Raw genomic sequence first — 72,089 nt, 5'->3', positions numbered from 1 at the left:
TGATATAAACCAGCCCCACAGTCACTGACACCAATCTCCCCCTGTCTGATATAAACCAGCCCCACAGTCACTGACACCAATCTCCCCCTGTCTGATATAAACCAGCCCCACAGACACTGACAACAATCTCCCCCTGTCTGTTATCAACCAGCCCCACAGTCACTGACAACAATCTCCCCCGGTCTGATATAAACCCGCCGCACAGACACTGACACCAATCTCCTCCTGTCAGATGTAAACCAGCCCCACAGTCACTGACACCAATCTCCCCCTGTCAGGTATAAACCAGCCCCACAGTCATTGAAAACAATCTACCCCTGTCAGATATAAACCAGCCCCACAGTCACTGACAACAATCTCCTCCTGTCAGATATAAACCAGCCCCACAGTCACTGACACCAATCTACCCCTGTCTGATACAAACCAGCCCCACAGTCATTGACAACAATCTCCCCCTGTCTGATATAAACCGGACGCACAGTCATTGACACCAATCACCTCCTGTCTGATATCAACCAGCCCCACAGTCACTGACAACAATCTCCTCCAGTCAGATATAAACCAACCCACAGTCACTGACACCAATCTTCCCTGTCTGATATAAACCAGCCCCACAGACACTGACAAAAATCTCCCCCTGTCTGATATAAACCAGCCCCACAGTCACTGACACCAATCAACCCCTGTCTGATATAAACCAGATCCACAGTCACTGACACCAATCTCACCCAGTCTGATATAAACCAGCCCCACAGACACTGACAACAATCTCCCCCTGTCTGATATAAACCAGCCCCACAGTCACTGACACCAATCTCCCCCTGTCTGATAAAAACCAGCACCACAGACACTGACAACAATCTCCCCCTGTCCGATATCAACCATCCCCACAGTCCCTGACAACAATCTCCCCCTGTCTGTTATCAACCAGCCCCACAGTCCCTGACAACAATCTCCCCCTGTCTGTTATCAACCAGCCCCACAGACCCTGACAACAATCTCCCCCTGTCTGATACAAACCATTCCCACAGTCCCCGACAACAATCTCACCCTTTCTGATATAAACCAGCCCACAGTCACTGACACCAATCTCCCCCTGTCTGATATAAACCAGTCCCACAGACACTGACAACAATCTCCCCCTGTCTGATATAAACCAGCCCCACAGTCACTGACACCAATCAACCCCTGTCTGATATAAACTAGATCCACAGTCACTGACACCAACCTCCCCCAGACTGATATAAACCAGCCCCACAGACACTGACACTAATCTCCCCCTGTCTGATATAAACCAGCCCCACAGACACTGACAACAATCTCCCCCTGTCTGATATAAACCAGCCCCACAGTCACTGACACCAATCTCCCCCTGTCTGATAAAAACCAGCCCCACAGACACTGACAACAATCTCCCCCTGTCTGTTATCAACCAGCCCCACAGTCCCTGACAACAATCTCCCCCTGTCTGTTATCAACCAGGCCCACAGACCCTGACAACAATCTCCCCCTGTCTGATACAAACCATTCCCACAGTCCCTGACAACAATCTCACCCTTTCTGATATAAACCAGCCCACAGTCACTGACACCAATCTCCCCCTGTCTGATATAAACCAGTCCCACAGACACTGACAACAATCTCCCCCTGTCTGATATCAACCATCCCCACAGTCCCTGACAACAATCTCCCCCTGTCTGATATAAACCAGCCACACAGACAATGTCACCAATCTCCCCCTGTCTGATATAAACCAGCCCCACTGTCACTGACACCAATCTTCCCCTGTCTGATATAAACCAGCCCCACAGACACTGACACCAATCTCCCCCTGTCTGATATAAACCAGACCCAGATTCACTGACACCAATCTCCATCTGTCTGATATAAACATCCCCTACAGTCACTGACACCAATCTCCCCCTGTCTGATATCAACCAGCCCCACAGTCACTGACACCAATCTCCCCCTGTCTGATATAAACCAGCCCCACAGTCACTGACACCAATCTTCCCCTGTCTGATATAAACCAGCCCCACAGTCACTGACACCAATCTCCCCCTGTCAGATATAAACCAGCCCCACAGTCACTGACACTAATCTCCCCCCCTGTTTGATATAAAGCCGCCCCACAGACACTGACACCAGTCTCCTCCTTTCAGATATAAACCAGCCCCACAGTCACTGACACCAATCTCCCCCTGTCTGATATAAACCAGCCACACATTCACTGACAACAATCTCCCCCGGTCTGATATAAACCAGCCCCACAGTCACTGACACCAATCTCCCCCTGTCTGATATAAACCAGCCCCACAGTCACTGACACCAATCTCCCCCTGTCTGATATAAACCAGCCCCACAGTCACTGACAACAATCTCCCCCGGTCTGATATAATCCCGCCGCACAGACACTGACACCAATCTCCTCCAGTCAGATATAAACCAGCCCCACAGTCACTGACACCAATCTCCCCCTGTCAGGTATAAACCAGCCCCACAGTCATTTACAACAATCTCCCCCTGTCAGATATAAACCAGCCCCACAGTCACTGACAACAATCTCCTCCTGTCAGATATAAACCAGCCCCACAGTCACTGACACCAATCTACCCCTGTCTGATACAAACCAGCCCCACAGTCATTGACAACAATCTCCCCCTGTCTGATATAAACCGGACGCACAGTCATTGACACCAATCACCTCCTGTCTGATATCAACCAGCCCCACAGTCACTGACAACAATCTCCTCCTGTCAGATATAAACCAACTCACAGTCACTGACACCAATCTTCCCAGTCTGATATAAACCAGCCCCACAGACACTGACAAAAATCTCCCCCTGTCTGATATAAACCAGCCCCACAGTCACTGACACCAATCAACCCCTGTCTGATATAAACCAGATCCACAGTCACTGACACCAATCTCACCCAGTCTGATATAAACCAGCCCCACAGACACTGACAACAATCTCCCCCTGTCTGATATAAACCAGCCCCACAGTCACTGACACCAATCTCCCCCTGTCTGATAAAAACCAGCCCCACAGACACTGACAACAATCTCCCCCTGTCCGATATCAACCATCCCCACAGTCCCTGACAACAATCTCCCACTGTCTGATATAAACCAGCCACACAGACACTGACACCAATCTCCCCCTGTCTGATATAAACCAGCCCCACTGTCACTGACACCAATCTCCCCCTGTCTGATATAAACCACCCCACAATCACTGACACCAATATCCCTCTGTCTGATATAAACCAGCCCCACAGACACTGACAACAATCTCCCCCTGTCTGTTATCAACCAGCCCCACAGTCCCTGACAACAATCTCCCCCTGTCTGATACAAACCAGCCCCACAGTCACTGACAACAATCTCCCCCTGTCTGATATAAACCAGCCCCACAGTCACTGACACCAATCTCCCCCTGTCTGATATAAACCAGCCCCACAGACACTGACACCAATCTCTGCCTGTCTGATGGAAACATGCCCTACAGTCACTGACACCAACTTCCCCCTGTCTGATATAAACCATCCCCACAGTCACTGACAATAATCTCCTCCTTTCAGATATAAACCAGCCCCCCAGTCACTGACACCAATCTCCCCCTGTCTGATACAAACCAGCCCCACAGTCACTGACACCAATCTCCCCGTCTGATATAAACCAGCCCCACAGACACTGACAACAATCTCCCCCTGTCTGTTATCAACCAGCCCCACAGTCCCTGACAACAATCTCCCCCTGTCTGATACAAACCAGCCCCACAGTCACTGACAACAATCTCCCCCTTTCTGATATAAACCAGCCCCACAGTCACTGACACCAATCTCCCCCTGTCTGATATAAACCAGCCCCACAGACACTGACAACAATCTCCCCCTGTCTGTTATCAACCAGCCCCACAGTCCCTGACAACAATCTCCCCCTGTCTGTTATCAACCAGCCCCACAGACACTGACAACAATCTCCCCCTGTCTGATATAAACCGGACGTACAGTCATTGACACCAATCACCTCCTGTCTGATATCAACCAGCCCCACAGTCACTGACAACAATCTCCTCCTGTCAGATATAAACCAACCCACAGTCACTGACACCAATCTTCCCTGTCTGATATAAACCAGCCCTACAGACACTGACAAAAATCTCCCCCTGTCTGATATAAACCAGCCCCACAGTCACTGACACCAATCAACCCCTGTCTGATATAAACCAGATCCACAGTCACTGACACCAATCTCACCCAGTCTGATATAAACCAGCCCCACAGACACTGACAACAATCTCCCCCTGTCTGATATAAACCAGCCCCACAGTCACTGACACCAATCTCCCCCTGTCTGATAAAAACCAGCCCCACAGACACTGACAACAATCTCCCCCTGTCCGATATCAACCATCCCCACAGTCCCTGACAACAATCTCCCACTGTCTGATATAAACCAGCCACACAGACACTGACACCAATCTCCCCCTGTCTGATATAAACCAGCCCCACTGTCACTGACACCAATCTCCCCCTGTCTGATATAAACCACCCCACAATCACTGACACCAATATCCCTCTGTCTGATATAAACCAGCCCCACAGACACTGACACCAATCTCCCCCTGTCTGATATAAACCAGACCCAGATTCACTGACACCAATCTCCATATGTCTGATATAAACATGCCCTACAGTCACTGACACCAATCTCCCCCTGTCTGATATAAACCAGCCCCACAGTCACTGACACCAATCTCCCCCTGTCTGATATAAACCAGCCCCACAGTCACTGACACCAATCTCCCCCTGTCTGATATAAACCAACCCCACAGACACTGACAACAATCTCCCCCTGTCTGATATCAACCATCCCCACAGTCCCTGACAACAATCTCCCCCTGTCTGATATAAACCAGCCACACAGACAATGTCACCAATCTCCCCCTGTCTGATATAAACCAGCCCCACTGTCACTGACACCAATCTCCCCCTGTCTGATATAAACCAGCCCCACAGACACTGACACCAATCTCCCCCTGTCTGATATAAACCAGACCCAGATTCACTGACACCAATCTCCATCTGTCTGATATAAACATGCCCTACAGTCACTGACACCAATCTCCCCCTGTCTGATATCAACCAGCCCCACAGTCACTGACACCAATCTCCCCCTGTCTGATATAAAACAGCCCCACAGTCACTGACACCAATCTTCCCCTGTCTGATATAAACCAGCCCCACAGTCACTGACAACAATCTCCCCCTGTCAGATATAAACCAGCCCCACAGTCACTGACACTAATCTCCCCCCCTGTTTGATATAAAGCCGCCCCACAGACACTGACACCAGTCTCCTCCTTTCAGATATAAACCAGCCCCACAGTCACTGACACCAATCTCCCCCTGTCTGATATAAACCAGCCACACATTCACTGACAACAATCTCCCCCGGTCTGATATAAACCAGCCCCACAGTCACTGACACCAATCTCCCCCTGTCTGATATAAACCAGCCCCACAGTCACTGACACCAATCTCCCCCTGTCTGATATAAACCAGCCCCACAGTCACTGACAACAATCTCCCCCGGTCTGATATAATCCCGCCGCACAGACACTGACACCAATCTCCTCCAGTCAGATATAAACCAGCCCCACAGTCACTGACACCAATCTCCCCCTGTCAGGTATAAACCAGCCCCACAGTCATTTACAACAATCTCCCCCTGTCAGATATAAACCAGCCCCACAGTCACTGACAACAATCTCCTCCTGTCAGATATAAACCAGCCCCACAGTCACTGACACCAATCTACCCCTGTCTGATACAAACCAGCCCCACAGTCATTGACAACAATCTCCCCCTGTCTGATATAAACCGGACGCACAGTCATTGACACCAATCACCTCCTGTCTGATATCAACCAGCCCCACAGTCACTGACAACAATCTCCTCCTGTCAGATATAAACCAACTCACAGTCACTGACACCAATCTTCCCAGTCTGATATAAACCAGCCCCACAGACACTGACAAAAATCTCCCCCTGTCTGATATAAACCAGCCCCACAGTCACTGACACCAATCAACCCCTGTCTGATATAAACCAGATCCACAGTCACTGACACCAATCTCACCCAGTCTGATATAAACCAGCCCCACAGACACTGACAACAATCTCCCCCTGTCTGATATAAACCAGCCCCACAGTCACTGACACCAATCTCCCCCTGTCTGATAAAAACCAGCCCCACAGACACTGACAACAATCTCCCCCTGTCCGATATCAACCATCCCCACAGTCCCTGACAACAATCTCCCACTGTCTGATATAAACCAGCCACACAGACACTGACACCAATCTCCCCCTGTCTGATATAAACCAGCCCCACTGTCACTGACACTAATCTCCCCCTGTCTGATATAAACCACCCCACAATCACTGACACCAATATCCCTCTGTCTGATATAAACCAGACCCAGATTCACTGACACCAATCTCCCCCTGTCTGATATAAACATGCCCTACAGTCACTGACACCAATCTCCCCCTGTCTGATATAAACCAGCCCCACAGTCACTGACACCAATCTCCCCCTGTCTGATATAAACCAGCCCCACAGACACTGACACCAATCTCTGCCTGTCTGATGGAAACATGCCCTACAGTCACTGACCCCAACTTCCCCCTGTCTGATATAAACCATCCCCACAGTCACTGACAATAATCTCCTCCTTTCAGATATAAACCAGCCCAACAGTCACTGACACCAATCTCCCCCTGTCTGATATAAACCAGCCCCCCAGTCACTGACACCAATCTCCCCCTGTCTGATACAAACCAGCCCCACAGTCACTGACACCAATCTCCCCGTCTGATATAAACCAGCCCCACAGACACTGACAACAATCTCCCCCTGTCTGTTATCAACCAGCCCCACAGTCCCTGACAACAATCTCCCCCTGTCTGATACAAACCAGCCCCACAGTCACTGACAACAATCTCCCCCTTTCTGATATAAACCAGCCCCACAGTCACTGACACCAATCTCCCCCTGTCTGATATAAACCAGCCCCACAGACACTGACAACAATCTCCCCCTGTCTGTTATCAACCAGCCCCACAGTCCCTGACAACAATCTCCCCCTGTCTGTTATCAACCAGCCCCACAGACACTGACAACAATCTCCCCCTGTCTGATACAAACCAGCCCCACAGTCATTGACAACAATCTCCCCCTGTCTGATATAAACCGGACGCACAGTCATTGACACCAATCACCTCCTGTCTGATATCAACCAGCCCCACAGTCACTGACAACAATCTCCTCCTGTCAGATATAAACCAACCCACAGTCACTGACACCAATCTTCCCTGTCTGATATAAACCAGCCCCACAGACACTGACAAAAATCTCCCCCTGTCTGATATAAACCAGCCCCACAGTCACTGACACCAATCAACCCCTGTTTGATATAAACCAGATCCACAGTCACTGACACCAATCTCACCCAGTCTGATATAAACCAGCCCCACAGACACTGACAACAATCTCCCCCTGTCTGATATAAACCAGCCCCACAGTCACTGACACCAATCTCCCCCTGTCTGATAAAAACCAGCCCCACAGACACTGACAACAATCTCCCCCTGTCCGATATCAACCATCCCCACAGTCCCTGACAACAATCTCCCACTGTCTGATATAAACCAGCCACACAGACACTGACACCAATCTCCCCCTGTCTGATATAAACCAGCCCCACTGTCACTGACACCAATCTCCCCCTGTCTGATATAAACCACCCCACAATCACTGACAGCAATATCCCTCTGTCTGATATAAACCAGCCCCACAGACACTGACACCAATCTCCCCCTGTCTGATATAAACCAGACCCAGATTCACTGACACCAATCTCCATATGTCTGATATAAACATGCCCTACAGTCACTGACACCAATCTCCCCCTGTCTGATATAAACCAGCCCCACAGTCACTGACACCAATCTCCCCCTGTCTGATATAAACCAGCCCCACAGACACTGACACCAATCTCTGCCTGTCTGATGGAAACATGCCCTACAGTCACTGACCCCAACTTCCCCCTGTCTGATATAAACCATCCCCACAGTCACTGACAATAATCTCCTCCTTTCAGATATAAACCAGCCCAACAGTCACTGACACCAATCTCCCCCTGTCTGATATAAACCAGCCCCCCAGTCACTGACACCAATCTCCCCCTGTCTGATACAAACCAGCCCCACAGTCACTGACACCAATCTCCCCGTCTGATATAAACCAGCCCCACAGACACTGACAACAATCTCCCCCTGTCTGTTATCAACCAGCCCCACAGTCCCTGACAACAATCTCCCCCTGTCTGATACAAACCAGCCCCACAGTCACTGACAACAATCTCCCCCTTTCTGATATAAACCAGCCCCACAGTCACTGACACCAATCTCCCCCTGTCTGATATAAACCAGCCCCACAGACACTGACAACAATCTCCCCCTGTCTGTTATCAACCAGCCCCACAGTCCCTGACAACAATCTCCCCCTGTCTGTTATCAACCAGCCCCACAGACACTGACAACAATCTCCCCCTGTCTGATACAAACCAGCCCCACAGTCCCTGACAACAATCTCCCCCTTTCTGATATAAACCAGCCCACAGTCATTGACACCAATCTCCCCCTGTCTGATATAAACCAGTCCCACAGACACTGACAACAATCTCCCCCTGTCTGATATAAACCAGCCCCACAGTCACTGAACCAATCAACCCCTGTCTGATATAAACCAGTCCCACAGACACTGACAACAATCTCCCCCTGTCTGATATAAACCAGCCCCACAGTCACTGACACCAATCAACCCCTGTCTGAGAGAAACCAGATCCACAGTCACTGACACCAATCTCCCCCAGTCTGATATAAACCAGCCCCACAGACACTGACACTAATCTCCCCCTGTCTGATATAAACCAGCCCCACAGACACTGACAACAATCTCCCCCTGTCTGATATCAACCATCCCCACAGTCCCTGACAACAATCTCCCCCTGTCTGATATAAACCAGCCACACAGACATTGTCAGCAATCTCCCCCTGTCTGATATAAACCAGCCCCACAGACACTGACACCAATCTCCCCCTGTCTGATATAAACCAGACACTGATTCACTGACACCAATCTCCATCTGTCTGATATAAACATGCCCAAAAGTCACTGACACCAATCTCCCCCGGTCTGATATAAACCAGCCCCACAGACACTGACACCAATCTCTGCCTGTCTGATGTAAGCATGCCCTACAGTCACTGACACCAATTTCCCCCTGTCTGATATAAACCAGCCCCACAGTCACTGACAACAATCTCCTTCTTTCAGATATAAACCAGCCCCACAGTCACTGACACCAATCTCCCCCTGTCTGATACAAACCAGACCCACAGTCACAGACAACAATCTCCCCCTGTCTGATATAAACCAGCCCCACAGTCACTGACACTAATCACCCACTGTCTGATATAAACCCGCCCCACAGACACTGACACCAATCTCCCACTGTCTGATATAAACCAGCCCCACAGTCACTGACACCAATCTCCCCCTGTCTGATATATACCAGCCCCACAGTCACTGACACTAATCACCCATTGTCTGATATAAACCAGCTCCACAGTCACTGACACCAATCTCCCCCTGTCTGATATAAACCCGCCCCACAGACACTGACACCAATCTCCTCCTGTCAGATATAAACCAGCCCCACAGTCACTGACACCAATCTCCCCCTGTCTGACAGAAACCAGCCCCACAGTCACTGACAACAATCTCCTCCTGTCAGATATAAACCAGCCCCACAGTCACTGACACCAATCTCCCCCTGTCTGATATAAACCAGCCCCACAGACACTGACACCAATCTCTGCCTGTCTGATGTAAACATGCCCTACAGTCACTGACACCAATTTCCCCCTGTCTGATATAAACCAGCCCCACAGTCACTGACAACAATCTCCTTCTTTCAGATATAAACCAGCCCCACAGTCACTGACACCAATCTCCCCCTGTCTGATATAAACCAGCCCCACAGTCACTGACACCAATCTCCCCCTGTCTGATACAAACCAGACCCACAGTCACAGACAACAATCTCCCCCTGTCAGATATAAACCAGCCCCTAGTCACTGACACCAATCTCCCCCCCTGTCTGATATAAAGCCGCCCCACAGACACTGACACCAGTCTTCTCCTTTCAGATATAAACCAGCCCCACAGTCACTGACACCAATCTCCCCCTGTCTGATATAAACCAGCCCCACAGTCACTGACAACAATCTCCCCCAGTCTGATGTAAACCCGCCGCACAGACACTGACACCAATCTCCTCCTGTCAGATATAAACCAGCCCCACAGTCACTGACACCAATCTCCCCCTGTCAGGTATAAACCAGCCCCACAGTCACTGACAACAATCTCCTTCTTTCAGATATAAACCAGCCCCACAGTCACTGACACCAATCTCCCCCTGTCTGATACAAACCAGACCCACAGTCACAGACAACAATCTCCCCCTGTCAGATATAAACCAGCCCCACAGTCACTGACACCAATCTCCCCCCCTGTCTGATATAAAGCCGCCCCACAGACACTGACACCAGTCTCCTCCTTTCAGATATAAACCAGCCCCACAGTCACTGACACCAATCTCCCCCTGTCTGATATAAACCAGCCCCACAGTCACTGACAACAATCTCCCCCGGTCTGATATAAACCCGCCGCACAGACACTGACACCAATCTCCTCCTGTCAGATATAAACCAGCCCCACAGTCACTGACAACAATCTACCCCTGTCTGGTATAAACCAGCCCCACAGTCATTGACAACAATCTCCCCCTGTCTGATATAAACCAGCCCCACAGTCACTGACACCAATCTCCCCCTGTCTGATATAAACCAGCCCCACAGACACTGACAACAATCTCCCCCTGTCTGTTATCAACCAGCCCCACAGTCCCTGACAACAATCTCCCCCTGTCTGTTATCAACCAGCCCCACAGACACTGACAACATTCTCCCCCTGTCTGATACAAACCAGCCCCACAGTCCCTAACAACAATCTCCCCCTTTCTGATATAAACCAGCCCACAGTCACTGACACCAATCTCCCCCTGTCTGATATAAACCAGTCCCACAGACACTGACAACAATCTCCCCCTGTCTGATATAAACCAGATCCACAGTCACTGACACCAATCTCCCCCAGTCTGATATAAACTAGCCCCACAGACACTGACACTAATCTCCCCCTGTCTGATATAAACCAGCCCCACAGACACTGACAACAATCTCCCCCAGTCTGATATAAACCAGCCCCACAGTCACTGACACCAATCTCCCCCTGTCTGATATGAACCAGCCCCACAGACACTGACACCAATCTCTGCCTGTCTGATGTAAACATGCCCTACAGTCACTGACACCAACTTCCCCATGTCTGATATAAACCAGCCCCACAGTCACTGACAACAATCTCCTCCTTTCAGATATAAACCAGTCCCACAGTCACTGACACCAATCTCCCCCTGTCTGATATAAACCAGCCCCCCTGTCACTGACACCAATCTCCCCCTGTCTGATACAAATCAGCCCCACAGTCACTGACACCAATCTCCCCCTGTCTGATATAAACCAGCCCCACAGACACTGACAACAATCTCCCCCTGTCTGATACAAACCAGCCCCACAGTCACTGACAACAATCTCCCCCTTTCTGATGTAAACCAGCCCCACAGTCACTGACACCAATCTCCCCCTGTCTGATATAAACCAGCCCCACAGACACTGACAACAATCTCCCCCTGTCTGTTATCATCCAGCCCCACAGTCCCTGACAACAATCTCCCCCTGTCTGTTATCAACCAGCCCCACTGTCACTGACAACAATCTCCTCCTGTCAGATATAAACCAGCCCACAGTCACTGACACCAATCTCCCCCTGTCTGATATAAACCAGCCCCACAGACACTGACAACAATCTCCCCCTGTCTGATATAAACCAGCCGCACAGTCACTGACACCAATCAACCCCTGTCTGATATAAACCAGATCCACAGTCACTGACACCAATCTCCCCCAGTCTGATATAAACCAGCCCCACAGACACTGACACTAATCTCCCCCTGTCTGATATAAACCAGCCCCACAGACACTGACAACAATCTCCCCTTGTCTGATATAAACCAGCCCCACAGTCACTGACACCAATCTCCCACTGTCTGATATAAACCAGCCCCACAGACACTGACAACAATCTCCCCCTGTCTGATATCAACCATCCCCACTGTCCCTGACAACAATCTCCCCCTGTCTGATATAAACCAGCCACACAGACACTGTCACCAATCTCCCCCTGTCTGATATAAACCAGCCCCACTGACACTGACACCAATCTCCCCCTGTCTGATATAAACCACCCCACAATCACTGACACCAATATCCCTCTGTCTGATACAAACCAGCCCCAAAGACACCGACACCAATCTCACCCTGTCTGATATAAACCAGACCCAGATTCACTGACACCAATCTCCCCCTGTCTGATATAAACCAGACCCAGAGTCACTGACACCAATCTCCCTCTGTCTGATATTAACCAACCCACAGTCACTGACACCAATCCCCCTCTGTCTGGTATAAACCAGCCCCACAGACACTGACACCAATCTCAGCCTGTCTGATATAACCCAGCTCCACAGACACTGACACCAATCTCCCCCTGTCTGATATAAACCAACCAACAGTCACTGACACCAATTTTCCCTTGTCTGATATAAACCAGACCCACAGACATTGACACCAATCTTCCGCTGTCTGATATAAACCAGCACCACAGACACTTACACCAATCTCCCCCTGTCTGATATAAACCAACCAACAGTCACTGACACCAATTTTCCCTTGTCTGATATAAACCAGACCCACAGACATTGACACCAATCTTCCGCTGTCTGATATAAACCAGCCCCACAGACACTGACTACAATCTCCTCCTGTCAGATATAAGCCAGCCCCAACAGACACTGACACCAATCTCCCCCTGTCTGATGTAAACCAGCACCACAGACACTTACACCAATCTCCCCCTGTCTGATGTAATCCAGCCGCACAGACACTCAGACCAACTTGCCCTGTCTGGTAGAAACCAGCCCCACAGTCACTGACACAGGAATGCTGCCTGAATTGCTGTGCTCTTCCAGCCCCATTGATCCAGAATCTGGTTTCCAGCATCTGCAGTCATTGTTTTTACCAATCACCCCCTGTCTGATATAAACCAGCCCCACAGTCACTGACGCCAACCTCCCCCTGTCTGATATAAACCAGCCCCACAGTCACTGACGCCAATCTCCCCTTGCCTGATATAAACCTGTCCCACAGTCACTGACACCAATCTCCCCTTGTCTGATATAAACCAGCCCCACAGTCACAGACAACAATCTCCCCCTGTCTGATATAAACCAGCCCCACAGTCACGGACACCAATCTGCCCCTGTCTGATATAAACCAGCCCCACAGTCACTGACACCAATCTCCCCCTGTCTGTTATCAACCAGCCCCACAGACACTGACACCAATCTCTGCCTGTCTGATATAAACCATCCCCACAGTCACTGACATCAATCTCCCCCTGTCTGATATAAACCAGCCCCATAGTCCCTGACACCAATCTCCCCTTGTCTGATATAAACCAGCCCCACAGACACTGACACCAATCTCCCCCTGTCTGATATAAACCAGCCCCACTGTCACTGACACTAATCTCCTCGGGTCTGACGTAAACTTTGATTCCCATTCTTCCTGGTAGGAAAGTAGGGCCATGTGTGTAATGTTCAAGTCAGTAAGAATTGTCAGCAAGGATTCATCAACTTTCTTTTTGGAGATTTTAATGCCGGGGAACTTTTCAGATATCAAATTTCAGTTCTTTTCCCAGGGAGCAAGTTCCATTTGAAGCAGAAATTCAATATTAGTTGCACACTAATTGTCTGTGATATTTTTCTGAATTTGACAAACTGATCACAGAGAGCTGGTTTTAAAGGGTCGCTATACCCTGAAGAAAGCTGTCAGCTACGATGACAAGAATTTTCAACTCTTCTCTAGTGATAAGGAAGTAACTTCAGCAGAAGCAAGCCCTAACTGTCAGGACAAATTTGATTCAGTGCTGGATGTCAGAGCAACAGGAGTGATGGAATATTCCAACCTCTGCAGTCCCTTGTAGACTTGTTGGTGTGGGAGCTGACTACATCCACTTGCACTGGTTGAACAGGTCACTCCCAGGTGTGAATCTGCTGATGGGTCAGAAGTTGGATGAAGTTGCGAATCCTTCCTCTCACACAGGGCAGGCGAATGGCCACGACACAGCTCCGAACGCAGAACTCTCCAAATGTTGAAGATGCTGTTACCAAGTTGAAGGTGTATACTGTACCTTTAAGGGAGAGTGAAGGATGTTTGGCAGTGAGAGCAACTGTCGTGTGACTTGACTATGACTTGAAAATATGTAACATTTGGTTGTAAACTAGATACCCCAGTAGTTTGACCACCATTTGAATTCAACCAATCCATTTAAATTATGCCCCAGTAAACTAAAATCCAATGGAATTTGAATTTTACCGTTTTGACAACTTAGAACCAGTGAGATGATCCGATATTTGAGATATCAAAGGTCAGCATTTTGAGAGTTAGCTAGAGAGAGAGAGAGAGATAGAGAGAGACTGCCATCCAAAACACTCTCGATCAAAGGTACTTTTTTTACCCTTGCAGCAGAAGTCTAAAGCCGACCCAGGGAGATCTAAAACAGGAAGATCGACATCGGAGATGTCTGGCTTTGAAACTTAATATGTTGCACATTTTAATCGGGGTTTATTGGATCAGTATATTGTTATAGAGTTGGACAAAGAAAACAGATCTTTAAGAGACAAGTGGTTCAGAGTTGTAAATAGTTATTGTTTACATAGAACATAGAAAAGTACAGTACAGAACAGGCCCTTTGGCACACGATGTTGTGCCAAGGATTAATCCTAATGTAAAATAAAATAACTTAACCTACACACCCCTCACTTCACTGCTATCCATGTGCATGTCCAGTAGTCGCTTAATTGTCCCCAATGACTCTGCTTCCACCACCACTACTGGCAACAGCATTCCATGCGTTCACAAAAATCTGCGTAAAGAAACTACCTCTGACAACCTGTTTAACTTTTCTCCTAATAACTTACAAATATGACTCCTTGTGCCAGTCAATCCTGCCCTGGGGTAAAGTCTCTGGCTATTGACTCTATCTATTACTCTCATTACCTTGTATACCTCGATCAGGTCTCCTCTCTTCCTCCTTCTGTCAATCTCTCTTCATAAGGCAAGCCCTCCAGTCCAGGCAGCCCTGGTAAACATTCTTTGCACCCTCTCCAAAGTCTCTGTATCTTTCCTGTAGTCGGGCATCCAGAACCGGACACAATATTCCAAGTGTGGTCTCACCAGGGGCTTGTAGAGTTGTAGCGAAACCCCTCGGCTCTTAAACTTGATTCCCCTGTTAATGAAAGCCAAAACACCATATGCTTTCTTAACAACCCTATCCACTTGGGTGGCATATTTGTAGGAACTATGTACTTGAACACCAAGATCCCTCTGTTCCTCCACACTGCCAAGATCCGGTCTTTAATCCTGTATTCAGCATTCTAGTTCGACCTTTCAAATTGCATCATTTCGCATTTATCCAGGTTTAATTCCATCTGCCATTTTTCAGCCCAGCTCTGCATCCTGTCTATGTTGTGCTGCAGCCCTCGATACTATCAACAGAACCTCCAACCTATGTGCCATCTGCAAATTTACTAACCCACCCCTCAATCTCCTCATCCAAGTCATTTATAAAAACTACAAAGAGCAGAGACCCAAGATCAGAGCCGTGTGGGACCTCACTCAAGACTGACCTCCAGGCAGAACTTGCCATCTACAACCACTCTCTGCCTTCTGTCAGCTAGCCAATTCTGAATCTAAATAGCCAAATCTTCCAAAACCCATACCTCCTGACTTTATGGATGAGCCTACCATGGGGAACCTTATCGAATGCCTTGCTGAAGTCCTTATACATCACATCCACCAGCTCGACCTTCATCGATCTGTCCTGTCACTTCCTCATAGAACTCAATAAGATTTATGAGGGATGACCTGCCCCTCACAAAGCCATGCTGACTGCCTTTAATCACGCTTTGTTTTTCCAAATAGTCATAAATTCTATCCCTCAGAATTCTTTCCAAAACCTTGCTGACCACAGACGGAAGACTGGCTGGTCTGTAATTGCCAGGGATTTCCCTATTCCCCATCTTGAAAAGAGGAACAACATTCGCCTCCGAGCAATCCTCCTGTACGACTCCCGTGGAGAGTGAGGATGCAAAGATCTTCACCAGCGGCTTAGCAACCTCCTTCCTTGCTTCCCGGAGTAGCCTGGGATAAATCCGGTCTGGTCATGGGGACTTATCAATCTTAATGTTTGCCAAAATTTCCAGCTCATCAACTTCATCAATCCTGATCTGTTCCAGCCTGTATCCCAGTTCCTCAAAGTTCTCATTCACAACAAGGTCCCTCCCCTTAGTGAAAACCAAAGCAAAAAACCTCATTGAGGGCTTCCCCTATCTGCTCAGACTCCACGCACAAGTTCCCTACGCTATCCCTGATTGGCCCGACCTTCTCCCTGATCATTCTCTATTCCTCACGTTTGTGTAAAATGCCTTTGGATTCTCCCTAATCCTTCTTGCCAAGCCTTTTTCATGCCCCCTCCTGGCTCTCCTCAGTCCATTACTGAGCTCCTTTCTAGCAAGCCTGTAATCCTCTAAAGCTGTGCTAGATCCTTGCCTCCTCCACCTTACGTAAGCTGCCTTCTTCCTTTTGAGGAGAAGCTCCTCTGTTCTCGTTACCCCTTCTTACCCGTCTCAGAGGGACATATTTGTGCATCACTCGCAACAACTGCCCCACATGGCTGCTGTGCCCTTTCTATGGCACAATTGCTCCCAGTCCGTACGTCCCAACTCCTGTCTGATCGTGTCATAATTTCATTTTCCCCAGTTAAAATATTCACTTTTTAAAATGTTTAATGTTCACTTTTAGGGTTAAAGAATAAAATTGATATTTTTTATAAAAACAGTGGTATTTGCGAGTCCTCTGTCCCTTTACCAGATTACGAGGCAAGGTGAGTTTTTCTGCGTTTGGTTTAAATTGCAGAAGGGCTCTCGGATCTTTTTTCTGTGCTGTCGATCTCTGTAACTCCATGCTGTCCAGGTCCTGTCTGCTGTGGATGGTGCAAAGCTTTTCCGAGGCTGTGCATCTGGTTGGAACACTCCTGCTTCCAAGTTCAAACACCGACAGCATTCAGTTCCTGATTCATTGTGTTGGATCAGATTTGGACTGTTTTTGGTTTGGTTTGAGTTTCCTTTCCCTGGCCCTCTCCTGATCCCCTGTAAAAGAAGTTTATAAAAGAGATCACTGTCAGGACAGGAGAGAGGTTCAGACCATTTCCAGTATTGGTGAATTATTTGTCCCTGTCATGTTCCCCCCTTCCCCAGAGCTGTGAATGCCGGTTCCCCCCTCCCCCCAGAGCTGTGAATGCCTGTCCCCCCCCTCCCCCAGAGCTGTGAATGCCTGTCCCCCCCGAACTGTGAATGCCTGTCCCCCTCCCCCCGAGCTGTGAATGCCTGTCCCCCCCCACCCCCAGAGCTGTGAATGCCAGTCCCCCCTCCCCCAGAGCTGTGAATGGCTGTCTCCCCCACCCCCAGAGCTGTGAATGCCTGTCCCCCCTCCCCCAGAGCTGTGAATGGCTGTCTCCCCCACCCCCAGAGCTGTGAATGCCAGCCCCCCCTCCCCCAGAGCTGTGAATGCCTGATCCCCCAACCCCCAGGGCTGTGAATGCCTCTCACCCCCCGAGCTGTGAATGCCTGTCCCCCCCCACTCCCAGAGCTGTGAATGTCTGTCCACCCCCAGAGCTGTGAATGCCTGTCCCCCCCACTCCCAGATCTGTGAATGCCTGTCCCACCACACCCCCAGAGATGTGAATGCCTGTCCCCCCCCCAGAGCTGTGAATGCCTGCCCCCCCCCCAGAGCTGTGAATTAATGCCTGTTCCCCCCCACCCCCAGAGCTGTGAATGCCTGTCCCCTCCCCCAGAGCTGTGAATGCCTGTCCCCCCCCAGAGCTGTGAATGCCTGCCCCCCCACCCCCAGAGCTGTGAATGCCTGTTCCCTCCCCCAGAGCTGTGAATGCCTGTTCCCTCCACCCCCAGAGCTGTGAATGCCTCTCCCCCCTCCACCAAAGCTGTGAATGCCTGTCCCCCACTCCCCCAGAACTGTGAATGCCTGTCCCCCCCAGCCCCAGAGCTGTGAATGCCTGTCCCCCCTCCCCCAGAGCTGTGAATACCTGCCCCCCCTCCCCCAGAGCTGTGAATGGCTGTCCCCCCACCCCCAGAGCTGTGAATGCCTGTCCCCCCTCCCCCAGAGCTGTGAATGTCTGATCCCCCCCACCCCCAGAGCTGTGAATGTCTCTCACCCCCAGAGCTGTGAATACCTGCCCCCCGTCCCCCAGAGCTGTGAATGGCTGTCCCCCCCACCCCCAGAGCTGTGAATGCCTGTCCCCCCTCCCCCAGAGCTGTGAATGCCTGATCCCCCCCACCCCCAGAGCTGTGAATGCCTCTCACTCCCAGAGCTGTGAATGCCTGTCCCCCCCCCCACCCAAAGAGCCGTGAATGCCTGTCCCCCCCGCCAGAGCTGTGAATGCCTGTCCCCCCCCAGAGCTGTGAATTAATGCCTGTTCACCCCACCCCCAGAGCTGTGAATGCCTGTTCCCCCCCAGAGCTGTGAATGCCTGTCCCCCCGCCACCAAAGCTGTGAATGCCTGTCCCCCCCTCCCCCAGAGCTGTGAATGCCTGTCCCCCCCCACGCCCAGAGCTGTGAATGCCTGTCCCCCCCACGCCCAGAGCTGTGAATGTCTGTCCCCCCCCACGCCCAGAGCTGTGAATGCCTGTCCCCCCCACGCCCAGAGCTGTGAATGCCTCTCCCCCACCAGAGCTGTGAATGCCTGTCCACCCCCCTCCCCCAGAGCTGTGAATGCCTGTCCCCCCCACCCCCAGAGCTGTGAATGCCTGTCCCCCCTCCACCAAAGCTGTGAATGCCTGTCCCCCACTCCCCCAGAGCTGTGAATGCCTGTCCCCCTCCCCCAGAGCTGTGAATGCCTGTCCCCCACTCCCCCAGAACTGTGAATGCCTGTCCCCCTCCCCCAGAGCTGTGAATGCCTGTCCGCCCTCCACCAAAGCTGTGAATGCCTGTCCCCCACTCCCCCAGAACTGTGAATGCCTGTCCCCCTCCCCCAGAGCTGTGAATGCCTGTCCCCCCTCCCCCAGAGCTGTGAATGCCTGTCCCCCCTCCACCAAAGCTGTGAATGCCTGTCCCCCCTCCCCCAGAGCTGTGAATGCCTGTCCCCCCCACGCCCAGAGCTGTGAATGCCTGTCCCCCCCCACGCCCAGAGCTGTGAATGCCTGTCCCCCCCCACGCCCAGAGCTGTGAATGCCTCTCCCCCACCAGAGCTGTGAATGCCTGTCCACCCCCCTCCCCCAGAGCTGTGAATGCCTCTCCCCCACCAGAGCTGTGAATGCCTGTCCCCCCCACTCCCAGTTCTGTGAATGCCTGTCCCACCACACCCCTAGAGATGTGAATGCCTGTCCCCCCACCCAAAGAGCCGTGAATGCCTGTCCCCCCCCAGAGCTGTGAATGCCTGTCCCCCCCAGAGCTGTGAATTAATGCCTGTCCCCCCTCCACCAAAGCTGTGAATGCCTGTCCCCCACTCCCCCAGAACTGTGAATGCCTGTCCCCCTCCCCCAGAGCTGTGAATGCCTGTCCCCCCTCCACCAAAGCTGTGAATGCCTGTCCCCCCTCCCCCAGAGCTGTGAATGCCTGTCCCCTCCCATGCCCAGAGCTGTGAATGCCTGTCCCCCCCCACGCCCACAGCTGTGAATGCCTCTCCCCCACCAGAGCTGTGAATGCCTGTCCACCCCCCTCCCCCAGAGCTGTGAATGCCTCTCCCCCACCAGAGCTGTGAATGCCTGTCCCCCCCACTCCCAGTTCTGTGAATGCCTGTCCCACCACACCCCAGAGATGTGAATGCCTGTCCCCCCCACCCAAAGAGCCGTGAATGCCTGCCCCCCCCCAGAGCTGTGAATGCCTGTCCCCCTCAGAGCTGTGAATTAATGCCTGTTCCCCCCCACCCCCAGAGCTGTGAATGCCTGTTCCCCCCCAGAGCTGTGAATGCCTGTCCCCCCCACCCCCAGTGCTGTGAATGCCTGTTCCCCCCTCCACCAAAGCTGTGAATGCCTGTCCCCCACTCCCCCAGAACTGTGAATGCCTGTCCCCCTCCCCCAGAGCTGTGAATGCCTGTCCCCCACTCCCCCAGAACTGTGAATGCCTGTCCCCCTCCCCCAGAGCTGTGAATGCCTGTCCCCCCTCCCCCAGAGCTGTGAATGCCTGTCCCCCCTCCCCCAGAGCTGTGAATGCCTGTCCCCCCTCCACCAAAGCTGTGAATGCCTGTCCCCCCTCCCCCAGAGCTGTGAATGCCTGTCCCCCCCACGCCCAGAGCTGTGAATGCCTGTCCCCCCCCACGCCCAGAGCTGTGAATGCCTGTCCCCCCCCACACCCAGAGCTGTGAATGCCTCTCCCCCACCAGAGCTGTGAATGCCTGTCCCCCCCACTCCCAGTTCTGTGAATGCCTGTCCCACCACACCCCCAGAGATGTGAATGCCTGTCCCCCCCCCACCCAAAGAGCCGTGAATGCCTGTCCCCCCCCAGAGCTGTGAATGCCTGTCCCCCCCCAGAGCTGTGAATGCCTGTCCCCCCCAGAGCTGTGAATGCCTGTCCCCCCCACCCCCAGAGTTGTGAATGCCTGTTCCCCCCCAGAGCTGTGAATGCCTGTCCCCCCCACCCCCAGAGCTGTGAATGCCTGTCCCCCCCCAGAGCTGTGAATGCCTGTCCCCCCCACCCCCAGAGTTGTGAATGCCTGTTCCCCCCCAGAGCTGGGAATGCCTGGCCCCCACTCCCCCAGAGCTGTGAATGCCTGTCCCCCCCTCCCCCAGAGCTGTGAATGCCTGTCCCCCCCACCCCCAGAGCTGTGAATGCCTGTCCCCCACTCCCCCAGAGCTGTGAATGCCTGTCCCCCCCTCCCCCAGAGCTGTGAATGCCTGTCCCCCCCACCCCCAGAGCTGTGAATGCCTGTCCCCCACTCCCCCAGAGCTGTGAATGCCTGTCCCCCCTCCCCCAGAGCTGTGAATGCCTGTCCCCCCCTCCCCCAGAGCTGTGAATGCCTGTCCCCCCCTCCCCCAGAGCTGTGAATGCCTGCCCCCCCCCTCCCCCAGAGCTGTGAATGCCTGATCCCCCAACCCCCAGGGCTGTGAATGCCTCTCACCCCCCGAGCTGTGAATGCCTGTCCCCCCCCACTCCCAGAGCTGTGAATGTCTGTCCACCCCCAGAGCTGTGAATGCCTGTCCCCCCCACTCCCAGATCTGTGAATGCCTGTCCCACCACACCCCCAGAGATATGAATGCCTGTCCCCCCCCAGAGCTGTGAATGCCTGCCCCCCCCCCAGAGCTGTGAATTAATGCCTGTTCTCCCCCACCCCCAGAGCTGTGAATGCCTGTCCCCTCCCCCAGAGCTGTGAATGCCTGTCCCCCCCCAGAGCTGTGAATGCCTGCCCCCCCACCCCCAGAGTTGTGAATGCCTCTCCCCCCTCCACCAAAGCTGTGAATGCCTGTCCCCCACTCCCCCAGAACTGTGAATGCCTGTCCCCCTCCCCCAGAGCTGTGAATGCCTGTCCCCCCTCCACCAAAGCTGTGAATGCCTGTCCCCCCTCCCCCAGAGCTGTGAATGCCTGTCCCCTCCCACGCCCAGAGCTGTGAATGCCTGTCCCCCCCCACGCCCACAGCTGTGAATGCCTCTCCCCCACCAGAGCTGTGAATGCCTGTCCACCCCCCTCCCCCAGAGCTGTGAATGCCTCTCCCCCACCAGAGCTGTGAATGCCTGTCCCCCCCACTCCCAGTTCTGTGAATGCCTGTCCCACCACACCCCAGAGATGTGAATGCCTGTCCCCCCCACCCAAAGAGCCGTGAATGCCTGCCCCCCCCAGAGCTGTGAATGCCTGTCCCCCTCAGAGCTGTGAATTAATGCCTGTTCCCCCCCACCCCCAGAGCTGTGAATGCCTGTTCCCCCCCAGAGCTGTGAATGCCTGTCCCCCCCACCCCCAGTGCTGTGAATGCCTGTCCCCCCTCCACCAAAGCTGTGAATGCCTGTCCCCCACTCCCCCAGAACTGTGAATGCCTGTCCTCCTCCCCCAGAGCTGTGAATGCCTGTCCCCCACTCCCCCAGAACTGTGAATGCCTGTCCCCCTCCCCCAGAGCTGTGAATGCCTGTCCCCCCTCCCCCAGAGCTGTGAATGCCTGTCCCCCCTCCCCCAGAGCTGTGAATGCCTGTCCCCCCTCCACCAAAGCTGTGAATGCCTGTCCCCCCTCCCCCAGAGCTGTGAATGCCTGTCCCCCCCACGCCCAGAGCTGTGAATGCCTGTCCCCCCCCACGCCCAGAGCTGTGAATGCCTGTCCCCCCCCACGCCCAGAGCTGTGAATGCCTCTCCCCCACCAGAGCTGTGAATGCCTGTCCCCCCCAGAGCTGTGACTGCCTGTCCCCCCCACCCCCAGAGCTGTGAATGCCTGTCCCCCCCCAGAGCTGTGAATGCCTGTCCCCCCCACCCCCAGAGTTGTGAATGCCTGTCCCCCCCCAGAGCTGTGAATGCCTGCCCCCCCCCAGAGCTGTGAATTAATGCCTGTTCCCCCCCACCCCCAGAGCTGTGAATGCCTGTCCCCTCCCCCAGAGCTGTGAATGCCTGTCCCCCCCCAGAGCTGTGAATGCCTGCCCCCCCACCCCCAGAGCTGTGAATGCCTGTTCCCTCCCCCAGAGCTGTGAATGCCTGTTCCCTCCACCCCCAGAGCTGTGAATGCCTCTCCCCCCTCCACCAAAGCTGTGAATGCCTGTCCCCCACTCCCCCAGAACTGTGAATGCCTGTCCCCCCCAGCCCCAGAGCTGTGAATGCCTGTCCCCCCTCCCCCAGAGCTGTGAATGCCTGTCCCCCCCTCCCCCAGAGCTGTGAATGGCTGTCCCCCCACCCCCAGAGCTGTGAATGCCTGTCCCCCCTCCCCCAGAGCTGTGAATGTCTGATCCCCCCCACCCCCAGAGCTGTGAATGTCTCTCACCCCCAGAGCTGTGAATACCTGCCCCCCCTCCCCCAGAGCTGTGAATGGCTGTCCCCCCCACCCCCAGAGCTGTGAATGCCTGTCCCCCCTCCCCCAGAGCTGTGAATGCCTGATCCCCCCCACCCCCAGAGCTGTGAATGCCTGTCCCCCCCCCCCACCCAAAGAGCCGTGAATGCCTGTCCCCCCCGCCAGAGCTGTGAATGCCTGTCCCCCCCCAGAGCTGTGAATTAATGCCTGTTCACCCCACCCCCAGAGCTGTGAATGCCTGTTCCCCCCCAGAGCTGTGAATGCCTGTCCCCCCGCCACCAAAGCTGTGAATGCCTGTCCCCCCCTCCCCCAGAGCTGTGAATGCCTGTCCCCCCCCACGCCCAGAGCTGTGAATGCCTGTCCCCCCCACGCCCAGAGCTGTGAATGTCTGTCCCCCCCCCACGCCCAGAGCTGTGAATGCCTGTCCCCCCCACGCCCAGAGCTGTGAATGCCTCTCCCCCACCAGAGCTGTGAATGCCTGTCCACCCCCCTCCCCCAGAGCTGTGAATGCCTGTCCCCCCCACCCCCAGAGCTGTGAATGCCTGTCCCCCCTCCACCAAAGCTGTGAATGCCTGTCCCCCACTCCCCCAGAGCTGTGAATGCCTGTCCCCCTCCCCCAGAGCTGTGAATGCCTGTCCCCCACTCCCCCAGAACTGTGAATGCCTGTCCCCCTCCCCCAGAGCTGTGAATGCCTGTCCCCCCTCCACCAAAGCTGTGAATGCCTGTCCCCCACTCCCCCAGAACTGTGAATGCCTGTCCCCCTCCCCCAGAGCTGTGAATGCCTGTCCCCCCTCCCCCAGAGCTGTGAATGCCTGTCCCCCCTCCACCAAAGCTGTGAATGCCTGTCCCCCCTCCCCCAGAGCTGTGAATGCCTGTCCCCCCCACGCCCAGAGCTGTGAATGCCTGTCCCCCCCCACGCCCAGAGCTGTGAATGCCTGTCCCCCCCCACGCCCAGAGCTGTGAATGCCTCTCCCCCACCAGAGCTGTGAATGCCTGTCCACCCCCCTCCCCCAGAGCTGTGAATGCCTCTCCCCCACCAGAGCTGTGAATGCCTGTCCCCCCCACTCCCAGTTCTGTGAATGCCTGTCCCACCACACCCCTAGAGATGTGAATGCCTGTCCCCCCACCCAAAGAGCCGTGAATGCCTGTCCCCCCCCAGAGCTGTGAATGCCTGTCCCCCCCCAGAGCTGTGAATTAATGCCTGTCCCCCCTCCACCAAAGCTGTGAATGCCTGTCCCCCACTCCCCCAGAACTGTGAATGCCTGTCCCCCTCCCCCAGAGCTGTGAATGCCTGTCCCCCCTCCACCAAAGCTGTGAATGCCTGTCCCCCCTCCCCCAGAGCTGTGAATGCCTGTCCCCTCCCATGCCCAGAGCTGTGAATGCCTGTCCCCCCCCACGCCCACAGCTGTGAATGCCTCTCCCCCACCAGAGCTGTGAATGCCTGTCCACCCCCCTCCCCCAGAGCTGTGAATGCCTCCCCCCCACCAGAGCTGTGAATGCCTGTCCCCCCCACTCCCAGTTCTGTGAATGCCTGTCCCACCACACCCCAGAGATGTGAATGCCTGTCCCCCCCACCCAAAGAGCCGTGAATGCCTGCCCCCCCCCAGAGCTGTGAATGCCTGTCCCCCTCAGAGCTGTGAATTAATGCCTGTTCCCCCCCACCCCCAGAGCTGTGAATGCCTGTTCCCCCCCAGAGCTGTGAATGCCTGTCCCCCCCACCCCCAGTGCTGTGAATGCCTGTTCCCCCCTCCACCAAAGCTGTGCATGCCTGTCCCCCACTCCCCCAGAACTGTGAATGCCTGTCCCCCTCCCCCAGAGCTGTGAATGCCTGTCCCCCACTCCCCCAGAACTGTGAATGCCTGTCCCCCTCCCCCAGAGCTGTGAATGCCTGTCCCCCTCCCCCAGAGCTGTGAATGCCTGTCCCCCTCAGAGCTGTGAATTAATGCCTGTTCCCCCCCACCCCCAGAGCTGTGAATGCCTGTTCCCCCCCAGAGCTGTGAATGCCTGTCCCCCCCACCCCCAGAGTTGTGAATGCCTGTTCCCCCCCAGAGCTGTGAATGCCTGTCCCCCCCACCCACAGAGCTGTGAATGCCTGTCCCCCCCCAGAGCTGTGAATGCCTGTCCCCCCCACCCCCAGAGTTGTGAATGCCTGTTCCCCCCCAGAGCTGGGAATGCCTGTCCCCCACTCCCCCAGAGCTGTGAATGCCTGTCCCCCCCTCCCCCAGAGCTGTGAATGCCTGTCCCCCCCACCCCCAGAGCTGTGAATGCCTGTCCCCCACTCCCCCAGAGCTGTGAATGCCTGTCCCCCCCTCCCCCAGAGCTGTGAATGCCTGTCCCCCCACCCCCAGAGCTGTGAATGCCTGTCCCCCACTCCCCCAGAGCTGTGAATGCCTGTCCCCCCTCCCCCAGAGCTGTGAATGCCTGTCCCCCCCTCCCCCAGAGCTGTGAATGCCTGTCCCCCCCTCCCCCAGAGCTGTGAATGCCTGTCCCCCCCTCCCCCAGAGCTGTGAATGCCTGCCCCCCCCCTCCCCCAGAGCTGTGAATGCCTGATCCCCCAACCCCCAGGGCTGTGAATGCCTCTCACCCCCCGAGCTGTGAATGCCTGTCCCCCCCCACTCCCAGAGCTGTGAATGCCTGTCCCCCCCACTCCCAGATCTGTGAATGCCTGTCCCACCACACCCCCAGAGATATGAATGCCTGTCCCCCCCCAGAGCTGTGAATGCCAGCCCCCCCCCAGAGCTGTGAATTAATGCCTGTTCTCCCCCACCCCCAGAGCTGTGAATGCCTGTCCCCTCCCCCAGAGCTGTGAATGCCTGTCCCCCCCCAGAGCTGTGAATGCCTGCCCCCCCACCCCCAGAGCTGTGAATGCCTGTTCCCTCCCCCAGAGCTGTGAATGCCTGTTCCCTCCACCCCCAGAGCTGTGAATGCCTCTCCCCCCTCCACCAAAGCTGTGAATGCCTGTCCCCCACTCCCCCAGAACTGTGAATGCCTGTCCCCCTCCCCCAGAGCTGTGAATGCCTGTCCCCCCTCCACCAAAGCTGTGAATGCCTGTCCCCCCTCCCCCAGAGCTGTGAATGCCTGTCCCCTCCCATGCCCAGAGCTGTGAATGCCTGTCCCCCCCCACGCCCACAGCTGTGAATGCCTCTCCCCCACCAGAGCTGTGAATGCCTGTCCACCCCCCTCCCCCAGAGCTGTGAATGCCTCTCCCCCACCAGAGCTGTGAATGCCTGTCCCCCCCACTCCCAGTTCTGTGAATGCCTGTCCCACCACACCCCAGAGATGTGAATGCCTGTCCCCCCCACCCAAAGAGCCGTGAATGCCTGCCCCCCCCCAGAGCTGTGAATGCCTGTCCCCCTCAGAGCTGTGAATTAATGCCTGTTCCCCCCCACCCCCAGAGCTGTGAATGCCTGTTCCCCCCCAGAGCTGTGAATGCCTGTCCCCCCCACCCCCAGTGCTGTGAATGCCTGTCCCCCCTCCACCAAAGCTGTGAATGCCTGTCCCCCACTCCCCCAGAACTGTGAATGCCTGTCCCCCTCCCCCAGAGCTGTGAATGCCTGTCCCCCACTCCCCCAGAACTGTGAATGCCTGTCCCCCTCCCCCAGAGCTGTGAATGCCTGTCCCCCCTCCCCCAGAGCTGTGAATGCCTGTCCCCCCTCCCCCAGAGCTGTGAATGCCTGTCCCCCCTCCACCAAAGCTGTGAATGCCTGTCCCCCCTCCCCCAGAGCTGTGAATGCCTGTCCCCCCCACGCCCAGAGCTGTGAATGCCTGTCCCCCCCCACGCCCAGAGCTGTGAATGCCTCTCCCCCACCAGAGCTGTGAATGCCTGTCCCCCCCAGAGCTGTGAATGCCTGTCCCCCCCACCCCCAGAGCTGTGAATGCCTGTCCCCCCCCAGAGCTGTGAATGCCTGTCCCCCCCACCCCCAGAGTTGTGAATGCCTGTTCCCCCCCAGAGCTGGGAATGCCTGTCCCCCACTCCCCCAGAGCTGTGAATGCCTGTCCCCCCCTCCCCCAGAGCTGTGAATGCCTGTCCCCCCCACCCCCAGAGCTGTGAATGCCTGTCCCCCACTCCCCCAGAGCTGTGAATGCCTGTCCCCCCCCTCCCCCAGAGCTGTGAATGCCTGTCCCCCCCACCCCCAGAGCTGTGAATGCCTGTCCCCCACTCCCCCAGAGCTGTGAATGCCTGTGCCCCCCTCCCCCAGAGCTGTGAATGCCTGTCCCCCCCTCCCCCAGAGCTGTGAATGCCTGTCCCCCCCTCCCCCAGAGCTGTGAATGCCTGTCCCCCCCTCCCCCAGAGCTGTGAATGCCTGATCCCCCAACCCCCAGGGCTGTGAATGCCTCTCACCCCCCGAGCTGTGAATGCCTGTCCCCCCCCACTCCCAGAGCTGTGAATGTCTGTCCACCCCCAGAGCTGTGAATGCCTGTCCCCCCCACTCCCAGATCTGTGAATGCCTGTCCCACCACACCCCCAGAGATGTGAATGCCTGTCCCCCCCAGAGCTGTGAATGCCTGCCCCCCCCCCAGAGCTGTGAATTAATGCCTGTTCTCCCCCACCCCCAGAGCTGTGAATGCCTGTCCCCTCCCCCAGAGCTGTGAATGCCTGTCCCCTCCCAGAGCTGTGAATGCCTGCCCCCCCACCCCCAGAGCTGTGAATGCCTGTTCCCTCCCCCAGAGCTGTGAATGCCTGTTCCCTCCACCCCCAGAGCTGTGAATGCCTCTCCCCCTCCACCAAAGCTGTGAATGCCTGTCCCCCACTCCCCCAGAACTGTGAATGCCTGTCCCCCCCAGCCCCAGAGCTGTGAATGCCTGTCCCCCCTCCCCCAGAGCTGTGAATACCTGCCCCCCCTCCCCCAGAGCTGTGAATGGCTGTCCCCCCACCCCCAGAGCTGTGAATGCCTGTCCCCCCTCCCCCAGAGCTGTGAATGCCTGATTCCCCCACCCCCAGAGCTGTGAATGCCTCTCACCCCCAGAGCTGTGAATACCTGCCCCCCCTCCCCCAGAGCTGTGAATGGCTGTCCCCCCCACCCCCAGAGCTGTGAATGCCTGTCCCCCCTCCCCCAGAGCTGTGAATGCCTGATCCCCCCCACCCCCAGAGCTGTGAATGCCTCTCACTCCCAGAGCTGTGAATGCCTGTCCCCCCCCCCCACCCAAAGAGCCGTGAATGCCTGTCCCCCCCGCCAGAGCTGTGAATGCCTGTCCCCCCCCAGAGCTGTGAGTTTAATGCCTGTTCACCCCACCCCCAGAGCTGTGAATGCCTGTTCCCCCCCAGAGCTGTGAATGCCTGTCCCCCCGCCACCAAAGCTGTGAATGCCTGTCCCCCCCTCCCCCAGAGCTGTGAATGCCTGTCCCCCCCCACGCCCAGAGCTGTGAATGCCTGTCCCCCCCACGCCCAGAGCTGTGAATGTCTGTCCCCCCCCACGCCCAGAGCTGTGAATGCCTGACCCCCCACGCCCAGAGCTGTGAATGCCTCTCCCCCACCAGAGCTGTGAATGCCTGTCCACCCCCCTCCCCCAGAGCTGTGAATGCCTGTCCCCCCCACCCCCAGAGCTGTGAATGCCTGTCCCCCCTCCACCAAAGCTGTGAATGCCTGTCCCCCACTCCCCCAGAACTGTGAATGCCTGTCCCCCTCCCCCAGAGCTGTGAATGCCTGTCCCCCACTCCCCCAGAACTGTGAATGCCTGTCCCCCTCCCCCAGAGCTGTGAATGCCTGTCCCCCCTCCACCAAAGCTGTGAATGCCTGTCCCCCACTCCCCCAGAACTGTGAATGCCTGTCCCCCCTCCCCCAGAGCTGTGAATGCCTGTCCCCCCTCCACCAAAGCTGTGAATGCCTGTCCCCCCTCCCCCAGAGCTGTGAATGCCTGTCCCCCACACGCCCAGAGCTGTGAATGCCTGTCCCCCCCCCACGCCCAGAGCTGTGAATGCCTGTCCCCCCCCACGCCCACAGCTGTGAATGCCTCTCCCCCACCAGAGCTGTGAATGCCTGTCCACCCCCCTCCCCCAGAGCTGTGAATGCCTCTCCCCCACCAGAGCTGTGAATGCCTGTCCCCCCCACTCCCAGTTCTGTGAATGCCTGTCCCACCACACCCCTAGAGATGTGAATGCCTGTCCCCCCACCCAAAGAGCCGTGAATGCCTGTCCCCCCCCAGAGCTGTGAATGCCTGTCCCCCCCCAGAGCTGTGAATTAATGCCTGTCCCCCCTCCACCAAAGCTGTGAATGCCTGTCCCCCACTCCCCCAGAACTGTGAATGCCTGTCCCCCTCCCCCAGAGCTGTGAATGCCTGTCCCCCCTCCACCAAAGCTGTGAATGCCTGTCCCCCCTCCCCCAGAGCTGTGAATGCCTGTCCCCTCCCACGCCCAGAGCTGTGAATGCCTGTCCCCCCCCACGCCCACAGCTGTGAATGCCTCTCCCCCACCAGAGCTGTGAATGCCTGTCCACCCCCCTCCCCCAGAGCTGTGAATGCCTCTCCCCCACCAGAGCTGTGAATGCCTGTCCCCCCCACTCCCAGTTCTGTGAATGCCTGTCCCACCACACCCCAGAGATGTGAATGCCTGTCCCCCCCACCCAAAGAGCCGTGAATGCCTGCCCCCCCCCCCCAGAGCTGTGAATGCCTGTCCCCCTCAGAGCTGTGAATTAATGCCTGTTCCCCCCCACCCCCAGAGCTGTGAATGCCTGTTCCCCCCCAGAGCTGTGAATGCCTGGCCCCCCCACCCCCAGTGCTGTGAATGCCTGTCCCCCCTCCACCAAAGCTGTGAATGCCTGTCCCCCACTCCCCCAGAACTGTGAATGCCTGTCCCCCTCCCCCAGAGCTGTGAATGCCTGTCCCCCACTCCCCCAGATCTGTGAATGCCTGTCCCCCTCCCCCAGAGCTGTGAATGCCTGTCCCCCCTCCCCCAGAGCTGTGAATGCCTGTCCCCCCTCCCCCAGAGCTGTGAATGCCTGTCCCCCCTCCACCAAAGCTGTGAATGCCTGCCCCCCCTCCCCCAGAGCTGTGAATGCCTGATCCCCCAACCCCCAGGGCTGTGAATGCCTCTCACCCCCCGAGCTGTGAATGCCTGTCCCCCCCCCACTCCCAGAGCTGTGAATGTCTGTCCACCCCCAGAGCTGTGAATGCCTGTCCCCCCCACTCCCAGATCTGTGAATGCCTGTCCCACCACACCCCCAGAGATGTGAATGCCTGTCCCCCCCCAGAGCTGTGAATGCCTGCCCCCCCCCAGAGCTGTGAATTAATGCCTGTTCTCCCCCAACCCCAGAGCTGTGAATGCCTGTCCCCTCCCCCAGAGCTGTGAATGCCTGTTCCCTCCCCCAGAGCTGTGAATGCCTGTTCCCTCCACCCCCAGAGCTGTGAATGCCTCTCCCCCCTCCACCAAAGCTGTGAATGCCTGTCCCCCACTCCCCCAGAACTGTGAATGCCTGTCCCCCCCAGCCCCAGAGCTGTGAATGCCTGTCCCCCCTCCCCCAGAGCTGTGAATACCTGCCCCCCCTCCCCCAGAGCTGTGAATGGCTGTCCCCCCACCCCCAGAGCTGTGAATGCCTGTCCCCCCTCCCCCAGAGCTGTGAATGCCTGATCCCCCCCACCCCCAGAGCTGTGAATGCCTCTCACCCCCAGAGCTGTGAATACCTGCCCCCCCTCCCCCAGAGCTGTGAATGGCTGTCTCCCCCACCCCCAGAGCTGTGAATGCCTGTCCCCCCTCCCCCAGAGCTGTGAATGCCTGATCCCCCCCACCCCCAGAGCTGTGAATGCCTCTCACTCCCAGAGCTGTGAATGCCTGTCCCCCCCACTCCCAGTTCTGTGAATGCCTGTCCCACCACACCCCCAGAGATGTGAATGCCTGTCCCCCCCCACCCAAAGAGCCGTGAATGCCTGTCCCCCCCCAGAGCTGTGAATGCCTGTCCCCCCCCAGAGCTGTGAATGCCTGTCCCCCCCACCCCCAGAGTTGTGAATGCCTGTTCCCCCCCAGAGCTGTGAATGCCTGTCCCCCCCACCCCCAGAGCTGTGAATGCCTGTCCCCCCCCAGAGCTGTGAATGCCTGGCCCCCCCACCCCCAGAGTTGTGAATGCCTGTTCCCCCCCAGAGCTGGGAATGCCTGTCCCCCACTCCCCCAGAGCTGTGAATGCCTGTCCCCCCCTCCCCCAGAGCTGTGAATGCCTGTCCCCCCCACCCCCAGAGCTGTGAATGCCTGTCCCCCACTCCCCCAGAGCTGTGAATGCCTGTCCCCCCCTCCCCCAGAGCTGTGAATGCCTGTCCCCCCCACCCCCAGAGCTGTGAATGCCTGTCCCCCACTCCCCCAGAGCTGTGAATGCCTGTCCCCCCCTCCCCCAGAGCTGTGAATGCCTGTCCCCCCCCACCCCCAGAGCTGTGAATGCCTGTCCCCCCCCAGAGCTGTGAATGCCTGGCCCCCCCACCCCCAGAGTTGTGAATGCCTGTTCCCCCCCAGAGCTGGGAATGCCTGTCCCCCACTCCCCCAGAGCTGTGAATGCCTGTCCCCCCCTCCCCCAGAGCTGTGAATGCCTGTCCCCCCCACCCCCAGAGCTGTGAATGCCTGTCCCCCACTCCCCCAGAGCTGTGAATGCCTGTCCCCCCCTCCCCCAGAGCTGTGAATGCCTGTCCCCCCCACCCCCAGAGCTGTGAATGCCTGTCCCCCACTCCCCCAGAGCTGTGAATGCCTGTCCCCCCCTCCCCCAGAGCTGTGAATGCCTGTCCCCCCCCTCCCCCAGAGATGTGAATGCCTGTCCCCCCCCTCCCCCAGAGCTGTGAATGCCTGCCCCCCCCTCCCCCAGAGCTGTGAATGCCTGATCCCCCAACCCCCAGGGCTGTGAATGCCTCTCACCCCCCGAGCTGTGAATGCCTGTCCCCCCCCACTCCCAGAGCTGTGAATGTCTGTCCACCCCCAGAGCTGTGAATGCCTGTCCCCCCCACTCCCAGATCTGTGAATGCCTGTCCCACCACACCCCCAGAGATGTGAATGCCTGCCTGTCCCCCCCCAGAGCTGTGAATGCCTGCCCCCCCCCAGAGCTGTGAATTAATGCCTGTTCTCCCCCACCCCCAGAGCTGTGAATGCCTGTCCCCTCCCCCAGAGCTGTGAATGCCTGTCCCCCCCCAGAGCTGTGAATGCCTGCCCCCCGACCCCCAGAGCTGTGAATGCCTGTTCCCTCCCCCAGAGCTGTGAATGCCTGTTCCCTCCACCCCCAGAGCTGTGAATGCCTCTCCCCCCTCCACCAAAGCTGTGAATGCCTGTCCCCCACTCCCCCAGAACTGTGAATGCCTGTCCCCCCCAGCCCCAGAGCTGTGAATGCCTGTCCCCCCTCCCCCAGAGCTGTGAATACCTGCCCCCCTCCCCCAGAGCTGTGAATGGCTGTCCCCCCACCCCCAGAGCTGTGAATGCCTGTCCCCCCTCCCCCAGAGCTGTGAATGCCTGATCCCCCCCACCCCCAGAGCTGTGAATGCCTCTCACCCCCAGAGCTGTGAATACCTGCCCCCCCTCCCCCAGAGCTGTGAATGGCTGTCCCCCCCACCCCCAGAGCTGTGAATGCCTGTCCCCCCTCCCCCAGAGCTGTGAATGCCTGATCCCCCCCACCCCCAGAGCTGTGAATGCCTCTCACTCCCAGAGCTGTGAATGCCTGTCCCCCCCCCCACCCAAAGAGCCGTGAATGCCTGTCCCCCCCGCCAGAGCTGTGAATGCCTGTCCCCCCCCAGAGCTGTGAATTAATGCCTGTTCACCCCACCCCCAGAGCTGTGAATGCCTGTTCCCCCCCAGAGCTGTGAATGCCTGTCCCCCCGCCACCAAAGCTGTGAATGCCTGTCCCCCCCTCCCCCAGAGCTGTGAATGCCTGTCCCCCCCCCACGCCCAGAGCTGTGAATGTCTGTCCCCCCCACGCCCAGAGCTGTGAATGCCTGACCCCCCACGCCCAGAGCTGTGAATGCCTCTCCCCCACCAGAGCTGTGAATGCCTGTCCACCCCCCTCCCCCAGAGCTGTGAATGCCTGTCCCCCCCACCCCCAGAGCTGTGAATGCCTGTCCCCCCTCCACCAAAGCTGTGAATGCCTGCCCCCCCTCCCCCAGAGCTGTGAATGCCTGTCCCCCCCTCCCCCAGAGCTGTGAATGCCTGTCCCCCTCCCCCAGAGCTGTGAATGCCTGTCCCCCCTCCACCAAAGCTGTGAATGCCTGTCCCCCACTCCCCCAGAACTGTGAATGCCTGTCCCCCTCCCCCAGAGCTGTGAATGCCTGTCCCCCCTCCCCCAGAGCTGTGAATGCCTGTCCCCCCTCCACCAAAGCTGTGAATGCCTGTCCCCCCTCCCCCAGAGCTGTGAATGCCTGTCCCCCCCACGCCCAGAGCTGTGAATGCCTGTCCCCCCCCCACGCCCAGAGCTGTGAATGCCTGTCCCCCCCCACGCCCACAGCTGTGAATGCCTCTCCCCCACCAGAGCTGTGAATGCCTGTCCACCCCCCTCCCCCAGAGCTGTGAATGCCTCTCCCCCACCAGAGCTGTGAATGCCTGTCCCCCACACTCCCAGTTCTGTGAATGCCTGTCCCACCACACCCCTAGAGATGTGAATGCCTGTCCCCCACCCAAAGAGCCGTGAATGCCTGTCCCCCCCCCAGAGCTGTGAATGCCTGTCCCCCCCCAGAGCTGTGAATTAATGCCTGTCCCCCCTCCACCAAAGCTGTGAATGCCTGTCCCCCACTCCCCCAGAACTGTGAATGCCTGTCCCCCTCCCCCAGAGCTGTGAATGCCTGTCCCCCCTCCACCAAAGCTGTGAATGCCTGTCCCCCCTCCCCCAGAGCTGTGAATGCCTGTCCCCTCCCACGCCCAGAGCTGTGAATGCCTGTCCCCCCCCACGCCCACAGCTGTGAATGCCTCTCCCCCACCAGAGCTGTGAATGCCTGTCCACCCCCCTCCCCCAGAGCTGTGAATGCCTCTCCCCCACCAGAGCTGTGAATGCCTGTCCCCCCCACTCCCAGTTCTGTGAATGCCTGTCCCACCACACCCCAGAGATGTGAATGCCTGTCCCCCCCACCCAAAGAGCCGTGAATGCCTGCCCCCCCCAGAGCTGTGAATGCCTGTCCCCCTCAGAGCTGTGAATTAATGCCTGTACCCCCCCACCCCCAGAGCTGTGAATGCCTGTTCCCCCCCAGAGCTGTGAATGCCTGTCCCCCCCACCCCCAGTGCTGTGAATGCCTGTCCCCCCTCCACCAAAGCTGTGAATGCCTGTCCCCCACTCCCCCAGAACTGTGAATGCCTGTCCCCCTCCCCCAGAGCTGTGAATGCCTGTCCCCCACTCCCCCAGAACTGTGAATGCCTGTCCCCCTCCCCCAGAGCTGTGAATGCCTGTCCCCCCTCCCCCAGAGCTGTGAATGCCTGTCCCCCCTCCCCCAGAGCTGTGAATGCCTGTCCCCCCTCCACCAAAGCTGTGAATGCCTGTCCCCCCTCCCCCAGAGCTGTGAATGCCTGTCCCCCCCACGCCCAGAGCTGTGAATGCCTGTCCCCCCCCACGCCCAGAGCTGTGAATGCCTGTCCCCCCCCACGCCCAGAGCTGTGAATGCCTCTCCCCCACCAGAGCTGTGAATGCCTGTCCCCCCCACTCCCAGTTCTGTGAATGCCTGTCCCACCACACCCCCAGAGATGTGAATGCCTGTCCCCCCCCCTCCCAAAGAGCCGTGAATGCCTGTCCCCCCCCAGAGCTGTGAATGCCTGTCCCCCCCAGAGCTGTGAATGCCTGTCCCCCCCACCCCCAGAGTTGTGAATGCCTGTTCCCCCCCAGAGCTGTGAATGCCTGTCCCCCCCACCCCCAGAGCTGTGAATGCCTGTCCCCCCCCAGAGCTGTGAATGCCTGTCCCCCCCGCCCCCAGAGTTGTGAATGCCTGTTCCCCCCCAGAGCTGGGAATGCCTGTCCCCCACTCCCCCAGAGCTGTGAATGCCTGTCCCCCCCTCCCCCAGAGCTGTGAATGCCTGTCCCCCCCACCCCCAGAGCTGTGAATGCCTGTCCCCCCTCCACCAAAGCTGTGAATGGCTGTCCCCCCACCCCCAGAGCTGTGAATGCCTGTCCCCCCTCCCCCAGAGCTGTGAATGCCTGATCCCCCCCACCCCCAGAGCTGTGAATGCCTCTCACCCCCAGAGCTGTGAATACCTGCCCCCCCTCCCCCAGAGCTGTGAATGGCTGTCCCCCCCACCCCCAGAGCTGTGAATGCCTGTCCCCCCTCCCCCAGAGCTGTGAATGCCTGATCCCCCCCACCCCCAGAGCTGTGAATGCCTCTCACTCCCAGAGCTGTGAATGCCTGTCCCCCCCCCCACCCAAAGAGCCGTGAATGCCTGTCCCCCCCGCCAGAGCTGTGAATGCCTGTTCCCCCCCAGAGCTGTGAATGCCTGTCCCCCCGCCACCAAAGCTGTGAATGCCTGTCCCCCCCTCCCCCAGAGCTGTGAATGCCTGTCCCCCCCCCACGCCCAGAGCTGTGAATGCCTGTCCCCCCCACGCCCAGAGCTGTGAATGTCTGACCCCCCCACGCCCAGAGCTGTGAATGCCTGACCCCCCACGCCCAGAGCTGTGAATGCCTCTCCCCCACCAGAGCTGTGAATGCCTGTCCACCCCCCTCCCCCAGAGCTGTGAATGCCTGTCCCCCCACCCCCAGAGCTGTGAATGCCTGTCCCCCCTCCACCAAAGCTGTGAATGCCTGTCCCCCACTCCCCCAGAACTGTGAATGCCTGTCCCCCTCCCCCAGAGCTGTGAATGCCTGTCCCCCACTCCCCCAGAACTGTGAATGCCTGTCCCCCTCCCCCAGAGCTGTGAATGCCTGTCCCCCCTCCACCAAAGCTGTGAATGCCTGTCCCCCACTCCCCCAGAACTGTGAATGCCTGTCCCCCTCCCCCAGAGCTGTGAATGCCTGTCCCCCCTCCCCCAGAGCTGTGAATGCCTGTCCCCCCTCCACCAAAGCTGTGAATGCCTGTCCCCCCTCCCCCAGAGCTGTGAATGCCTGTCCCCCCCACGCCCAGAGCTGTGAATGCCTGTCCCCCCCCCACGCCCAGAGCTGTGAATGCCTGTCCCCCCCCACGCCCACAGCTGTGAATGCCTCTCCCCCACCAGAGCTGTGAATGCCTGTCCACCCCCCTCCCCCAGAGCTGTGAATGCCTCTCCCCCACCAGAGCTGTGAATGCCTGTCCCCCCCACTCCCAGTTCTGTGAATGCCTGTCCCACCACACCCCTAGAGATGTGAATGCCTGTCCCCCCACCCAAAGAGCCGTGAATGCCTGTCCCCCCCCCAGAGCTGTGAATGCCTGTCCCCCCCCCAGAGCTGTGAATTAATGCCTGTCCCCCCTCCACCAAAGCTGTGAATGCCTGTCCCCCACTCCCCCAGAACTGTGAATGCCTGTCCCCCTCCCCCAGAGCTGTGAATGCCTGTCCCCCCCTCCACCAAAGCTGTGAATGCCTGTCCCCCCTCCCCCAGAGCTGTGAATGCCTGTCCCCTCCCACGCCCAGAGCTGTGAATGCCTGTCCCCCCCCACGCCCACAGCTGTGAATGCCTCTCCCCCACCAGAGCTGTGAATGCCTGTCCACCCCCCTCCCCCAGAGCTGTGAATGCCTCTCCCCCACCAGAGCTGTGAATGCCTGTCCCCCCCACTCCCAGTTCTGTGAATGCCTGTCCCACCACACCCCAGAGATGTGAATGCCTGTCCCCCCCACCCAAAGAGCCGTGAATGCCTGCCCCCCCCCAGAGCTGTGAATGCCTGTCCCCCTCAGAGCTGTGAATTAATGCCTGTTCCCCCCCACCCCCAGAGCTGTGAATGCCTGTTCCCCCCCAGAGCTGTGAATGCCTGTCCCCCCCACCCCTAGTGCTGTGAATGCCTGTCCCCCCTCCACCAAAGCTGTGAATGCCTGTCCCCCACTCCCCCAGAACTGTGAATGCCTGTCCCCCTCCCCCAGAGCTGTGAATGCCTGTCCCCCACTCCCCCAGAACTGTGAATGCCTGTCCCCCTCCCCCAGAGCTGTGAATGCCTGTCCCCCCTCCCCCAGAGCTGTGAATGCCTGTCCCCCCTCCCCCAGAGCTGTGAATGCCTGTCCCCCTCCACCAAAGCTGTGAATGCCTGTCCCCCCTCCCCCAGAGCTGTGAATGCCTGTCCCCCCCACGCCCAGAGCTGTGAATGCCTGTCCCCCCCCACGCCCAGAGCTGTGAATGCCTGTCCCCCCCCACGCCCAGAGCTGTGAATGCCTCTCCCCCACCAGAGCTGTGAATGCCTGTCCCCCCCACTCCCAGTTCTGTGAATGCCTGTCCCACCACACCCCCAGAGATGTGAATGCCTGTCCCCCCCCCACCCAAAGAGCCGTGAATGCCTGTCCCCCCCCCAGAGCTGTGAATGCCTGTCCCCCCCCAGAGCTGTGAATGCCTGTCCCCCCCACCCCCAGAGTTGTGAATGCCTGTTCCCCCCCAGAGCTGTGAATGCCTGTCCCCCCCCAGAGCTGTGAATGCCTGTCCCCCCCACCCCCAGAGTTGTGAATGCCTGTTCCCCCCCAGAGCTGGGAATGCCTGTCCCCCACTCCCCCAGAGCTGTGAATGCCTGTCCCCCCCTCCCCCAGAGCTGTGAATGCCTGTCCCCCCCACCCCCAGAGCTGTGAATGCCTGTCCCCCACTCCCCCAGAGCTGTGAATGCCTGTCCCCCCCATCCCCAGAGCTGTGAATGCCTGTCCCCCACTCCCCCAGAGCTGTGAATGCCTGTCCCCCCTCCCCCAGAGCTGTGAATGCCTGTCCCCCCTCCCCCAGAGCTGTGAATGCCTGTCCCCCCTCCCCCAGAGCTGTGAATGCCTCTCCCCTCCCTCCCCCAGAGCTGTGAATGCCTGTCCCCCCTCCCCCAGAGCTGTGAATGCCTCTCCCCTCCCTCCCCCAGAGCTGTGAATGCCTGTCCCCCCCTCCCCCAGAGCTGTGAATGCCTGTCCCCCCCTCCCCCAGAGCTGTGAATGCCTGCCCCCCCCTCCCCCAGAGCTGTGAATGCCTGTCCCCCCTCCCCCAGAGCTGTGAATGCCTCTCCCCTCCCTGGGTCAGCCCCATAGGCCCCGCCCCATCTCCATTGCCTCCGTCACTGGGACCGCAGGCCCCGCCCACTCGCGTTGCGTCACCAGAATGACCGCGCATGCGCCTCGTCCCAAACAAAATGGCGGCCACGGCCCAGGTCCCGGGAATTAAACTCAGGGCTGAAATCGCGGGACCCGTTAATTCTTATTCGGTTCGCGGGACCTTTACTCGGCATTACCAAGACGGATCGCACCACCTCTCCCACCGCTGGCTCTATTATTCCTCCGGAACCACCCTCTCCCCGCCATGATCTGGAGACTGAAAAAAGGGCCTTCAGTCAATGTGCGCATGCTCCAACGTGCTCAATCGGCGCCTGCGTACTGGCGTCCTGTGGGGTAGACATCGCGCGCCCTCTTCAGGAATGTCTTAGAACTTCACCCTGCAGCCTGGTCTCAGGGAGGACCATTCAGTCAGACTGTGGGCTTCTCTCACTCACTCTCCTTCTCTTTAATTAGCTTCACAGATTATGTGAAGGGGACAGTCTGTGGTCAGGAAACAGAACCAGGTATCATATTAGAATTGGAAAGATTGAGTTTTATTTTATGATTGGAATATTGTTCAATTCTGAACTTGGAAGGAGAAAAGACCAAGTGAGGAGAAACTGTGCACCTGTCCTGTGTGTGGATGAAATCATCTGAACTGTCAAGATATAATCACAGTCACGCTGGGGAGAAAGGATGGAAATATGAGGACGGTGAATGAGGATTCAAATCCCCACCTCAACTGGAAATTCATCAATGCACTCACACTGAGGAAAGGCCATTCATCTGCTCCAAGTGTGGGAAGGGATTCACGAAGTCTACTCAACTGCAGGCAGACCATAGAGTTCACCCAGATCAAAGAACTTTTAAAATGACAAGACTGTGGAAAATGCCATAGAAATTCTGGGCAACTGATGTGTCATTGATGTATTCGAACAGAGGAGAGACCATTCAGGAGTTCTCACTGCGGCATTAAGTTCAGGCAATCATTTCAACTCCCTACACACCAGCGAGATCACACTGGGTAGAGGCTGAGAACCTGCTCTGACTGCGGCAAGGCGTTCATTCAGTCATCCAGCTGCAGATATATCGGCAAACCCAGACTGTTCCCCTGAGCCGAATCAGAAGGCCTTCTGTACCATATCCTATGTGCAAAAACACCGGTGAGTTCACACAAGGGTGAGACCATTTCGTTGCGCTGTGTTTAGGGAGGGATTTGCTCACTCTTCTGCCCTACTGGGAGGCCAGTGAGTTCACACTGAGACCAGGCCTTTTCAATGTCCAGACTGTGGGAAGTGCTTTAAAGGTTCCAGGGAACTGATGTCCCACCAACATGTTCACAGTGATGAGAAACCTTTCTGGGGCTCTCACTGCAGGACCAGGTTCAGTCAATCGTCTGACATCAAACATCAGTGAGGTCACACCAGGGAGAGGCCATTCACCTGCTCCGTGTGTAAGGAGGGTTTGCTCACTCATTCCACCTGCTGAGACACCGACGTGTTCATAACGAACTACAGCAATGAGATTGTGCTTTTAACCACATCCAGGCCCAAGCCATGTTCACTGAGTCTGTTTATGCTCAGGTTAATTAACCGGTGTGAGACAGGTTTAATATTTTGGATAAAAGTCAAATAAATTAGTTTTGCATTAGATATATTGAGCCATTTTAGCATCTCTGACGCAAGGTAGTTCCTTTTTGAAGGGATCACTCCCACTGTGGCATTTCACCATTGGCCCTACTGAAGGTTGAAGGTTCATGGATTAAGAACTCCCGAAATGGACTGGAGGACAGTCAATTTTCAGTATCTTAAGGAATAGCTGGTGAGAAACAAGAGAAAACCTGACTGAAATCTGGGCTTTCCTTGACAGTGTACATCTCGGGGTGAATGATGCCTGAAATCCTGATCTGTCTGACATTCAACCAGCTTGGTACAAGATGGGCTCAGTTTCTTCGAGAATAGGGACAAATATTCCTCACAACTGAAGGCATTAAATGTAGCCATTAGAGAAGTGGAAAGGTCTTATAAAAAAGATAGTGAATTATTGTTATAGAACTGAACAAAACCGAAATGTTGCTAAAAGAAAAACAAAATTGAACATTTCTGCCCGACACTGGTCAGGATTAGAAGACAAGTAAGCAAACTGAAACAGGGAAAACCAATTGATGAGTGATAGGGATTGCCATGGAGATGGAGCAAAAGCTGTCAGGATTTGGGTAATCCACGATGGAGGATGGGAAAAGTTTTGGCTGTAAGAACTGCTCGCTTTTAGGGTATATTAGGTGTTGGAAGTGAGTTTCTCAAACTCCACAAGCAGTAATTACTGTTTTTAAGCTGTTGCATAGTTTTGGAAGTTTGGGAGAAAAAATAATCAAAACAATGACACTTTAAAAAGAAGGAGGTGAACAAAGATAGTGACCACATGGTCAGGGAGAGAGACAGATACAGAGACAGAGAGAAAGAAACCTACACTGCTGACTGACACAGCAGTGAATCTGCACAGTTACTGCCTTTGCTGTTTGAGTTCAAGTGTTTCCGGACATTGGGGTGTGTTGAAGAAAAATTGACAAACAGTGAAATTCACAGCTGTCATCTGAAGAAACTATGTTGGAGAGCACACAGCACAGGAGCAGATAAGTGCATGGTTTTTAAGTGTAATATTGCTGTCATTTTTAATAGTGAATGGAGTTGGTTATTTTTCGTTTTTTTTAGATCTGTCCTTTGATTAAAATTTAAAAATATGAAACATAGATACTCAGTTAGACTGGAGAATTGTTTTTTTTTAGTGCATAAGACTATGCTATTTTCTGTAGGTTGTTAAGGTACTAAGATGGCCTTGAGTGGAGTGATGTGCTCTTCCTGTCAGCTGTTGGAGATTAGGGAGAGTTTCCTTGATACTGATGATGATGTCAGCAGTAAGTGTGTTTGGTTCTGAATCCTATCAGATCACATCGATCAGTTGGAGCGGCAGTTTGAGGCAATGAGGAATTTACAGGAGCTAGGGGCATCTGACGGATGGTAGTTTTAAGGAAGGGAGAAAAACCAGGAAAAGTAGTAGAGGGAGGCAGGTAGTGCAGGAGTCTCCTGTGGCTAACCCCATCTCAAACAAGTATGTTGTTTTGGAAAATGTAGGGGGTGATTGCCTTTCAGGAGAACGCAGCATGAACAGCCAAGTTTCTGGGACCGAGACAGGCTGTAATGTAACAAGGGGTATGTCAGGTACCAAGCGATCGATTGTGCCTCCCTGTTTCCAGGATCAAGGCAGAATATTCTCAAAGGGCAGTGGGACCAGCAGCAGGTCACTGTGCACACTGGAACGAATGACACGGGAAGGAAAAAGGATGAGATGCTGAAGAGAGGAGATAGAAAGTGAGGCAGGAATTTTAAAAGGAGGTCCTCGAGGGTAGTAATATCTGGATTACTCCCGATGCTGTGAGTTAGTGAGGCTAGGAATAGGAGGATCGAGCAGATGAACATCTAGGAAAAAGTGAAGACTGCGGATGTTGGAGATCAGAGTCGAGAACGTGGTGCTGGAAAAGCACAACAGGCCAGGCAGCATTTGAGCAGCAGGAGAATCGACATTTTAGGAAAAAGTCCTTCATCAGGAATGAGGCTGTGAGCCAAGGAGGTGGAGAGATAAATAGAAGGGGGTGGGCCTGGGGTAAGGTAGCTGAAAGTTCATTAGCTGGATGGAGTTGGGGGTAAAGGTGAAAGGTCGGAGCGGAGGGGAGGGGGGAGTGGATCGGTGGGAAGGAAGATTGACAGGTAGGACAGGTCATGAGGGCGGTGCCAATTGGAAGGTTGGGGCTGGGATTGGGGGGGGGGGTGTTGAGGGGGAGGAGAAATGAGGAAACTGGTGAAACCCACATTGATAGCGTGTGGTTACAATGTCCCAAGGCAGAATGTGAGGCATTCTTTCTCCAGGTGTCGGGTGGTTAGGGTTTAGTGATAGAGGCCCAGGACCTGCATGTCCTCGGCAGAGTGGGAGGGGGAGTTGAGAGGTTTTCAGCCACAGGGTGGTGGGGTTGGTTGGTGCGGGTGTCCCGGAGATTTTCTCTGAAGAGCTCAACAAGTAGGCGACCTGTATCCCCGATGTAAAGGAGACTGCATCGGGAGCAACGGATACAGTAAATGACATGTGTGGAAGTGCAGCGAAAGCTCTGATGTATGTGGAAGGCTCCTTTGGGGCATTTGGGAAGTGAGAGGGAGTTCGGGGCACAGGCTTTGCAATTCCTGTGGTGACAGAGGAAGTTGCCAGAAGGGGAAGGTGGGTTGGTGGGGTATGGAGTGTGGACCTGACAAGGGAGTTGCGGAGGGAATGGTTTTTACAGAAAGCAAATAAGGGTGTGGAGGGAAATATATCTCTGGTGCTGGGGTCCATTTGTAGGTGGTAGAAATGGCAGAGGATGGTGAAATGTATCCGGAGGTTGGTGAGATGGAAGGTGAAGATCAGGGGGATTCTGTCCTTGTTTAGCTGTGGGAGCCGGTGGGTTTGTAGAAGATGTCTGTGTTGAGTCGGTCACTGTTGATGGAGATGGAGAGCCCCAGGAAAGGGAGGGAGGGCAATGTCCAAATGAATGTATAGCTGTGGAGCTGGTGTATGGGAGAAGGGATCACATTTTAGATCACTAGAAGCTCTTCTCGGGTAGGAGTGACCTATACAAGAAGGATGGATTCCACCTGAATTGGAAGGGAATTCGAGGGAGATTGCTGCAGTTGCTTGGCGAGATTTAAAGTAATAAGGTGGGGGTGTGGGACCCAGGGAGATAGTGAGGAAAGAGATCAATCTGAGACTGGTACAGTTGGGAAGAAAAGCAAGTCAAACAGTCAGGGCAGGCAGGGACAAAGCAGAGAACAAGGTAGGACCGATCAATCAAACTGCATTTACATTAATGCAAGGGGCCTAACACGGAAGGCAGATGAACTCAGGGCATGGTTAGGAACATGGGACTGGGATATGAGAGCATTTACAGAAACATGGCTCAGGGATGGACAGAACTGGCAGCTTAATGTTCGAGGATAGAAATGCTACAGGAAGGATAGAAAAGGAGGCAATACAGGAGGGGGGGGGGGTGGCGTTTTTCATAAGGGATAGCATTACAGCTGTACTGAGGAAGATATTTCTGGGAATACATCCGGGAAGTCATTTGGGTGGAAGTGAGAAATAAGAAAGAGATTATTACCTTTTCGGGACTGTACTATGGAGCTCCACAAAGTCAGCGGGAAATTGAGAAACAAATTTGTAAGGAGATCTCGGTTATTTGTAAGAATAATAGGGTGGTTATGGTAGGGGATTTTAACTTTCTAACTGTAGACTGGGACTGCTGTCGTGTTAAGGGTTTAGATAAAGAGGAGAAACTGAGGTCTGCAGATGCTGGAGATCAGAGCTGAAAATGTGTTACTGGAAAAGCGCAGCAGGTCAGGCAGCATCCAGGGAACAGGAGAATCGACGTTTTGGGCAAAAACCCTTCTTCTTTAGATAGAGAGGAATTTGTTAAGTGTGTACAAGAAGATTTTCTGATTCAGTATGTGGATGAACCTACAAGAGAAGGTGCAAAACTTGACCGACTTTTGGGAAATAAGGCAGGGCAGGTGAGTGAACTGTCAGGGGGGGGGAGCACTTTGGGGCCAGCGACCAGAATTCTATTAGTTTCAAAATAGTGATGGAAAAGGATAGACAGGATCTAACTGTTAACATTCTAAATTGGATAAAGGACAATTTTGGCAGTATTAGGTAAGAACTTTGAAAAGGTGATTGGGTGCGGAGTTTTGCAGGTAAAGGAATGGCTGGAAAATGATGAAGTTTTCAACATGAGATAATGGGACAGAGTGTTCCTGTTGGGGTGACAGGCAAGGCTGGTAGGTGTGAAGAATGCTGGGTGACTTTAAAAATTGAGGGTTTGGTCAAGAAAAAGAAGGAAGGATATGTTAGGTATAGACAGAATAGATCAAGTGAATCCTTAGAGTATAAAGGCAGTAGGAGTATATTTAAGAGAGAAATCATGAGGGCAAAAAGGGGGCATGAGATAGCTTTGGCAAATGGGATTAAGGAGAATCCAGAATGATTCTACAAATACATTAATGATAAAGGGGTAACTAGGGAGACAATAGGGCCCTTCAAGGATCAGCAAGGCAGCCTGTGTGTCGAACCGCAAGAGATGGGGGAGGTACAAAAGAAGTATTTGCATCAATGTTTACTGTGGAGAAGGACATGGAAGATATAGAATGTGGGGAAATAGATGGTGACATCTTGAAAAATGTCCAGATTACAGAGCAGGAGGTGCTGGATGTCTTAAAATACATAAAGAGTAAATCCTCTTGCTGAGATATTTGTATCATCGATAGTCACGGGTGTGGTGCTGGACGACTGGAGGTTGGCAAACGTGGTGCCACTGTTTAAGAAGCGTTGTAAGGACAAGCCAGGGAACTACAGCCCAGTGAGCCTGACCTCGGCGGTGGGCAAGTTGTTGGAGGGAATCCTGAGGGACAGGATGTACATGTATTTGGAAAGGCAAGGACTGATTCGGGATAGTCAACATGTCTTTGTGCGATGGAAATCATGTCTTACAAATTTGATTGAGTTTCTTGACTAAGTAACAAAGAGAATTAGTGAGGCAGAGCGATGGACGTGATTTATATGAACCTAAGTAAGGCATTTGACAAAGTTCCTCATGGGAGACTGGTTAGCAAGGTTAGATCTCATGGAATAAAGGAAGAACGAGCCACTCGGATACAGAACTGGCTTGAAGGTAGAAGACAGAGGGTGGTGGTGGATGTTTGATTATCAGATGGAGGCCTGTGACCAGTGATGTGCCACAAGGATCGGTGCTGGATCCACTGCTATAAGACTTGGATGTTAACATAGAGGTATATGGAGTAAGTTTGCAGATGACACCAGCATTGTCAGTGTAATGGACAGCAAAGAAGGTGACCTCAGATTATAACGGGATCTTGATCAGATGGGCCAATGGGCCAAAGGTTGGTAGATGGAGTTTAATTTAGATAAATGCAAGGTGCTGCATTTTGGTAAGGCAAATCAGGGCTGGGCTTATACACTTCATGGTCATGTCCTGGGGAGTGTTGTTGATCAAAGAAACCTTGGAGTTCATAGTTCCGTGGAAGTGTAGTCCCAGGAAGACAGCATAGTGAAGAAGGCATTGAGTATGCTTCCCTTTGTTGGTCAGAGCATTGAGTATAGGAGTTGGGAGGTTATGTTGCGGCTATACAGGGCAATGGTTAGGCCACTGTTAGAATATTGCATGCAATTCTGGTTTCCCTCCTAAAGGAAGGAAGCTGTGAAACTTGAAAGGGTTCAGAAAAGATATACAAGGATGTTGCCAGGGTTGGAGGGTTTGAGCGACAAGGAAAGGCTGAAGAAGCTGCAGCTGTTTTTCCTGGAGCGTCGGTGTCTGAGGGGTGACCTTATAGAGGTTTGTAAAATCATGAGGGGCATAGTTCGGGTAAATAAGGTTTTCTTTGTTTAAAGGAAATGTGACATTGATGTTCCAGGTTTGATTCAGTTGGTTAAACCACTCTGCATTAAGCCAAACAGAATTTATTTAAACACTACGGTTGAAACACAAACAAAAGAAAGTGGCATTAAGAATAAGTAAACAATTGGAAAACATAACCGACTACTTGATACATTAACTTACTCATTTCCTGATCCAATGTTGTAACATCTCATAAACACACCTCTTGGCAAAAATGTAAATTCAAACTCGTATTCTTACAGGCGGAGGGAACAACATCCGGAGAAATGCCCGAGTGCTCAGTTAGGAATCATTTACTGAAACTTGCAACCTTCTGATAATCAAAACATCTTGGAATTGCTGCAGCGAGACCAAAACTAGAAGAACCTGAACTGGCCACTCCTTTTCCATTGTTAAACTGTTTTTAAGAAAAACCTACAGGCACTCGAGACTCTTTGGCACCTCTGCCTTTACAATCCCTCTTCAAAAAAAACACAGGCCAAAGTAAACATTTTAAAGTGACAGCATCCTCACACCACCACACCCCCCACTCCCCCTGGCCCCCGATTCTCACACACACACACACACACACACACACACACACACACACACAGAGTCTCTCTCTCTCACACACACACACAGTCTCTCTCTCTCTCTCACACACACACGTGGTCTTTCCCTCTGTCATGCACAGACATGGTCTTTGTTTGTGTGTCTGTCTGTCTCACTTTCTCTCTCACACACAGGCATGATTTCTCTCTCACACACACACACGCACTCGCACACACACACACACACACACACACACACACAGGTATGTTTTTCTCTCTCTCTTTCTCACTCACTCTCACACACATACTCTTAGGCATAGTGTTTCTCTCTCTCTTACACACACACAGATATATGGTCTTTCTCTCTATCTCTCTGTCTCTCTCTCTCTCGATCTCTCTCGATCTCTCTCTCTCTCTCTCTCTCTCTCTCTCTCTCTCTGTCTGTCTCTCTCTCTCTCTCTCTCTCTCTGTCTCCCTGTCTCTCTTTCTCTCTCTCTCTCTCTCTCGATCTCTCTCTCTCTCTCTCGATCTCTCTCTCACACACAATGAACTATTATCTTTTATTCATTTTATGGGTTGTGGGTGTCACTGGCTGGCCAGCATTTTATGCCTCTCCCAAGTTGTCCTTGATAAGGTGGAGGTGAGCTGCCGCCCTGAACTACTGTGGTCCACCTGCGGTGGGTTAACCCCCAATGCCATTAGGGAGGGAATTCCAGGACTTTGACCCAGTGACAGTGATGGAAGTCAGAATGGTGCATGACTTGGAGGGGAACTTGAAGGTAGTGCAGTTCCCACACATCCGCTGTCATAGTTCTTCTAGATGGAAGTAGTTGTGGGTTTGGAAGGTGCTGTCTGAGGATCCTCGATGAATTTATGCAGTGCATCATGTAGATAGTAGTAGCAGTGTGTACTGAGCATGTGTGGTGGAGGGAGTATACACTTGTGGATTTGGGCTGCTTTTCCTGGATGGTGTCAAACTTCTTGAGTGTTGCTGGGGCTGCACCCATCCAGGTAAGTTGGGAGTATTCCATCACACTTCCAACTTGTACATTGTAGATGGTGGACAGACTGCAGTATTCCTTGCTGCAGTATTCCTAGCTTCTGACCTGCTATTGTAGCTACTGCGTTTGTGGTAAGTGCAGTTGAGTTTCTGGTCAATGATAACCCGCAGGATGTTGACATTATGGGATTCAGTGATGGTAATACCATTGAAAGCCAAGGGGCAGTGGTTGGATTGTCTTTTATTTTTGATGGAAATGTTTCTTGCCACTTGTCAACCCACACCTTGACATTGTCCAGATCTTGTAGCATTTGAACATGGACACCCGAATCTGAGGAGTCGTGAATGGTGAACATAGTGCAATCATCGGCGAACATCCCCACTTCTGACCTTGTGATGGAGGGGAAGGGCATTGATGAAGCAGCTGAAGCTGGTCAGGCCGAGGACACTCCCCTGAGGGACTCCTGCAGAGACGTCCTGGCCCTGAGGTGAATGACCTCCAACAACCACGACCATCTTCCTATGTGTCAGGTATGACTCCAATCATCAGAGAGTTTGCACCCATTGATTCCCGATTTCCGATGGTTCCTTGAAGCCACATTCAATCGAGTGCAGCCTTGATGTCAAGGACTGTCACTCTCACCTTCCCTCAAGCATCCAGCTGTTTTGTCCATATTTGAGTCAAGGCTGGAATGAGGTCAGGAGCTGACTGGCCCTGGCAGAACCCAAACTGGGCATCACTGAGCAGCTTATTGCTGAGCAAGTGCTGCTTTATAGCACTGTTCATGATACTTGCCATCACTTTACTCATGATCGAGAATAGACGGATGGGGCGTTAATTGGCTGGGTGGAATTTGTCCTGTTTTCTTTGTGCGTTCAGGACATCCCTGGGCAAGTTTCAGCATTGTTGGTTACGTACCCGTGTTGTAATTTTACTGCAACATTAATAAGAGACAAAGATGATTTCATTTTAAAACCCTTAGTTTTAATCTATTAAAACGCGACAATACACGCAAATTGCATCAACTGTAACCATGCATTACTGCATCCTGTTTCTGTCCATTTACTCCTGCAACCAACTCCCTCCATCTTACATTATCCACGTTGTGACAATACATCAGCAATTACATTTTCTCATCCTGCCACGTGTATCAGTTTCAAATTGAATGGCTGCAGTAATAAGCTCCATGTAAACCATCTGGAAGTGCAGTCCTTACATTTCTCCAAAAGCTTTAATGGGTTATGATCAGTACAGACAATTGTACAAGACCCATTACTAACTATATAAATGTTGGAACACCAAGCTCAAGGTCTCCTCAATCATGGAATATTCCTGATAAATTTTCAGTTTCCTGATGAAATAACCAATGGGGCTTCCTATCTTCTCATCGTCGTCTTGTAAGAGTACAGCACCAACACCCACATCAATAGCCATCTCGAGTAGCTTTGTGTAATTAGGTGTAGCTAACACTGGGGCAGTGGTTAACACAGCTTTCAGGCTGGCAAATGCCTTCTGACATTCTACTGTCCGCTAAAATATCCAGCACTTCTTCAATTAGTCAGTCAGTGGAGCAACCACACTACTACAATTTTGTACAAACTTCTGGTAAACTTGTTCACTGCCAGGAATCATAGTCCTGCTGTCTTTGTCAATGTTATGGTTGGGACCATATGTCCATGCCTGACAACATGGCCCAGGCACATGACTCGGACTTTGGCGAATTCACACTTAGCCACATTTATCACCAGCCTGCCTCCCAAAGTCAATTAAATAGTTCCAATAAAGGCTGCAAATGTTCCTTCCCTGTGTGAGTAAAAGATCACAAGTTTGTCGATGTACATCATACAATTGGATAACCCAGGAATGACTTTATTGGTTACCCTTTGAAATGTGGCTGGCAAATTTTCCATACCAACTGGCATGATTTTAAGTTAACAAAAGCCGAAATACTCTTCACTCCTTCGGATAAAGGTACCTGCCAGTATCCTCTGAGCAAGTACAAATTACAAATCTAAGTTGCTTGTCCTACCTTTTTCAATACGGTCTTCCCAATGTGGGCACGGATATGAATCAGACTCTGCAACTGCATTAACTTTGCCGCAGTCTGCACACAACCATGGGTACCATCTGGCTTTGGCACCATTACTATGGCTGAGCTCCAGTTGCTGCAACTCACTTTGATGCTGTTGTTTTTGGAACATCCGTTCAGTCTGTCTTTGAACATGTGCCAACGTTTTTTGGCGTAAGTGTGTAAGGATATTGCATAATTGGAGCCAACTCCCCCTCTCAATTTAATCATTCACAGTTCAAATATGTGGTCGTTGAACTCTGACTCACTAATTTCTCCTTATTTATTTTCAGTGGTCCTCTCAGCTCATACCCCAAAACTCATTGTTGTACAAATGGAATTCCTTTATCCAGTCGTTTGGATTGTCTTGACAATAAGCCCACGATATGGTCTTCTCTAAGCTCACTAATGGTCTTTAAAGTTTAACGCCACCTTTCGAACACTCCCTTACCATGCTTGTTGGTAAGCAGTGGATAAGCTACCCATACCTTCCATGCATACATTTGATGTAAAATTTGCCCCTTGACCTGATTGTATCTCTGTGGGTGGTCTGTATCGAGTTAAACATTGGTGTACCTCTTCTACAATCTTTCTAGCAGTGGTATTGCACAAATAGAATGGCCTGTGGATATCAAATGGACGCATCTATCATTGTTAACAAATACTGATAACCACTTTTTGTTTTGTGTAGGGGTCCTACTCAATCAAGTAAGACCCTTGTAAAAGGTTCCTCAAATGGAGGGATGGGCATTAAAGTTGCCGGTTTTATTATTGCCTGAAGTTTTCCGGTTACATGATATGTATGACATTGCTGGCAATTTTCATCTCCACCTAAATGAAGTCCAGGCCAGTAAAAACGTTTTTGTATTTTGCCGGGAGTTTTTCTCACTCCCACAATGACCCACAGGTTACTGATGTGCTACCTGCCACACCTCCTTTCTATAAGTCCCACGTTCCCATCTGCCTGAATGTCTCATCAAGACATCATGTTTAAGTTAGTCACATTTAGGAATGCACTCAGATTCTTCTTCTGTCTTTGCTTTTCAATGCAATTGCTTCAGTTTTTCATCTTTCTGTTGTAGCTGAGTTCATTTCTCTGAACTAAAAATATCCATTAGTTCTCCATCTGTTCTTGTTTTGTCTGAGCCATTCAATCAAATGTGTGCTCTCATCATTCTGCTTCAACTTGCTTTTCTGTACTCTTTGATTTCTTCTCCTGTTTCAATTGGTGACTTTATGACCTTGTTACCTCTCCGTTAATGTTTTCCAATTCTTTCATGATTCACATAGCAGTGATGTTCATTGTATTTTATTTAAAACATGAGATAATCCATCCACAAGGATATTGAATTATTGCCCTCTATTAGAATGATGACGAAGTTATTGATTTTCACTGCCCAATTCCAACAGCCGACCTTGTCCCAACAATAGTCTTCACTCCTGACCGAGAAGTCGGTGTTTTGGGCAGGAAACTCCATGAAAGTCTTATGCCCGAAACGTTGACTCTCCTACTCCTTGGATATACTGCCTGACCTGCTGTGCTTTTCCAGCGCCACACTTTTTGACTCTGATCTGCAGTCCTCACCTTCTCCTTTTCCCTCGGATGTCTGGTCTAGTCTGAAGTAAGCTGCGAGGTACAGATGCACTTGCAAGGAGTTTTGTGGTCCTGGAACATGCAGAGGGAGGAGTGAAAAGGCTGTTGTATGGAGACTTCCAGGGGTTGTTGGGTTAATTGAGATGTGGGCGAGGGTATCCCAGTTGGAATGCTGAGATTTGGAGGTGACATGACAAACTCTTGAATTCTGTGTCCTCTCAAATGGAGAGTTCCTAAATCATCTAACAAGTGTGTCTTGGACATGTCAACAGAATGGAAGCATGTGACGTGTGAATTTACTTCCTGCATGGTGAGATTCCTACAGCCAGGCAGCTAGTGATGGACCAAAGGGTCTGCTTCAGGAATGCTGAAGAATGGTATGACAGCCCTGAACATCGACTATACATGGAGAGAGTCCCTATTGGCTGAGAGAAATGAATGGGAAGATTTCCATTGGTTTGACATGAGCTATCAGGGTGACCAGCCATCACCTCAGACGCTAAAACTAAAGGCATAAAATGACACTCTTAGTGTTAGTGAGAAACTGGTGATAAAAGCTGTCTGTTATGAATTAGTATCTTCGTCAAGCAGCAAAGTTACATTGCATGGAGGCACGCAATCTGAAATACATCAGAGCACCTTCTAGCAACTGGAGCATGCTGGTGGCCTCTGACAAAGAAAGTAGTTTCAAGGAAATATGATGTGCTTCAAAATGCCACGCACACAGAAATCTGCTTCAAAATGCCACGCACACAGAAATGTTCATCCGCGCGCGCGTGCGCGACACACACACATACTCACATTCACACTCTCTCTCTCACACACACACACACCTACACAGAGACAGACACATCGCCATGGATATGCACAGACATACACCTACACAGAGACAGACACATAGCCATGGATATGCACAAACATACACACACACGCGCACACACACAGACACACACACAAATACACATGCACACACACACACACACACACACACACACACACAAATACAGACACACAAATACAGACACACACAAGCACTCACAGAACAAAATGACATCCTGTGTTAAGAATGAACAAAGCTGCCCCTCAACCATCACACCTTGAATCTTGGGAGGAGCTGTGTCATTGAAATTTGAGAGGTTACGTCTCCACATTATTTTTCGGGTGGGGTGATGAGTGATATTTTGAGGTAAACGGGAAAGCACTAATGTCCACGGTTTTCTCAGGGCAATATCCTCTTAAACATTGAAGATAGGAGCAGGAGAAGGCCACTCAGCCCTTTGAGCCTGCTCTGCCATTCATCATCATCCAGCTCAATAGCCTCGTCCTGTTTATTCCCCATTACCTTTGGTCCTATTTGCTCTAAATGCTACATGTAGCCGCGTCTTCAATACATTCAATGCTTTGGGATTAACAAGTTCCTGTGGTAATGAATTCCACAGGCTCATCACTCTTTAGGTGAAGAAATGTCTCCTCATCTCCATCCTGCATGATCCACCCCGAATCCTCAGTCTGTGTCCCCTGATTCTGGACACACCCACCATCAGGAGCATCCTCCCTGTATCTACCCTGTCTCGTCCTGTTAGAATGAGATCCCCTCCCATTCGTTTAAACTCCAGTGAAAACAATCCTAAGCTAGACAATGTTCGTTCCACCATCCTCGGAATCAGTCATGTAAACCTTCGCTGTACTCCCTCCAGAGCAAGAGCATCCTTCCTCGGAAAAGGAGACCAAAACTGCACACGGTGTTTGAGGTGTGGCCTCACCAAGGCCCTGTACAACTATAAGAAAGTATCCCTGCTCCTGTACTCGAAACATCTCTCAATGAAGGTCAATATAACATTTGCCTTCTCTCCTGCCTGATGCACCTGCATGCGTACCTTCAGCGACTGGTGCACAAGGACATGTGGGCCCTGCAGCACACTCCCCTCTCCCAATTTGCAGCCAGTCAGGTAGTAATCCACCACCTTCCTTTTGTTTCCTAAGTGAATAACCTGACATTTATCTAAAATAAACTGCATCTGCCATTGATTGGCCCGCTCACCCAATCTGTCCAGATCATGCCATAGGGTCTCTGCTTCCTCGGCACAGTTCACCCTCCCACCCAACTTGGTATCATCTGCAAACCTTGGGATGTTACATTTTATTCCTTCATCCAAATCATTAATATACATCGTTAATAGCTGGAGTCCCTGTGGCACCCCACTAGTTACTGTCTGCCTATTTGACACGGGCCCCTTCAGCCCTCCTCTGTTCCTTCTCTGCCAATCAGTTTTCTATTTATCTCAGTACACTTACCACAATCCCATGTGCTTTAATCCTGTACAGTGACCTCTTAAATGGGGCATTGTCAAACGCTTTCTGCAAGTACAAATATACCATATTGACCAGTTCCCCTTTGTCAACTCTGATAGTTACATCTTCACAGAATTCCAATAGATTTGTCAAGCATGATTTCCCCTCCATACCTCCATGCTGACTCTGTTTGATTTTGCCACAACTTTCTCAATGCTCTGTCATAAAAGATAAAGGATTTGAGAATTTTCCCCACTACTGATCCGAAGCTTACTGGTCTAGAATTCCCTTTCTCTGTATCTCTCTTTCTGAGTGTTGGAGTGGCAGTAGCTGCCCTCCAATCTGCAGGGACTGCACCAAAATCTAAAGAATCCTGACAACCAAACCCATCCACTATTTCTAGAACCACTTCCTTAAGTGCTCTGGGATGCAGATTTATCAGGCCCTGAGGATTTGTCAGGTTCAATCCCCTCAATTTCCCAGCACCATTTCTCTACTAATATTGACCTCCCTCAGTTCTTCCCTCTCACTAAATCTTGCATTCTCCAGGATTTCTGGTACTTGATTTGTATCTTCGAGTCAGAGAGTCCTAAAGCACAGAGACATGTCGTTTGGCCCAAAGTGGTCCATGCTGACCAAATTGTCCACCCATGCTAACCCCATTTCTCTGCATTTGGTCCACATCCTACCCATGTATTTGTCAAAATGCCTTTAAATGTTGTTAATCTACCCACCTCAACCACTTCCGCTGGCAGCTCATTGCATACACGTGCCAGCCTCTGTGTAATCAAATTGCCCCTCAGGTTCCCTTTTGTACGTTTCCCCACTAACCTTAAACTAATGCCATCTAATCCTCGATTCCCCAACCCTGGCAAAAAAGACTGAGTGTATGCCTCTCATAATTTTGTACAGTTCTATAAGGTCCCCTCTCAGTCTCCTAGACTGCCAAGAAAAGAAGTTCTCGCTTGTTCAGCCTCTCCTTATAACTCAGACCACTGAGGGCGAGCAACATCCTTATAAATTTCTTCTGCACTCTTTCCAGTTTAATAACATCCTTCCTTGAGCAAGGTGACCAATACTGAACACATGCTCCAACTGCAGCCTCACCAACCACCTGTACAACTGTCCTTTTTTGTGAAGACAGAACTAAAGTATGTATTCAGTTGCTCAGCTGTTCCTTTGTCCTTTGTCATACATTTCCCCATTTCTATCTGTAGGGACCTACATTTGTCTTCACCAATCTCTTTCTCTTCACGTACTGTAGAACCTTGTAGTGTCAGTCTTCATGTTCCCTGCAGCTTACTTCCTTTTTACTGTGTTTTCCCCATCTTAATCAATCCCTTGGTCCTTCTTTGCTGAATTCGAAACTGCTTTCAAACATCAGACCTATTATTCTTCTTGGCCAATCTCTATGCTTCTTCCTTCAATTGGATACTATCTAATTTCCTTTATAAGCCATGGATTGGCCCTGTTACCCATTTTGCTTTTGTACCAGACAGGAATAAATAGTTGTTGCAGTTCCCCCATGATTTCGTTGAATATTTGCCAATGCCTATCTACTGTCAGACCTTTAAGCAACTTCCACTAATCTATCAACGCCAACTCATGCCTTATATGCCTTCATAGTTTCCTTTATTAAAATTCAGCACCCTAGTCTCCAAATCAGCTGGCTCACTCTCCATCCTGATAAAAAAGCTGTATCATGTCATGGTCGCTCTTCCCCAAGGAGTCACACGCCGCTAGATTGGCAATGATTCCCTTCTCATTACACAGTACCCAGTCTCAGATGGCCTGCTCTCTAGTTGGTTCATCCACATGTTGGTTAAGAAAACCATCCCATATGTAGGCCAGGAATTCCCCCAAGTAGACATTGTGGCTAATCTGATTTGTCCAATCTGGATGCAGATTAAAATCACCCATGATCACAGATGTCTCCATATCATTAGCTTGGCTAATTTCCTGTTTAAGGAGAAAGTGAGGACAGCAGATGCTGGAGATCAGAGTTGAAAATGTGTTGCTGGAAAAGCGCAGCAGGTCAGGCAGCATCCAAGGAGCAGGAGAATCGATGTTTCGGGCGTGAGCCCTTCTTCAGGAATGCGGAAAGTGTGTCCAGCAGGCTAAGATAAAAGGTAGGGAGGAGGGACTTGGGGAGGGTCGTTGGAAATGCGATAGGTGGAAGGAGGTCAAGGTGAGGGTGATAGGCCGGAGTGGGGGTGGGGGCGGAGAGGTGAGGAAGAAGATTGCAGGTTAGGAAGGCGGTGCTGATTTTGAGGGTTGGGACTGAGAAAAGGTGGGGGGAGGGGAAATGCGGAAACTGGAGAAATCTGAGTTCATCCCTTGTGGTTTGAGGGTTCCTAGGCGGAAGATGAGGCGCTCTTCCTCCAGCCGTCGTGTTGCTATGGTCTGGTGATGGAGGAGTCCAAGGACCTGCATGTCCTTGGTGGAGTGGGAGGGGGAGTTGAAGTGTTGAGCCACAGGGTGGTTGGGTTGGTTGGTCCGGGTGTCCCAAAGGTATTTTCTGAAACGTTCCGCAAGTAGGCGGCCTGTCGCCCCAATATAGAGGAGGCCACATCGGGTGCAGCGGATGCAGTAAATGATGTGTGTGGAGGTGCAGGTGAATTTGTGGAAGGATCCCTTGGGGCCTTGGAGGGAAGTGAGGGGGGAGGTGTGGGCTCAAGTTTTGCATTTCTTGCGGTTGCAGGGGAAGGTGCCAGGAGTGGAGGTTGGGTTGGTGGGGGGTGTGGACCTGACGAGGGAGTCTCGGAGGGAGTGGTCTTTTTGGAACGCTGATAGGGGAGGGGAGGGAAATATATCCCTGGTGGTGGGGTGGGGTCCGTTTGGAGGTGACGGAAATGACGACGGACGATACGATGTATATGGAGGTTGGTGGGGTGGTAGGTGAGGGCCAGTAGGGTTCTGTCCTGGTGACGATTGGAGGGGCGGGGCTCAAGGGCGGAGGTGCGGGAAGTGGAGGAGATGCGGTGGAGGGCATCATCGAATTTCCTGTTTAATACTATTCCAACATGACCACTGCAGTCTGGGCGTCTCTGTATGACACCCACTAATGTTTTTGTCCCTTGGTATTTCACAGCTCCACCCACACAGACTCCACATTGTCGAAGCTAATGTCCTAAAAAGAGATGAGCAAAAATACGTGACCAGGAATTGAGATATTTCTGCTCAAATATTGATCTTGGTTTGATGCTAATTAGCCTTGTCAACTTTCAGTGAATTGCTTCGTAAAATCTGGGACCGCCAGCAAAAGGTGGTGAGCTAGAACATTTGTGGAATTGTTTTCTCAGTAAATGAACATAGATACATTTTGTTGAGTTTTTCACAGTAGATGACAGTGCTTCTCCAGCAGTTGGAAGTGAGGGCTGATAGTAGACCCTTCACCCAACACCTTCACTCATAAAACGTTAAGGCACACAAAAGATTGACTGAGGCTACTTAGTTTAACACCATTTATTGAAAAAAATGGTTGAGTGTTTAAAAAAGGATGTTATAGCAGAAAACTGAGAATGGCTTTATAAAATGGAAATCTTGCCTGATAAAAGTATTGGAATTCTTGGAGAAAATGGAGGAAACCGTGATTGTAATATGTTTTGATTTTTTGAAGGTGTTTGATAGCACCCATGCATAAGATTACTGAATAAGATAGGAGCCTTGGCTTTGGAGGTACTGTATTAACATGGAGAGAGGATCTTTGAAATCCCAATCAGAAAAGTTTGATTAAGAGTTTTATTTTACAGAATGCCAATCTGTGGAGTACCACATAAATCTGTTCTGGGGACAAACAAAATTTACAAAGTATTTTGATGACTTAGATGAGGAAAGTGAGTATATTGTAGGTAAGTTTGCGAATGACTCAAAAATTGGAGCGGAGACAAGTGGTGAGTTTGACACAAAAAGAAGTTTGCGGAGGGATACAGATAGGACAAGAGAGTGAACAAGGAGCTTTGCATAATAATGTAATGTGGATTAAATAAATGAAAACAGACATAAACAGTGAAGTTATGCATTTTAACGGGCAAGATAGAGATTGAATTCAGAAATCTACAAGGAGTCAGCATCTCCGAACCACAAAAAGTTAGCTTTTAATTTCAACTGTCAATAAGGATGGCAAATGTCATGTTGGGGTTTGTTTAAAAACTCATGGAATATTGAGATTAGGAACAGTCAGATAGAGCAGCTAATGTGTGGCTGAGGAGCTGCTGCAGGGATTAGGATTCCCATTTTTCAATCACTGGGATCTCTTTAGGGATAGAAATGACCTGTATAAGAGGGAGCTGAATTGGAAGGGGACCGATATTCTTGTGGGGAAGTTTGCTAGCAGTATGCTGAAGGTTTTAAACTAGTAAGGGGGATGGTGGGAAACAACAAGATAGTGAGAAAAGAGAAATGTTTGAGGTGAGATGTGGTGAGCAATTCTAGGGGTCGAGGCAGACAACAGTTTGGCAAGAGCGAGGTAAGACTGCGAAACTGCATTTACTTCGATGTAAGAGGCCTGACATGTGAGACAGATGAACATGGGGCATAGTTGGGAATGTGGGACAAGGATATCATTGCCATTACAGAAACGTGGCTCAGGGATGAACAGGACTGGCAGCTTAATGTTCCAGGACATAGATGCTGTAGAATGTATAGACAGAGGAGCAAGAGAGGAGATGGAGTGGTGTTTTTGGTTAGAAAGAACATTACAGCTGGATGTAGAGAGGATATGTCTTGGAGACTGCCCAGTGAAGTTATATGGATGAAACTTAAAAATAAGAAAGAGGTGATGACCTTGCTGGGATTGTAAAATGGGCCTCCTAATAGTCAGTGGGAAATTTACAAGCGATTATGCTATCTGTAAGAAAAAAGGATAATGGTAGGGAATTTTAACTTTCCAAATAGAGTTTGGGATAGTGTTAAGATCTTGGAATGTGGAGAAATTGGTTAAGTGTGTACAAGAAAACGTTGTTATTCAATATGTGGATGCACCTACGAGACAGTTCGCAATACTTGACCTTCTGTTGGGAACCAAGGCAGGGCAAGTGACTGAGGTGTCCATAGGGGTAGGCTTCAGGGAAAGTGATCATAATTCTATTGGTTTAATAATAATGATGAGAAAGGATAACATTGATTTAAAAATGAAAGTTTCAAATTAGAGTGTAGCCAGTTTCGATGGTATTAGACTTTGAGAAGTTGGTTAGGGGAGGTTATTCACAGGTAAAGGGACTGCTGACAAGTGGGAGGCCTTTAAGAATGAGACAATGAGAGTTCAGTGATGGTATGTTTCTGTTTGTGTGAAGAGCAAGACATGGGAAAAGCTCAATGATGAGGGAAATTGCAACTCCTGTCCAGAAAAAGAAGGGACCATTCATCAGATATAGACAGCTGGGATTGAGTGATCCTGAGAAGGGTATAAGGGCAGTAGGAGTATACATAAACAGGAAATCATGAGGGGAAAAATGGGGACATAAAATTGCTTTGGCAAATAGAATTAAGGAGAATCCGAAAAGATTCTAAAATTATTTTAAGCTTAAAAGAATAACTAAGTACAGAATACAGGCTTTAAAGATCAACATGGCTTTCTTGCATGTAACCACAGGAGATGGCAGAGACACTAAGCAAATATTTTGCATCAATATTTACAGTAGACAGGAGCATGGGAGCTAAGAAACTTGGGAAATAAATAATGAGTTCTTTAAAATGAGTTCATTTTACAGAAAAGGAGATGTTGGAAGTCTTAAAGTAGAAAAATGGAAATAAATCCTGGAGACCTGATTAGATATTTCCCAGAACTTTGTGGGAAGCTAGGAAAGAGATTCCTGGTCCCCTTGCTGAGATATTTGTATCGTTGATAATCATAGATGAGATGCAAGAAGACTGGAGAGTGACTAATGTGGCAGCATTATTGAAGAAAGTTGTATGGAAAAACAAGGGAACCATAAACTGGTGAGCCTTTCACTCCAGAGACACTGCCAGACCTTCTGAGCATTTCCAGCAGTTTCTGCTTTTGTTTCTGATACACAGCATCCACAGCTCTTTCAGTTTTTATTTAGTAGTTAGAGAGCATTACGTTTTGAATTGGAGGCCTGTTAGAACATAACAACATCCGAACATAAGAAATACAATCAGGAGTAGGCCATCTGACTCCATGAGTCAGCTCTGCCTTTCAATAACATCATGGATCATCTTTCAATGGACTGAGACTCCACTTACCCACTGCTCACGATAACCCTTCATTTCTTTACTGTTCACAAATCTATCTTCACCTTTAAAAGATTCAACAGGTTAGCCTCAGCTGCTTCACTAGGCAGGGGATTCCAGAGATTCACAACCCTTTGGGTGAAGACGTTGGCTTGACCAGCTATCCTTAGTAGCCACACACGCAGATGACAAGCAACATGAGTTCGACTGGGACAACACTACTATTGGGACAAGCCAAACAGAGAACAGCCAGGAAATTCCTAGAGGCATGGCATTCATCCACAGATTCAATCAATAAGCACATCGACCTGGACCCAATACACCGGCCACTGCAGCGGACAGCTGGAACTGACAACCGGACGCGGCAGATACAGACCACTATAAATGCCGGAGGAAACATCACAGAAGCGCTTCACAGGAGTCTCCCAAGCACTTAGGATGTCACCTAGACAGGGGACGAAACGTCTGCAACACAAATTCCCAGCTCGGCGAACAGAACCACAACAACGAGCACCCGAGCTACAAATCTTCTCCCAAACTTTGAGCCTCCCTGCTTCTGTCTTATCTATCGCATTTATAATTTTACAATCCCCTCCCCCATTCTTCTGACTTCCAATGAGTATAATCCCAGTCTGCTCATAAGCCAACCTCCTCATTTCCAGAATCAACGTAGTCAAACTCCTCAGGAAACCCCACCCCAGTGCCATCTCATGTAAGGCGATGAAAAGTGTACAGAGTACTCCAGGCGTGGCCACACCAGCGCCCTATACAGCTCCAGCAGAAAGTCCTAATTTTAACCTCTATCCACTGGCAATGAAGGACATTATTCCATTTGTCTTCCTAATTAGCTACTGGACTTGCAAACCAGACTTTTGTGTTTCATGCACAGGAACACCCAGGTCCCCCTGCACAGCAACATTCTGTAATTTTTCACCATTTTAAAGTAGACCACTTTGTTATTATTCCTACCAAAATGGATGACCTCATGTTTACTAACATTGTACTCCATCTGCTAGACCCTTGCCCACTCCCTTTACCTGTCTATATCCTTCTGCACACTTTGCTCTATCACTCATTTAAGTGGCTTCTGCGAACTACAACACACTACACTTGGTCTCTAACTCGAAGCAATCTCCCTGAATTGTAAACAATTGCAGTCCCAACAATTGTAAACAGTTACATTCTCAACACTGATCCCTGAGACACATCACTAGCCACTGATTGTCAACCAGAAAAACACCCATTTATCCCCACCTTTTGCGTTCTGTTAGTTAACCATTCTTCTGTCCATGCTAATGCATTGCCCATAACACTGTGCATCTTTATCTTATGCAGCAGCCTTTTGTGCAGCACCTTGCTGAATGCCTTTTGGAAATCCAGATACACCACGTTCACCAGTTCCCCATTGTCTACCACGCTCATTATAACCTCAAAGAATTCCAATAAATCAGTTAAAGATGACTTGCCTTTCATGGACCCAAGCTTCATTAAATAAATGTTGGTGTTGCATTTTTGTAAGGCAAACCAGGACAGGACTTATACAATTAATGGCTGGGCCTTGGGGAGTGTTGCTGAGCAAAGAAACCAAAGGGTGCAGATGCATCATTCCTTGAAAGTGGAGTTGCAGGGAGACAGGGTGGGGAAAAAGGTGTTTGGCACTCTTTCATTCATTGGTCATAATGTTAAGTGTAGGAGTCGAGATGTCATGTCTCAGCTGTACAGAACATTTGTGAGGCCACATTTAGAATTATTATAGACAAATCTGGCTGACCGTTTCTATGAAGGATTTTGTGAAAGTTGAGAGGGTGTAGAAAAGATTTCCAAGAATGATGCTGGAACTGGAGTGTTTAAGGTATAAGCTGAGGCTGAATAGGCTGGGGCTTCTCTTTTCTCTTCAGTGAGAGAAAAGGAGGCTAAGGAGTGGCCTGAACAAAACTTATAAAATCATGCGGGATATTGATATGATGAATAATCAAGGCCTTTTTCCTCGAGCGGGAGAGTCCAAAACTAGAGGACAGCGGTTTAACGTGAGAGGAGATACGTTTGAAAAGAACCTGTGGGGTAACCTTTTCATGTGTATGTGTGGAAAAAGCTGCCAGTGGTAGTGGTGGAGGCGGGTTCAATTACTGCATTTAAAAGGCACTTGGATGGGTGTATGAACAGGTAACATTTAGAGGAAGATTGGCCAAATGTTTGGCAAATGGTACTCAGTCAGATTGGGATATCTGGTCAGTACAGTTGGACCGAAGGGTCTGTTTCTGTGCTGGATATCTATATGACTATAATGTTTGTTAAAACTGAAAAGAAGCTGTATTCTTACCACAGCTGGAATACTGTGGCCTGTTCTTGGGACCTATATCACAAAGAAAAGGTACACTGGACAGAGAGACAATCCACACGAGGTTTAGTCGACTGATCCTAAAGATGGAGGGACTGTCTTGAGAGTCGAGATTGAGTCGTTTGGGCCTATACTCATTAGAACATAGAAGATTCAGTACTGACATTCTGAAACATCTATTATTTTCAGGAAACTTGATGGTGTAAATGCAGAAATGTTGTTTCCCCTTGTGGGAGAGTTTCGGACCAGGGAGTAGAATCTCTGAATTAGAGGTCACAAATTTCGGGCAGAAGAGAATTTTGTCACCCAGAATGTAGAGAATTTGTGGAATTCTTTACCACAGAAAACTGTCGAGGTTGGGTCATTCAGTATTTTGAAGGCGGAAATGGACAGATTTTGATTGGTAATTGAATCAATGCTGACAGTTAAAACGCTAGAAAGTGGAGGTGAGGGTTATCAGTTCAGCCATGATGTCATTGTTTGGAAGACCAAACCCCATTGGCTGAACAGGCTGCTTCTGGTTCCCTATCATTCACCTTTGCTCTAAGTTAGTCTTTTCAGAATTATCTCGGCCTCATTTAAATTAACCTCCATTTCATGTTTGAAGCCCAGTTGCTTCAATGCCTCCTCATCATGAAAAAAGACAGGGATTGCCTTTCTCCCTGTTTGATGGCATTGCATTCTGCCTCTAATGCAGTGACTGCATTTAAATTCCTCCAGTTCTGTTGAATATTTGTCAAACACAACCACAGCTGTCACAGAAAAGGTTAAAGACAGATCAAAACTACATTTAAACTACCATATCAAACGCATTGTCGGTATGCATTGCATGGAATACACACATTGCATATTAAAGGTCTCTCTGCACTTATCCATTAAACACTGCAAGGGTTGTTCATAGATGATTTCCTTATGTGTGTATGTATGTCTGTGCCTATAGATGATAATCTACTTGTATAACAAAGTTTTGATGCATCGTGTTGTTCCCTTTTTATTCTGGTATCAAGCATTTCAAAATCAGAATGATAGTGGGTAGGAGTTCAAGCCCCTTTACACGGCTACATCAAATGTTTTCTGTGATTGTACAGCTCATGTAATGTGCTGGGGAAATCTCCCTCAATATTGTGCTGTCCAATGCAAACATGTCAAATACATTTTGGTTTAGACACAGTATAGATCCGCATCCAGGATTCCCTAAAAAAAACCCTCCCAGAGCAGGTACAACAGAGTCGACACAGAATAAATCACCCTCTACAATATTAAACATTCCATGAGATGTGCAGTAAAAGTTAATTATAGACTAAATATGCATTGCACTGAACCATTAAACATTCCTCAGCCAAGAATAATACTGCTGAGTTGCAATGAAAACACTATCACAGTAAAGTCTTTCCGATCAAGCATTTCCAGATCACTCAATACTCAGACAGATTTTTGAGAAAATCTGGTTGTACTGACTCAAATCTCTCGAAAGAAATGGATGAATTTGGCTGAGAGCATATGTTGGTGAGGTGTTGGCTTCATGTTATTAAGGAAAACGTTGTCCGATTGTGGAGAGGCAAAACAAGGCATCAGATATAAAGGAAAATGGGGTGAGGCAGGAGGGGAAGAGAGAAAAAGAGAGACAGAAATATTAGCTGTGCCAATGTATCACTTAATTATAGTTTTTTTTGACTAAACATGACAATTGATACCTCTGTCATTCAACAATTATACAAATTATGTATTAAAAAGTCCTAACATCAATTAGTATTGGAATCCATTGAGTTATTTGCATTTTTTCCACAATTCGTGTGCTGTGCTTGTGGGGAAATATAAATTGCGGTTTTGTTGTTCTGTAATTTATTCTGAGAATTCTATTTCTGTGTTTATTTACATAAATGCTTAATTGGTTTCAATGAAGTGATGGGGACAGCAAAGCCAGATGAAAGAAGTGATTTGTTGGTAAGATTCAAATCGAAACAAGTTTATTTTAAGAATGGTGACCATTTTCAGAAGTGAATACCAATTTATGAAGACGAATTGCAAAAGATTTTATTTATTTCTGAATGATAAACACAATTTAAAACTTTTATTTAGGTTAAATATTCAGTGCTGGAAATTCTGCAATTAAACTTCAATGTTGAACTGGATCTACTCTGAATGTCGCTGCTGAAAATGTGTTGCTTATGCCTGAAATGTCGATTCTCCTGCTCCTTGGATGCTGCCTGACCTGCTGCACTTTTCCAGCAACACATTTTCAGCTCTGATCTCCAGCATCTGCAGTCCTCACTTTCTCCTACTCTGAATGTCCCACTAATTTATATTGTAGTCCGTTTAGACGGTGCAACATCACTCAAAGTGCATTTTAGAATATTCACATGAAATACTTGAAATGACATCAGGAACTGCGCAACAATTACATTTAATTGATATAGTTGTTGTGAGGTTTTGTTACACATATCACTTTCTGGTAAGGGTCAGCAATGAGTCCCTATCCCCAACTGCCCATTCAATAGCTTGCTAAAGCCACTTCAGAACACAGTGGGTCTGGAATCTCATGTTGGCCAGACCATGGAAAGGTGACAGATGCCTTGTCGTTCGTGAACCAGCTGTTTTTGTATTTTCCCATTGACTCGGGTGACATGGTCACCATTTGGCTTTCTTTCCGATTCCAGGCTTTCTTTGAATTCAAATTTCACCCTGGGCAAACGATGGTATTCCAAACCCCGTCCATTCAGCATCAAACTGGAGTTTGGGAATATTGGTGTCATGGTGTCACCGCTGTGAGCCTAATATTGGGAATGCACAGAAAGCGGTCACAAACAGAAATGCAATCAATCTGACACTTTACCTCATGAACAAATATTGGAGTGCAATACTGGCAAGAACTCTCCTGCTGTTCACAGCAACATCACAGGAGACTTTGCATCCAATCATCAATCTAAACTGTGTACCGGACTCTGTCTGAAGAGCCTGACTCACTGTAATTTGCATTTTTTGAATTCTTCACTGACTTATGAAAAAGTTAGTCACATATCCCAAGAAGGTGCTCATCAGCTACCTTTTTGAAGGCCTGCCATCTTACTCGGCTAATTATGGTTGATCTTTCTTAAGAAGCTTTATTACAACCAAATGGCTTCTCAGTCGAGACTGTAGTTCTGGAAAAGTACAGCAGGTCAGGCAGCGTCCGAGGAGCAAGAGAATCGACGTTTCGGGCATGAGGCCTTCATTAGGATACCTGATGAAGGGGTTATGCCTGGAACGTAGATTTTCCTGCTCCTCGGATGCTGTCTGATCTGCTGTGCTTTTCCAGCACTACACTCTCAACTCTGATCTCCAGCACCTGCAGTCCTCACTTTCTCCTGATGGGTTTCTTAGTCAGGTTCGGCACAGGAAAGGACCATCACCTTATTGTTGAACGGGTAGGGCAGGCCAGGTAGGAAGGTCAGACGACCTCCTCTGAAGGACAATACTGAACCATGTAACATGCTTCAAACCTTTGGTAGGTCTGTGATTATCGTTCATTATTCCAGCATTTTCATTTCATACTCTTTTATTAATTGAAGCTACCATGGTAGGGACTGATTCTGGAACTTTACTTCAAACCTTTTGATTGCTTATTACATACTCATAATGCCTCCTCAACCACTTTATCAAACTGTCATGTTAGCTTCAATGATTTTTTTATTGACTCCTGAAACATGGTGGTTGCTTTTAGTTGTCCGTAGTTGTCCTTCAGCAGATGGCAGTAAGCTGCCTTTCTGAAATAACATGTTCCAAAATGGCCTGAGGAAGGGAATTCCAGATTTTGACCCAATTACAGTAAAGGATCGGTGACATATTTCCATGTCAGGATGCCGAGTGTTTTAGAGAGGAGCTTACAGTGGTGCTGTTCCCTTGTATCTGCTGCTCCTGTCTTTCGAGATGCAAGTGGTAGTGGGAAGGTACTGTCTCAGGAAGTGGCTAAGTTACTGCAGTGTAGGATTTTAGATAGTGCATATGGCAGGTACTAAGAATCAGATTTGGAGGCAATGGACGCTTGTGGATGTGCTACTGATCACGTGGGATGCTTTGTCCTGGACAATGCCAAGCTTCTTGAGTGCAGTTGAAGCTGCTCCTATCCAGTCAAGGGGCGAGCTGTGCTATTAGCCTCCTGACCTCTGTCTCTTAGACAGTCAATTGGCTTTGCGAGTCAGGAGGGTGAGTTACTCGCTGCAGTATTCCTAGGCTCCGGCCTGCTTGTACAACCATTGTATTTATATGGAGTGTCCAGTTCAATTTCTAATGAACAATAAAACCCAGGGTGTCGATGGTGAGGGATTCAGTGATGGTAACACTATTGAATGTCAAGGGGTTTTGGTTAGGTTGTCTCTTATTGTCAATGGTCATTGTCTCGCAGCTTTGTGGTGTGAATGCTATGTGCCACTTGTCAGCTGAAGTCTGGAAATTGTCCAAATTTTGTTGTGTTTGAATGTGGACTGAGGAGTCACAAAAAAGTGCGAGATTAATGTAGATTTCACTTCTGACGTTCTGATGGAGGGAAGGTCATTGCTGAAGCAGCTGAACATGATTGTGCCAAGGACACTTTCTTCAGGAACTCCAACAGGGATTTGCTTTGGCTGAGACGACTGCCTTCTAACAAGCAAAGCCATCTTTCAATGTGTGAGGTATGACTGCAGGCAGCAGGGAGGTTGTCACCTGATACCCATTGAACCCAGTTTTGCTAGGCTCCATAATATCACCCTCTGTCGAATGTGACCTTAATGAATAAGGGCTGTCACTCTCCCCTCATTTCTGGAATTCAGTTCTTTGTCCATGTTTAAATCAAGTCTGTAATTCACACATGAGCTGAGTAGGCCTTGCGTAACCCACATTTACACAGGTTATTGCTGAGCTAGTGCTGCTTGATAGCACCTCCCTACATCTAACTCATGATTGAGCATGGACTGATGGGGCAGTAATTCGCCAGGGTGGTTTGACCTATTTTCTGTGCACAGGACGTGCCTGGCCTATTTTCCACATTGTCCATGCCAGTGTTTAAGCTGTACCGGGATTGCTTGGCTTGCACAAGTCATCAGTATTATTGCCAGAATTTTGTCAGGCTCCATAGCATTTGCAGTAACCCCTGCCCTCCCCCCCCCCCCCTCACCGGCCAACAGTGTCTTGATTTCACATGGAGAGAGGCGAATTCCCTGCTGACAGGTAGCTGTGATATTGGTGATCTATGAAAAATGCCGAGATGGATCACACAATTGGCACTTCTGGCTGAAGATTGCTGTGAATGCTTCAGCCTTAACTTTTGTGCTGATGTGTTGTGCTCTCCAAAGCAGAGCAAGGAAATATCTGTGGAGCTTATTCCTTCAATGAGTTGTTTAATTATCAACTTTAATTCATGTCTTGATGTGGCAGCACTGTGGGCTCAGACCCCTGTTTCCTGAAAGAATGGTCTAGGCACAATATCTCCAGACTATAATTCCAACCCCCACTCCATAATGTGGATATTCACAACAGAAGATTGCTTATCCTTTGTATTGTGTAGATTCCAACAATGCATCGTATATTCGCTTAAACTGTTAGTCTCGAAAATGCTTTACTTCACAGACTTTAGGATATAATGTTCTGTTTTCAATTCTTCTCTCCGACAGACAAGGTCATCGATGTCACACTGGCTTTCCTCCTCACTAATTGCAAAACCAAACGTTTTTCACCTCATCTTTGAACTTACTGATGAAAATTGCTACATTCTTGACTAGACCGTTCATATACGCTGCAAACATCAAAGGATCCAGCAACCAGTCATGTAGTAAGCCACTGGACACAAGATGTCTTCACAATGACTACCTTCGACCATTACCTTCTGCCAACAAATAAACCTTCGAATCATTTGCCAAACTGCACCAGCTCCCATGAACCCTTACCATATTAAAGATGCAAGATCTGGTCAAAAACCTGATTGAAGTCTAGAAGCATTACATCCACTTTTTACACCCGATGTTACATCTCATTGCCTCTCCGGAAAACAGAATCAACCACTTCCGATATGATATCACTTCCACCAAAGCCATGCTGAATTTTATTGCTTAAACCTTACAATTCCAACTTTTAATGAATGCTGTCTCTTAGATTTACTTATTTACTTCCCTCAAGCTTTCTACTTTTAAACATAGGTTTATGAGTGAAACTACACATTGTCACTTAGCTCCTTTCACCCGATGACAACTCTTCTTATCTCTCTGACAGATAATTTACTCTAGCTGAAATAATCTTGTGTCTCTTCTGTTTCATTCTGGGAAATGGGAATGGAATTGAATACAGTGTTGAAACCAACAGCAATCTATCCGTTTGTTCTTGACACTGTCAGTGTGTGTTCCCCCTCAGAGGCAGGAAGACTTTGTGCTGATAATACGGAAAGTAGCGCCTGATGTATCATTCTCAGCTGGCACACAACTTCCTGTTTCTCTGTGCCAGCAGTAAGCCACACATCTCCGTTCTGATCAGAAAATAAACCCGGGGGATGCAATCTGGCGGAAACATCTGCCAATGTGGCCTATATCAGGACACAGAGTGTGAAGTGATTACATTGAAGTGACATTTGCAAATTGACCTTTTGATCTCTGTTTCGCGGTCTGATTCCAGGACATCATTGGACGAGTCTCTCGACCATCTAACAAGCTCATTCGATTCACTAACGTCTGGGACATATCGACATGCACCTTGTCATGTCTTTGATCTTGTACTATTTGTTACTCTCTTTTCAGATTTAATGTTCCCAGTTTTTGATTCTGTCTTCTGTATCCATCACCTTCCCAGCCGAATACATTCTGTTTGATCTGTTTCCTAAATTTTGATCAACTAAACAAATAATACAGTTTTGTACAGACAGGTATGTTGGTGTGTCAGATTAACAGAACCAATATATGGAGAGATCATCTGGGCTGTATCGAACTCTGACCGACATTGAATTCAAATAAAGCACAGCACTGTATGGTTTCAATCTTTGCAAATCCTCTCTCTTTGAAAGAGCTTGTTCTAACGGTTAATTCTTTTCTTGATTATTTCAGAAACTATGACTAAAAATCCCTATTTTTAACAAAGTTTCAAACATTATTAAAAGTTGCAGCCCAGGCATTTCCTACAGTGAGCTTTGTGGTGTTTAAATGTTCTGGTCAAAATGTGCTTCAAGCAGAAGACTTAAACATTGGTTTCTCCGAGTTCCCAGCCATTGCACTTTCAGTTCCATAATAACTGCAAGCTATTGATAAGCCCCAGAGAGAACAGAATGTCCAGGCCCCGTACACATCCAAACGCCATGATGTCGGCCTCGAAGCCCTCCGTTTCTTCCTGTCACGCCAAACCAAGCAGTACATGCTCAACCTCAACTACATTTCCTTTCAATCCTCCCACTTCCTCCAAACCAAAGGGGTAGCCATGGACACCTGTATGGACCCCAGCTATGCCTGCCTCTTCGTCAGATATGTGGAACAGTTAATCTTCCACAGCGACACCGGTATCATTGCCCATCTTTACCACCGCTACATTGATGACTGTATCAACGCCACCTCATGCTAGCACAAGGAGATTGAACAGTTCATCAACTTTACTAAAGCCTTCCACCATGACCTAAACTTCACAGGGACCATCTTGGACACCTCCCTCCCTTTCCTAGACCTCTCCACCTCTATCTCCAGTGACCGACTAAACATTTACTGCAAGCCCACTGACTCCCACAGCTACCTGGGCTACACTCCTCCCACCCAACCTCCTGTAAAAATGCCATCCCTTATTGTCAATACCTCTGCCTCCACTGCACCTGCTCCCAGGAGGACCAGTTCCACCATAAAACATCCCGGATAACCTCCTTTTTCAAAGACTGCAATTTCCCCTCCCATGTGGTCGACGATGCCCTTGAACCCCAACCCTCCAATCGCAACAGGGAGCCCTCCTGGCCCTCATCTTCCATCGCACCAACCTTGCATGCATCATATCATCCTCCGCTGCTTCCACCACCTGTAAACAGACCCCATCACTCGGGGTGTATTTCCCTCCCTACCCCTATCTGCATTCCGGAGACACCATTCCCTCCGTGACTCCCTCATCAGGTCCATGCCCCTCCACCAGCCCACACCTCCCCCCTCACCTCCGACAAGGCCCCAAATGATCCTACCACATCCCGGAGCAATTTGTCTATACTTCCACAAATGTCATCCACTGTGTCTGTTCCACCTGCTGTGGTCTCCTCTACATCAGGGAGACAGGACACTAACTTGCGGATCATTTCAGAGAACATCTCTGGGACACCCGTGCCAACCAACCCCACGGCCCCGTGGCTGACCACTTTAACTCCCTCTCCCACTCCACTAAGAACAGGCCGGTCATATTCTGTTCATTTCCAATGAATAAATACAAAATAACCGAGCCTGAATTTGGGATGATATTAACAGGATTTATTTTGATCTAAGCATGAACAGATTATTTTGACAAAACAGGTGGAGAGATTCACTTCCTGAAAAAGCAGCTCAAGTGGTATAAGCTGGCACCAAACCGAGTTTGGTCAATACTGAGACAAAAATACAGCATACAGTCTTGAGTGAAATAAATAAAGAAACTGTGTTAGCTCCGGAACAAGATAGAGTGTATTAAATATGAACAAAGACACAAGTATTTTAGGATATAATAGAAAAGTAATTTATAGTATATTGAAATGCAAACAGAGATGTGAATTTGTGTCTCGACATTCTTCCTAGCTAAATTAATCATTTCAGAAATGCCTTTGTTAAATTTCATGAATCATTTGTTGGTCCATTCCACGAACCTTGCGAGGTCCTTGTTAAATTCTGAACCATCGCCTTCCAGATTCACAGTGGTTGCGAGTTTCATGTTACAGCAAATTGTGAAGTTGTGCACTGTATGCCAATGTCTTAGTTCAAAATTTAAAGCAATCACAGCTCCAAACATTTACAAAATATCACTATGGATCTTCCTGGAATCCAAAAAGAATTGTCCCTTTGATCATTGATTTCTAAAATTTACTAACACATCTGTTGTGAAGGACGTTTTCAAATAACTTGAAGTGCAAATGGTTCACATCAGTCGGAATACAGTAACATTTCATGTGTTACCCCACACAAAAAGAAATCAAGCAATATTCACGAGTTGCTCTCAGCAAGTCTATGATGGACTGTTTTATCAAACAAAATCATTTCCAATGTTGTGAGGGCTCGTCTATCTTCTGTGCAATGGTCTGAATTTTGTGTCTGACTGCAGATGAAACTGGCTGATCTGGGTAAAAGTACAGTTTGTGCCTTTCACGTTGTTAATGAATATTGCTGACTTTAGTTGAATAACGTGATGTTGTCCCAGGCATCGTCTGGCACCATTAATTAGACCATTAATTTCCACATCACTAGCCAGACTATCAGGTGGGGTGTATTGATCTCATTGAAACGAATGCTTGGAATATTTCCGGTATGAATCATGTGAAGTGGAGGCTCTGAACGAGACATAGAACATAGAACAATACAGCACAGAACAGGCCCTTTGGCCCACGATGTTGTGCCGAACATTTGTCCTAGCTTAAGCACCTATCCATGTACCTATCCAATTGCCACTTAAAGGTCACCAATGATTCTGACTCTGCCACTCCCACAGGCAGCACATTCCATGCCCCCACCACTCTCTGGGTAAAGAACATACCCCTAACATCCCCCCTATACCTTCCACCCTTCACCTTAAATTTATGTCCCCTTGTAACACTCTGTTGTACTCGGGGAAAAACTCTCTGACTGTCTACTCTATCTATTCCCCTGATCATCTTATAAACCTCTATCAAGTCACCCCTCTTCCTTCGCCTTTCCAATGAGAAATGGCCTCGCACTCTCAACCTGTCCTCGTGCGACCTATTCTCCATTCCAGGCAACATCCTGGAGACAAAGTAGGAAAGATGAATTTCGAGTAGTAGGATGTTTTCACGACAGAGAGATCACTTCGCCCATCGCACCTGTATCACGTGAAGATAGAGCCTTCCAGCCAACACCCCATTTATAGCATGTTGTTCATAACCGTGCAGGTGATAGCACTGTAAACATTCGGGAACATTGTGTAGGGTCTAATCCATTATCAACATCGATATGATCTCCAATGCTGTAAATCCTGTCTTATGGGGAAAACGTAGGGGCAGAACTGTAT

The 72,089-nt window shown here is 50.9% G+C and overlaps 1 long non-coding RNA gene across 1 annotated transcript; it reads left to right on the top strand.

The window, feature by feature from the left end:
• The first annotated feature begins 38,522 nt into the window (after positions 1-38,522).
• LOC148135061 (uncharacterized) lies at positions 38,523-69,306 on the top strand. Its single transcript, XR_015755530.1, has 3 exons — positions 38,523-39,575; positions 47,734-47,965; positions 67,550-69,306. It is a non-coding gene; the product is annotated as an uncharacterized LOC148135061 (long non-coding RNA).
• Positions 69,307-72,089: the final 2,783 nt, after the last annotated feature.

Source organism: Chiloscyllium plagiosum, unplaced genomic scaffold, assembly GCF_037043375.1.
Source record: "Chiloscyllium plagiosum isolate Xiang-an unplaced genomic scaffold, Cpla_swu_hap1 HiC_scaffold_51, whole genome shotgun sequence".
NCBI lineage: Eukaryota > Metazoa > Chordata > Chondrichthyes > Orectolobiformes > Hemiscylliidae > Chiloscyllium > Chiloscyllium plagiosum.
The sequence above is the reverse complement of the archived record's forward strand: the minus strand, read 5'-3'. Positions and strand labels throughout refer to the sequence as shown.